This window comes from Melanostigma gelatinosum, assembly GCF_949748355.1.
Source record: "Melanostigma gelatinosum genome assembly, chromosome: 24".
NCBI classification, from domain to species: Eukaryota; Metazoa; Chordata; class Actinopteri; order Perciformes; family Zoarcidae; genus Melanostigma; species Melanostigma gelatinosum.
The window spans coordinates 1,092,572-1,164,660 of NC_136657.1; the positions used below are offsets into that span (position 1 = coordinate 1,092,572).

The 72,089-nt window shown below is 44.6% G+C and overlaps 1 protein-coding gene across 1 annotated transcript; it reads right to left on the bottom strand.

Moving 5' to 3' along the window:
- Positions 1-11,271: 11,271 nt before the first annotated feature.
- anos1a (anosmin 1a) lies at positions 11,272-58,133 on the bottom strand (the record flags this gene model as incomplete). Its single annotated transcript, XM_079296805.1, has 7 exons — positions 11,272-11,424; positions 12,379-12,590; positions 17,496-17,625; positions 18,225-18,409; positions 23,013-23,235; positions 33,869-34,005; positions 58,061-58,133. The coding sequence occupies 7 exons, from the start codon at positions 58,131-58,133 to the stop codon at positions 11,272-11,274; spliced, it is 1,113 nt and encodes a 370-aa protein (XP_079152931.1).
- Positions 58,134-72,089: the final 13,956 nt, after the last annotated feature.

Below are 72,089 nucleotides of genomic sequence, written 5' to 3' on the forward strand. Positions count from 1 at the left end.
AATGATCCAGGCCGATCGATTCGTCATCCAAACTCCCTGCACAGTGTGTCTGTATGCAGCCTCCTCCAGCAGAACTTCATTAACAGAGCAATGGGGAGGCCATAGCTGCTCCTAACACTGTCACAGCAACTATGGACTTATATTTTGTATCTCTATGGGCAGAATACAGAACATGTTTCGTGTCTAAAGCGCAGTGGTGGGCCGTCAGGGCCAGCTAAGCCTTCTCTGCTGGCCTCAACAGAATCACAAAGTTATAGCTACTTTATAATTTAATAATTTTTTCCCCTTTTATCTTATTTTTTCATTGCACAGCTCCAGTCTTCCTCAGTTGCTCTGCTTCCAGCACAACTTGTTTTAAGGAGAGATTCAGCCCGGTGATGCGTACGCCACCAATTTCATGACTGGTTCTTGTCATTGTGTTAATTACATTGATCCGGACTTGTCCGTTAATGACGAAGCATCCCGTCATCGCGGGGTTATTTCGGTTTTTTGTTCTTGTTCCGTGTTCAAAAGGTCACACACCCCGTTGTCTGTTACTTGAGTGCAGTCCACCGAAAACATTATATTTCCCTCAATTTACGCTTCTGCACTTTCCAAATGCACTAGTATTATTCAAACGTATTGTTCGGTTCTTAAGCCTCGTACCAAACGGTTTAATACGAACACGTGTATTATTACAACAACAAATAACCATAGCTCAGTAGGACAGCACAGAAGACCCAGGTATAAAATGCACGGCCCGCCACTGCTAAAGCGTGTGAGGAGCATTAACTTGTCTAGCTGTACCTGTGACACACACGCCATGAAAAAGACCATTCGTGTGTGGATATGCATGGGAATGAGGTATGATGCAATCATTGCTGAGCCTTGAGTTTTTCTGTGTGTGTGTGTGTGTGTGTGGAAGAGCAAAAATCCTTTATCACATACTGTATCCCCGGGGGGGGGGGTTATTCAAACATTTTGTTTGCACAACAACTCAAGAATAATGGAGGTAGAATTAGACTGCAGATCTTTGTTTCCTCACAGGAATACAGGCTCAGTTACACCATCATTATCAATCCTCTCAACGGACAAAAGGTCACTGCTGGGTAATAAAAAACAATACTGATGAGGGAGCAGGAAGACAAAAGATCAAATAATATGAAATTAAAAACAGCATGGAACATGGACTTTATCTTTAGAGGAAAAACAACTGTGCAGGGTCTCTCTGGGCTTATAACACATACAGTACAGTTGTGTTGTGTTTACAGTAGAAACTTGTTCAGACACAAATACACCACAACTACACAGTATATACAGCATGTACAGAGTGCAGGAGAGCTACGTGTCATTTACAAAAAACAAATCTCATCAGTGAATCAGCTGCAGGAGGTTTTGAAACATATTGAATGTACCACTGGATGACACCTACAACACTACACAACACCATGCAATTCCATCAAAAGGTCTGTGTAATGGGCTGGGTATCAAACCTACATACTTCTTGATGTACCAGGCGGGTAATGTATTAATGTAACTGGATTACACCCAGCCCTATGGGTAATAACACTGGTATGGCTACTGTATCTACATGCTATGATAATGTGCACACACATATCACAAACAAGTCCTGAGATGTATCTCTCAGCTGGGAATCAAAGGAACATACAACATCTGGAACAAGTGCATACAACTATACTGTTGTGTAAGAGTAATGCAGTGAATGTTTGATATTCCATGTTGTGGATTCATTGTATCTAAATGTCATATTAAGTGGTATACCTCTATGTTGTTAGTGTAAATCAGTGAGACCAGGGGTTGATGATTGGCAGCCTGGGTTAGGTATTTAGGCAGTTATTGTGCTGGCTCACACTGTGGCATAAAGTGTTGAGGGCAAGAGGCTGCCAATCATGTCAGGAATGGTTTATTTGATATGGAAATGCTACAGCATAGCAGCTTCATCAATAACAGCCCAGTCCATTGTAAGATATCGCAGGGAGAGATTAAAATGTGAGCTACGGAGAATTCATCTCTATCATGAACCCGAGGCTGCACTTGTCATTACTGATCACTGGTCTGTGGATCCCTCATCATCCTGAGTTTGAGAGACTTGGTTCATGCAGACTGATTGATTGTCTGGGCATCACTGCCTCTCAATGATTGGGGGTTTCTGGTGATGCTTCCTCAGCCTGTGTCCTGAAGGAGGAGAGACAAGGCATGTATTAGTAAAAAACTATATATGTCATTACTATTCAAAGAAATGTATGATGTTTTCTGTTTAGGGTACATACAGGGTACACAAGTATGCAGGTGACACCGAATTATATCTATCGATCAAGCTGGACATACCAACCATACTTTTCTCGTGATTATGAGATACTGATCTTTTCTTATAAGGACGAGATATGGTTTATATTATTTTTCTCGAACTGCGCTCCCGTCAATTCATCTGGTGAATGTCTGCTGTCTGGCCAACGAGCCAACGAGCTGCTGCTCCTCAACAGAGCAAAGACTAACTTTTGTAGATTCACCGCCCTGCGCATCACTGAAACCTGGCTTGGTGAGCACACAGGGACACTTCACTCCATCTGCCGGCCTTCCAACTTCTCAACGAGGTATAATCAGCTTCTACATAACCAAAGGTTGGTGTACAGATGTCACAGTGTTGAAGAAAACATGCAGTACATTTTTGGAGGACATCAGGAAGTTTGCCTCAGGAGCTGCTGACAAAATTATACACTGCAATAATAAGTTTGTTCTCTGCACATCCATCACTGTGTGGTTTGGCTGGGCCACCAAAAGGACAGGAACAGACTACAAAGGACGGTCATGACTGCACAGAAAATTGTTGGTGTCGGCCTGCTCTGCATCCGGGACTCTGGCAGAAAACATCACCGCAGGCCTGTCCCACGCTGGCCACAACCTGTTTGAACGTATCGCCTCTGGGAGGCGCTAAAGAACACTGTACGCCAAAACAACCACACAAGAACAGTTTTTCCCCCACGGACCATCAATCTCATGAACACTTAACATCAGTCATACACTGTCAATGAACCTTTAACACCAAAATATCCTCCGCTGACGTTATAAATTCAATTCTTTTTTTAAATGCAGCAGTATGCACATATGCACAGATAATATGGACATATTATCTGTCACTATCAATATAAATCCTACACACAGTAGAATGTATATCCAGTCAGTATTTATTTCTTTGCACTATTTTCTTTACAACTTACAGAACATTTGATTTGTACGTAGACGTTTTATTTCCCTTTATATTTTTGGTCATTGGTGCTTTTTATATATGTTGGGATCTAAAGGAGCGTGTTTGGGTTATCAGCATTTAAGAAACTGAATTCTTGACATCAATAGAATTATTGATGTATGTAACAATTATTAATGATTATTAATATAAACGGGGCACCACCCTGCGAACAGGGACCAATAACCAAACGATAAAACTAAGTCTCATAATTAGTAGTCACTCATAATGTCAATAGTCTGCGTATGACTATACATTCAGTGACAGTGAAGGTTTTAAGTTCGAGCACAGGCTACTACATACAGTCTTATCAAATACATATGCACAAGTAATCACAGACGACTGCTCCTGAAAGTATAACAGAGTTTATTGAATCAAAATAATAAATGATCAAATCAATTAATAGTGCAACCAACAAACGTTATCATACGATTTTATATGCCTAAACTAAAGAATGAATAAAATGGATGAGGGTGTATGTCTGTGTGTGTATGTGTGTGTGTGTGTGTGTGTCTGTGGGTGAACAGGAAGGAGTCTTACAGCTACGCTAAAGACTACAAAGATGGCGGCGTCGAGTGACGCTGGCCAAAGGGGAGGGGCCTTAAGAACTACAGCTAAAAACTACAAAGATGGCGGAGTCGAGGGACCCGGACAAAATGGCAGTTAGGCTGCTGTATGTACTCACGTGTGCCTGGGCAGCACGTGATGTGAGGCGATCGTTTCAATGGGGTTTCTCCCGGGGCAGAGAGAAGAAAGAGAGAGCAAAGGTGGGGGTCATGAATCAAGCTTCTGCGTGCTGTCCGCGTTGTAGTGATAATGGGGGTGTCTGGCGTATCGTACATAACGTGCCGTTGTCGGTAGAACTGCCAGCAGTTATGTACGATAGCCGAGATTCCACACTTCACTCACAGAGCTGATTTAATGAGCAGAGAATACTACACGAAGTGTAGTAAAACCAATGAAAAGAAATCAAATAAATCCAAGCAAACAGTCACAGTTAATACACAAATACAGCGGAGCTTCTCTCGTCCGCGAGGAGTTGCGTAATATCTCGATATCACGCGACAGTAATTTAAACAACAAAAACACGGGAATATCAACATATAAATGAATGGCCTGAATTAAACTTAAGTTAATTTAAGCTAAGCTATGCCCAAATGCCAAGAATCTTACTTGTAGATGCTTCGTTGCAACGTTGAAGGGTTCTTGAGCAAAGTTGTCCTTTTTCTTCGAGAGGAAGGGGGGGGGGGTGCTTCTCAGCGCGGCGTTGAGCTGGCGCTGTTTCGGTCTGTCGTGGCGCAGCTCGCTCTGGAGCAAACGCAGACGTGATCTGTCCTCGCGGCAGGGAGGGTGATCTAATTTCGGCTGACGGCGTGGTCCGTGCGTCTTACCGGGAATCGTCGGTGAAGGAGGGAGGCGTTGTCGTCTTTCCTTCGCCGGAATGTGTGCACCAAAAGAAAAAGGAGCAAAAAAGCTCTGAACTGATCGCTGAAGCAGATTCGTTATCGTGGGCTGTTTCATCCAGCGAAACGGCTTGTCAGGGTTTGAGTAGGGTTGAAGGGCCGTTGCTTCCTCGTGGCCTCCGTCGTGCTGGAGGGGGGGGAGGAGAGGCCGATGTGTCTTCATGCGTCCAGGACGAAGGTCCGGGCGAAGAGAGCGGTTGTGTGCCTCCTAACTCAACCGAGGTCGAAGGGGGAAAGCAAGGAGGTGTGATCTGCAGGCACTTTTGTAGAACAGGGGTTGAACCACAGGGGTCCTGGGGTCTCTTGGCCTTCGGCCAATGAGATTGCCGCGGTTACCATGGTTATTTGGGGGGGGGGGGAATTCACACCTGAGTGTGAAATCCCTTTGCTCTCCTCAAACTACAAGTCAGGATGAGACCTTTGCTTGAAAAAGCGAAGGCCTGATTGTCTTTGTCCACAGCACATGTTTAAGCCATATGCCAGAGCCCAACATCCCCCCTTTGTTCTGAAGAGCGAGGTGTTGGCTTCGGTCTTTAGAGCAAACCAAGGGCTGGCATGTGCATCCATGTGGTGGGGAAACCTGAAGAGGTGAGACAGTCCAAGTGTTCCTGAGACCAAAAGCAGTGGTTAAAACAGGCAGTGTTCATTGTTCATAGAGTTCAAGGTTCATAGTGGTCAAGTTCATGGTGTTCAAGTTCAGAGTTCATTGGCATCTGGGCAGATGACTAAGGTGGCATCTGGGCAGATGACTTTAACTACTTCTACCTACATCTACTATCATACACAATTCAAATCATAGGTGAGCAAAACATTATTCCCAAATAATTCAATCGCTATTATGATGTTGTGATAATCTAGCATTGCGGCATAGTGTCAAAGAAAGTAACAACCCAAATAAACAAAACAAAACACAAAAGAGAGAGAAGGAAAGAATAGAAAGACAAGAAGCAGGTGAGGGGCAAACAGTGGTTACTGGTTCAACTCCTAGACAGGACTGGAGTCCGTCGGCGGAGCAGTCGTAGGTTGGCTACGTGGTGTTACGAATAGGAGGGAATCCAGTTTAGTCTGTCGCTTCTGGATCTATTGGTACATGATATGTGCGTCTATCTCTCTCTGATCGGTAGATTTAGAGCGAGTCCTGTGTCTAAGTTTTAGAATCTATCGATATTGGAGTTGCGTTGCCAAGACTATAGGCCAGATGTACCTGTGAGGGTTGCATAACAGTAGTGGTAGCAGATTTACAGATTTCGTTAGCACGGGTAGTGTGACTAGCTAGGCTGGTCTCTCGCTGCTCCAGCTGTTGACAGCTGAGCCTTCTCGGATGAGGTCCTGGGTTAAATCTGACTGCTACGGCAGAGGTTATGTCCTCTTTGGTGACTTCTGGTAGAGTCTATAAAGCATGCAAAGGGTTCTCTATGAGAGTGGAGCATCAGTTTACAGTCGCAATGATTTGTCAGGTCATGCAACTGTTCTGGTTGAAGTAGGCTGTGTTAGCGGTTAGTGCATGTCTACAGGGTGAGTTGAAGCATGCAGTTAAACGTCAGTAGTCAATAGTAATCTGCCATTCTGCCGGTTGGTTTCGGCACTGGCGAGATTAGAGTGTACTTCCTGTGAAGTGCATCTCTCTAAGTTTCTGTTGTCAGAGATCCCACCCCCCTCGCGCTGTTTGAGTGGCGAGGGCAGATATCCCACGTTACCGTCAGCACTCAGGGAAACGTCGCGAACAGTTTCACTCTGGAGTGTGTCATGACGGGCTGGTGATATCTCCCTCCCCCCACCCTCCTAATTAGAGATGGAGACAGGTCCGGCGCACAGGTCAAGTTCAGTTACCTACGGCACTGGCGACTTGACAGGCCCGGGCGATGACTCGGCTGAAAGAAGGCGGTGGCTTCGTTGAACAAGCTGGAGGTGGCTCATGCTGACAGAGCAGGAGAAGAAGGCTTAGTTGACGAAAGATCTTACGAGCTACTCGAAAGGGTGCTCGAAGGGCCTCTAAGGTTGTGGCACCCTAGAGGTGTATGCGAAAAGGTGGGGGAACACATGAGGCTCGTTTCTGACCCGGAGTCGGGTAGAGCAAGAGTGTTATGACCCCCCCAGTAGGACTGAAGAATATGTATAGATTTATACATAACGGGCATTGCCTTTGCGAACAAGGTCGCCCAAGAAGGTTGAAGAACGAGGTGCGAAATGGGAGTGGTTGTTTCCGGAAGTGTGCTGAGTTCTCTTCCCCCCCCCTACCACGTCGACTTGGCAGCAGGGGGAAAGGTCACTTGGCTGAGTCAGGTGGGCTGCGAGTCAGCGTTACCTGATGGGTTGCCCTTGAGGGCGTCTTTCACCCCCCTGGTTCCGTTGGTCTTTCGACCGCCAGGGTCGTTTGTTCCTCGGGGGTGACCAGGGCTCGCTAGGCCAAGTCCTCTCGTCGTCTTCCGACGCTAGGTCGGAGTCGCTCGACTGTTGGATGCCTAAGACTATGGCGGTGTCTTCGTACCGATTTGTCGGCCGTCCGCGTGTCTCAAATGCAAGTTGCGCGTACTTCCTAATCTCTGGCATGGTGAGGTTACTCGTTCTGCAGTGCATAGTAACATCGTATCTCACGTTGTCGTGGAGATTGTGCAAGAAAAGCGACTTGAAGGCATGGTCTTCTTCTAGACCTGGGGCGTTACGTCCTTGGAAGTACGCAGATCTCAAGCGGCTGAAGTAGTCTCTCGGAGACTCTAGCCTTTCCTGGGAAATGGCAAAGGCGCCGAGGGTGGCAGAAGCTGGGTCGGTGTACAGGGAGTACTCCTCCCTAAGGGCGTGACAAAGGGATGAATAGCAGTCGCGGATGCTCGGCTGGAGCGTTTCCACGAAAGCGTGTACGCTTCGCGCAGTGGTTTTCCACACTAGCTTTAGCTTTTCGCGCGATGAGGGGCGCGATAGGTCGAGGAGGCAGCGATCGATCTCCCTAAGGTAGTCATCGATGCTCGAGTCGTGATTATCGGGGTTAAAGCGCTCTACGTCTTTTACCAGAGACTCAATCTGTCGAGTACGCAGGCCTCCAAGGTTGATGGGGCCTGGGCCGTCCGAGTCGTCTGAGTCTCCATACTCGCGATGGTGGTAACGACTATCATCCTCCCTCCCTGAGGGGGATGGGGTCAGTTCTTGTCGCGCACGTGAACCGCGTGGAGGATTGCGTTCGCCTGAGGTGGTTTTGAAGCCACCTGGGCCGACTAGGACCTGGTGTTGGTCCTCTCTCCTCCTGGTTGGGGATGTCGCTTTCAAGAAATGCAAGGTGGTTCGGGTCTCGGGGAATGAGGGAGCCGAGACCAAGAAATGACTGGGCTGAAAGGTTCGGTAGGGGGTAGCAGTACCTACCGGGGTTGCTGGAACACCTTGAAGCGCTTTCAGTTTGTCATCACTCTCTGATGCTTTAGAGAGTTTTAGGTTGACCTCTCTGAGGTCACTGCGCAGGCTACTATTTTCTGACTGTAGGGCTCTACAGTCACGTGACAACTCCTGAACCTCTGTTCGGAGTGTCCAGATCTCGCGTTGCTGCTCGTCGCTCTGTGCCCGGGTTCGGGCAGCTTGCAGCTGCATTTTCTGATGGTAGATGAGCAGTATTTCGCCGATTACGTTCTGAATCAGGCGCTCTCTGTTACCTGCTGTGTTATTTACATAAGCCACCAGCTGCTCTAATTGCTCGTCGCATAGGACAGCCGTGTATTTTTCAAAGTACTCTCTTTCCTTTGCTGTGAGTCCGAGGACATCAGCCACCACATCTCGTAATGCGGTGTCTTCTGGAGCTACAGCTCCAGGAATGGGGGATTTCTCGTCGCTCATTCTCTCTAATGAGCACGACTCCCAGTGGTTGTTAATTCCCTAGTGTTAGAACGGAAACTGTTAGTGTTTACGGTTCTCAGTGAAATGTCTAGTTCTGTGACTTACGATTTCTACTGTTAGATGTTAATTACTGTTAGTGTTACGGTTCATGCAGGCGCACAGTGAAATGTCTAGCTCTGTGACTTACGTTTCTACTGTTGCTGCTCTGAGGCATCACTACTGCTTTGCAGCCAGAGGTGTGAAAATGCTAATGTGGTTTAGCACTTTGGGCCTGTGACAGCTGTGTGTAACTTCTTTGGAGGGATTTAAGAAAACAAGCAAGGTATTACAAATAAACGATCAAATCTACTACACAGCTGGCTGTTAGTTTAAGAAATTAAACGAATAATTAAACCTGGAAACGAAATAAAATTTCGAGAAGGGAATTAAAGATTAAGATTAAAAATCAAAATTTAAAATCAAAAATTTAATTACAATAAGACAATATTTTGAAGATCAAAGCCTACCTATTTTGGGAAATAAGGTTCAGGAATTTGGATCATTCAAAAGAAGAAAAAAAATAATTTTTCGGAAAAAAATATTTTTTGGAAAATTAATTATTCAAAAATAATTATGGATTAATGTGCATATATACTGTAACAAAACTGGAATAACGTACCCTCACACGGGGCACCATTATGTTGGGATCTAATGGAGCGTGTTTGGGTTATCAGCATTTAAGAAACTGAATTCTTGACATCAATAGAATTATTGATGTATGTAACAATTATTAATGATTATTAATATAAACGGGGCACCACCCTGCGAACAGGGACCAATAACCAAACGATAAAACTAAGTCTCATAATTAGTAGTCACTCATAATGTCAATAGTCTGCGTATGACTATACATTCAGTGACAGTGAAGGTTTTAAGTTCGAGCACAGGCTACTACATACAGTCTTATCAAATACATATGCACAAGTAATCACAGACGACTGCTCCTGAAAGTATAACAGAGTTTATTGAATCAAAATAATAAATGATCAAATCAATTAATAGTGCAACCAACAAACGTTATCATACGATTTTATATGCCTAAACTAAAGAATGAATAAAATGGATGAGGGTGTATGTCTGTGTGTGTATGTGTGTGTGTGTGTGTGTGTCTGTGGGTGAACAGGAAGGAGTCTTACAGCTACGCTAAAGACTACAAAGATGGCGGCGTCGAGTGACGCTGGCCAAAGGGGAGGGGCCTTAAGAACTACAGCTAAAAACTACAAAGATGGCGGAGTCGAGGGACCCGGACAAAATGGCAGTTAGGCTGCTGTATGTACTCACGTGTGCCTGGGCAGCACGTGATGTGAGGCGATCGTTTCAATGGGGTTTCTCCCGGGGCAGAGAGAAGAAAGAGAGAGCAAAGGTGGGGGTCATGAATCAAGCTTCTGCGTGCTGTCCGCGTTGTAGTGATAATGGGGGTGTCTGGCGTATCGTACATAACGTGCCGTTGTCGGTAGAACTGCCAGCAGTTATGTACGATAGCCGAGATTCCACACTTCACTCACAGAGCTGATTTAATGAGCAGAGAATACTACACGAAGTGTAGTAAAACCAATGAAAAGAAATCAAATAAATCCAAGCAAACAGTCACAGTTAATACACAAATACAGCGGAGCTTCTCTCGTCCGCGAGGAGTTGCGTAATATCTCGATATCACGCGACAGTAATTTAAACAACAAAAACACGGGAATATCAACATATAAATGAATGGCCTGAATTAAACTTAAGTTAATTTAAGCTAAGCTATGCCCAAATGCCAAGAATCTTACTTGTAGATGCTTCGTTGCAACGTTGAAGGGTTCTTGAGCAAAGTTGTCCTTTTTCTTCGAGAGGAAGGGGGGGGGTGCTTCTCAGCGCGGCGTTGAGCTGGCGCTGTTTCGGTCTGTCGTGGCGCAGCTCGCTCTGGAGCAAACGCAGACGTGATCTGTCCTCGCGGCAGGGAGGGTGATCTAATTTCGGCTGACGGCGTGGTCCGTGCGTCTTACCGGGAATCGTCGGTGAAGGAGGGAGGCGTTGTCGTCTTTCCTTCGCCGGAATGTGTGCACCAAAAGAAAAAGGAGCAAAAAAGCTCTGAACTGATCGCTGAAGCAGATTCGTTATCGCGGGCTGTTTCATCCAGCGAAACGGCTTGTCAGGGTTTGAGTAGGGTTGAAGGGCCGTTGCTTCCTCGTGGCCTCCGTCGTGCTGGAGGGGGGGGAGGAGAGGCCGATGTGTCTTCATGCGTCCAGGACGAAGGTCCGGGCGAAGAGAGCGGTTGTGTGCCTCCTAACTCAACCGAGGTCGAAGGGGGAAAGCAAGGAGGTGTGATCTGCAGGCACTTTTGTAGAACAGGGGTTGAACCACAGGGGTCCTGGGGTCTCTTGGCCTTCGGCCAATGAGATTGCCGCGGTTACCATGGTTATTTGGGGGGGGGGAATTCACACCTGAGTGTGAAATCCCTTTGCTCTCCTCAAACTACAAGTCAGGATGAGACCTTTGCTTGAAAAAGCGAAGGCCTGATTGTCTTTGTCCACAGCACATGTTTAAGCCATATGCCAGAGCCCAACATATATATGTGTTATTTGTACTTCTTTGTAAGTACATTGTGAGATGTGCATGCATACTTGGCTAAATAAAGCTGGTTCTGATTCTGATTCATTCAAACCTGATCTCGAAAAACAAAGAATCCTTCTGTCTCTGCAAACAGTCTTTTATCTTTCATTTCTGTCATGTCTTACTGTGCTTCAGGGTGCGTTGGTGTGCAGGTGTCAGGAAGGACCGACCAGTTGTAGGACCTTCCCCCTCTGCTGTAACGGCCTTGACCTCCAGCTTGTACAGACTGGCAGGGTGCAAGCCTGCCACCACCAGAATATTACCATCCTGAAAGAGAGGAGGATGAAGCAGAAGACACATTTTAAAATCCTCACGCTATGTCAAATTGTAGGGACGTTGAAGACTCAAGTATATATGAGCCTATAGTGACACTGCGATCTGGGTCCAGGGCAACTTCAACCAACCAACATTTAATGTGCCATTTTAACATTCAATGTCATTTTTACCAGTCAAGTAAATTTAATATTCATATTTTGTAATTTCAAAACTCATCTTTTCAATTATAGTTTCCCTAAACAAAGTTCGAAATGATGTTTGAAACCATCTGCATGAAGTAGTATGACTCTGGCCAGGCAATCCTTTGTTTCTTTAAGCAGTTGGCCTACCACAAGTCAAGTTGAAATATTCTGAAAATAAATATGTTTTTCTAGTCTTCCAACCTTCAAAAGCGCTTTAACACTACATGTCATCAATAATACATTTCTGGGAAGTGTCCCAGTAAGAACTATGTCAAGTGGTATACATTATAGGGGAAATGTCCTCGTAATCTCCCTTTTAACCTCAGTAAATGTTTTTTGGAATCATTATATTTCATATACTGTATGCCTTCCAGGCTATAAAAGTTGGCCCAAGTGCTCGCTCTGTCTCTCTTTCCTATGGCTCACATCCACCCAACATCATCATCTTCTGTGTTTGCACCCTCAACACCTCCAAAGCACTACATCTGTGCACTACTTTTGTTTGCGATCGATTGTTCATTTGAGTTGTGTTTGTTTTCAGTAGACCCTTGCAGGACACCCTCCTTGTCACATTCCCTGACACATACCTGCAAAATAAGTCAGCAACTCCCCAAAAATTCTAAAATTCTCAGAAAAAAAACGAGGACCTGTCTCTAATTTATGCATAACTCATAGTAGTAGGTATGCCCCTTTTCTCTGTACGCACAGGCAAACCTTAGCCAAACTCTAGATTGATACTAACACAGTTCATGAAAGCACTGACCGGGGGTAGGATCTGGGACTGGGACACTTTGTCATTGTTGTGGCGGTGGGTTGAGATGACCTCCGCACAGGTCACCTGGTAACCTGTCAGCTGCTGGTGGGGCGGGGCTGTGGACAAATCCCAGCTGAAGATGGCCGTCACGTTGCCGGCCGAGACTTCAAAGGAAGCTGTCAGATTGGCGGCCTTCACCAGGACCCTCTGAGGGGACACTGCTGGAGGAAGTACAGCCTGGGGTCAAATGAAGATATTAATACCTGCAGGTTTCTTTTGTAATGGGACTCATTTTAACATTATATCAGTATATATTTGTTCTCATTTGACAGAGAGGACCAGGAAACTCTCCTTGGATCGGCAAGAATGAAATGCCTCCTGGCTGCTACAGCTTCGCTCCAAACTGTTGCTGCCAGCCAGAGTACTGTCACCCAGTGACTTTCCACCTTTCTCCTGCACATACTTCAGGGACTTGTGATTTGTGAGTACAAACTAACATTGCACATGTACTTTATTTTGATAGCTGGCACTAGCGAGTCAAGCTGACCTTGTGTTTCAGGCCATTGGCTCCCAAGCCCTGACTCAGACCTGCATAGTTTTAGTTTTGGATAAAGTATTTATATTCTTTTATTTCAGATGCAGTGAGTGGGCTGATTTTTGTTGAGTATTTCGTAAATACGCTAGCACACACAGAACATGTGTGCGGGATGATTTAGTCCCATATAAATTGAAGTAGCCTAACAGTTGTATCAACGTTGGTTGGTTCGTAGTCAACAGCTGATTATTAAATCAAGAAGTTGAAGGAATATGTCGTGTAAAGTAAGGGATGCATTCATAGATTAAATTACATAACATAAGCTTCTAAGAACGTTCATCTTAAAAAGATAAAGTACCTAATTTTAGTAAATTAAGGCAACTGTATCGTCATGCAGCTTTAAATTCAGTACAATCAGGGTGAAGCGATGTGAATGGAAGTATTACGTCGTACGTGGAGGAGGATTGTGTGCAGCAACATTTGTTGTTATTCAACATTTGGTTCAGCTCTATTCCTCTTGTGACATCATAGTTGGGCAGTGAAATCATGCGATAGGATTCTGATTATTGGGCTCGTAGCTCATATCGGTGCCTCTATTATTTTGGATTGAGCGGGTGAGGTTGCTCAAAATATTTTGCTTCGTGGCGCTTCACCTGGCTGCTTGGAATAATCATAATGGTCTCTGGACATATGAAACACACTGGGTTAAACTGCATGGGAGGAATGAACTTTTTAGAGTCTGTCCATAGTGGTTAAGGCTGATTTATAAATGTCCACATTCTGTGTTTGGGAGGCGGCCATGTGTAATGTCGTAACCCGGCTCCCAAGCTATGACAAATACGGAAGGACACGAGGCAGGATGGGATTTAAAGGTAGTTATGATAACATACTAAAGAGCGGCTACCAATGGTGAGGTGTGACAGTCAGTAACATCAGTACGGTAACGAGAATGCATGCCTGTTGAAGTGTGGGGCATGGTCAGCTAAAGTAAAAGACCACATCTTTAACCGGGCAGCACTGGCAGAGAGGAGTTCATGTGCACAGAAGAGCAATGGAGTAGGGCGGTTACTCCTCAGAGCTCCAGGACCAGGGGCTCTGCAGCCAGTAATCTGCCACAACGGCACTATTGTGACTCCTGACGGGGACGGTTAAGTGGCAAAACCATACGTGGACATTTATACATAAAGTAGATCAGCTCCATTCAGGCTCATCCCCTAGGGATGCGCTTTTCCTCTCCTGCTCGTTTGACATGGCATCTTCCTTGGCCTAAGAGGCACAATCTACCTTGATGTTGGGTGCCGCGCTGACCTGCGTGTCAGGTCGCTGCGCGATCACTGGAATGGTGTAACAAGCTGAGTTTCGCTGATTCACTACAACGTCGACATGGATGCAGACCATCCGTGGGTTTTGGGGGATTCTGTTAAGGCCAGTGGTTTGCTAGACACAAAGGGTAACTCAAGCGCTTTAAAGCCTTAACAATGTGTACGGTAAGTCATGCGTCATGTTGACATTGTTTCTGGCATTGTGGCTCGTCATGCAATTTGTCTAATAGCATTATCTCATTCATGAAAAATGTATTATCTCGAGAGCTACCACTCGCATGCGGTTGTTCAAGTGGATCTTCGCGCATCACGGTATAAGGCCATGGCACGAAAGTCTGTTGGACTCACACTATTCTGGTCTAATGGGTACGTGACTTGGCTGGTAACTCATGGCCTAAACACTCCAAATGCGGCGGTGCTTGCACTGTAGTGGTGGCTTGGATAGACTCTACTATTCTTACTCCAGCTATACTCAGGGCACTCTTTTAGAATAGGGGCTGCTACTTCGGCAGCTAACTAAGGCATCTCTGCTACTACCCTACAACAATTGGGACGTTGGTCATCCTCTACCTTCACATCTTACATTCGCCCCGATCTCAACACCGTCCTCGATAATCAAAGATCATTGACGCCTTAAAATCCGGTAAGGAATGCATATAACTGGTGGTGGTGACAGGTTTACATCGATTGGTGTATCGTTGGTAGGTCACATTCTTGGTATTGGTTCATAGCAGGGGATAGCATTATACCCTTCTTGAAATGTTCCTTATAGTAACACTAAGGTATGGTTCACATTATATTGTGCAAATGGATATCCTATCAGCACTGTATATTACTGTGCTCTGCGTTTATCTTGCTCTATTCCTCTGGTGTGACTCGACCGTTTTCTCCATCTGATTGGTCTAACACTGTGTTCCAATCTCCTGGTCTCACGTGACCTGGCTTATCGTGACTGTTTTCCTAGGTGAACGTGACCTGGTTTAACGTGTCTGTGTTTCCTAGGTGACCGTGACCTGGCTTAACGTGTCTGTTTCCTGGTCCGACGGGACCGTTTTACTTTCCTAAAAGAAAAGGTGGGTCTGAGGTGCCCCGTTTCTAATTTCCTGGTCCGTATGATAAGAGACCCGTCCAGAGTTGACAAATTTCTAATTTCGCAGTCAGACATGACATCATTTCCGAGTGATGCGAGACCTGTCAAAGTATGACATACGTTCTAGTTTCCCGGGTGAGCTCACCCGGTCTGGTTGTGTTGTGGCAGTCAGACCCCAAACATGTGGGGGCCGTAAGACCCCCAACCGTGCTGTTCTACGTTCTCTCTTGAACCCCCCTATTCTGCTCTGCGGTCTAAACGTGACCCATTACTATCCTACGCTGCGGTCTAAATATGACCCCACCTATCCTTGTCTGCGGTCTAGCTTGACCCTCACCTATCCAGTCCTGCGCTCGGACCCTCCGCAAGGCCGACCCCGCCATATGTTTCGGGATCTGTTGAAATCCTACCATACTCCACTAGGGGCTATCTAGACCCGCCCTATCCTGTGTCTGCGGTCTTCCAGACCCCCGTATCCTAGTCTGCAGTCAATCGTGACATTCCTCTGTCCTTTGCTTTGACTCAACCGGTCCTCTTACCTCTGGTCTAACATCTACTGGTTCACGTTCTACCCTTAGAGTTCTCTCATGACTAATTGTCTATTTTCTTAGGAAATTCACCACAGCAGTAAGGTATGTATGTCTGTATTTATTTATTTATTTATTCATATAAATAAATGTCTTTTTGGGGATTAGGCCTGTTGGACCTCAGTATCCCTACCCTCGGTGATAGTACTTCAGGATGGAGTCCAATCGCCAAAGACTTTGCACTTTTCATATTTGACGCGTGTATAATAAATTATTGTTAAACTTATGAAACAAGTCTCTCCTGATTGAAATGTAGCTCAAGCGCAAGTTCAGTCAGGAAGACACTCACTAGTAATCTCTGTCTTTCCTCTCCTTGTAATTACTCTGTCAGCTGATTGGGGGCGTGCACTTTTAAGTAACCAACCAGATTCAGCACACCGGTTCCTCAAGCCAATCATATCGTTGCTGTCAAACTTTAAATAGTGTTCTCCTCTCTGCTGCTGTCAGGTGTCATTTCAGCGAAGCAGATGCAACCCTCCTCCACCCCAGTCGCCTCCAGTCAGCATCACAGTCATGCTCCTGATTCATCATCAGATTGCAGCAACTCCTTTCATCACCACCACCAGTGTCTGGACTCCAGGGGGGATTAGGCCTGTTGGACCTCAGTATCCCTACCCTCGGTGACAGTACTTCAGGATGGAGTCCAATCACCAAAGACTTTGCACTTTTCATATTTGACGCTTGTATAATAAATCATTGTTAACTTATGAAACAAGTCTCTCCGGATTGAAATATACATATACAATATCTAATATGAATCGTATATGATTTTATGTATTGCATGTAACTACTAGTGAAATTCGATACTAACAGGCTATGTGTATGTGAATTGTTTTAGTACATTCTAAACCTTAGTATTAAACCAATAGTACGTGAATTTCATGAAATATTACAGGATGCAAACACTGGACACTACACTGTCATAAGTATCCCACAATGCGATATAGACAACAACGTTCATAACATACAATGGTGGACGGCTCTGTAGCATCAATAATGTTGCTATTTCAGTGAAAGTACATCATTTCACTTTGAAACAAGTAAAATGTTTTTCAAATGAGTTCAGACTTTATAATTCTGATGAATGATTGTTTGGTCATGACGTTTGGCAAGGAGGCTCTCAGGATGTGGCCTGATATTACAGCTAAAAGTGACATTCCACACGTCATGCAGGCCTGTGAGGACGGGAGTTCATTTCAAAAAGATTGCATGAATGTAACAAGCGGGAATTGACACATGTTGCAGCATTTTAAAATCGGTAAATGCACAGAGGAGTAAACTTTCATATTTTCCATATATATATATACTTACAAATTAGGACCTATGGCAAACATTGTATCTATTTATTAAAACTTAAAGGCTTTTTCTTTGAAATCACTGAATAAAACATAAACCTGAAACTATGATGTGAAGCCACTAGGAACAAATTGATTGACAAAGTAATGAAGTGTGATATAAGACAAAAAAGTATTGCTCTGGAGTCTGTAGAATGAGGCTTCCGAATACTTGCTTTCATAACTATAGTGGCTGAAGAAGAAATAAACACTCTCTCTCACACACACACACACACACAGAGAGACAGACAGTCTGACCTCTGCTGGAGTGGATGTGTCTGCTGGGCGTGGTGAAACCTCTGGTCCCATGGGTGTTGACAGCTGCCACTCTGAACTGGTACCAGCGACCTGGCCGGGTGTCAGAGAGCCTTGCTCCCTGCTCTGTGGTCTGGAAGCAATCAGACGGAGTCTTTGGTTAAAGAAAACTGAGAGCGTGTGATGTTTGGAAAAAAATGCTTTTCTGAAATTTGTTACATTTGGAAATATAATCTATTTCCCACAATCAAAATAAATATTGTGGGAAATGTATTTCCACTGCAGTGTTACTGTGTCTTTCATCAAAAAACAGGTGTGTCACCTTCATCTTTCAATGGGGCAATTATATATATATATATATATATATATATATATATTTGTTATATTTGGAAATAAAATGGAAATGGAAATGTATCTCTGTTCATCAGTGCAGCATAACTACCTTTTACCCTCAATTAAAATACTCATTTAAAGCAATAGTGTTCTCAGTCGAATGCAGTCAACAGGCATTTTTATTTCCATTTGTGCCTCAGTCCCAGAGATTTATGAGTCTTCTGAACTCAGTTTTTATAGCTAAAAGTCTACGAGAGCAAAACCTCGGAGTTATATATCAGGACCGACACACCAATTATTTTTAGTTTGGCCTTTCAGGAACTGCAATATAATGAGCAGTTGTGAGTCCTCAAATATATCCCCAGATTTGGATGTGATATAACAGCAGACACCACTAACCTGTGCAACCACCTGCCAGGAGGTGGCAGTGTCCTCACTGGGCTGGATGCCAAAGTTCCACCTCCTCTGCAGGACGTAGACCACCGGCTCAGCTGAGATGTTGAAACGGGAGGACCAGCGCACCTCCAGCTGACCAGACGAGAGCTCTACAAAGCCCAGCTCCTTCCTCGGATTCAGCGGAGCACCTGGGAGACAAACATGAAACACACATCCACCAGAACCAGGATCAAACTGAGGGGACGTTTTGTTTTTGATACAAATACTTTTTCATGGTGATGTGATGCTGCTCGGACCTCATTTATCATCTTTAATTTAACAGACATCACAGAATGTTTATCATAGTGAAATGATTCCAACATGAAGATGTTTGGCAGTGATTCACAAAGTGAGTCTGTCTGGCAATAAAGGATACAATTGTGCTGTATCATTAAAAAGTGCATATCTGCAGAAACAAGTGTTGGGAATCTAAAGGAGCGTGTTTGGGTTATCAGCATTTAAGAAACTGAATTCTTGACATCAATAGAATTATTAATGTATGTAACAATTATTAATGATTATTAATAACAACGGGGCACCACCCTGCGAACAAGGACCAATAACCAAACGATAAAACTAAGTCTCATAATTAGTAGTCACTCATAATGTCAATAGTCGGGTGCGACTACACATTCAGTGACAGTGAAGGGTTAAGTTCGTACACAAGGCTACTACATACAGTTTCATTACGCACATATGCACAAGTAATCACAGACAACTGCTCCTTAAAGTGTAACAGAGTTTATTAAATCAAAATAGAAAATGATCAAATCAATTAATATTGCAACCAACAAACGTTATCACACAATCTTATATGCCTAATACCTAAAGAATGAATAAAATGGATGAGGATGTCTGTATACAAGTATGTGTGTGGGGGGGCAGCGAGGGAACAGCTCAGTGACGTGTGATGTGGTGAGGACGTGGTGACTCATGCGTGAGACCCAAAATGGCGGTTAGCCAACAGGGGACCCGGCGTCTACATGTGGTGGCTGTTCAGCACGTAGCTAGATTAGCTCAAAGCTATATGTGTGTGTGAGGCACTCGAGGGCACGGGGTTACCCAAGGGCTGCTGACTATGTGTGTGCAGGTTAGTGAGAGAGAGGGAGCGAAGAGAGAGAGAGAGAGAGGAGGGGGGTCATGGATCAAACTCTGTGTGCGGTCCGCGTTGTAGTGAGAATGGAGAGCGCTGGCCGTATCGTACACAAAGTGCCGCTGTCGGTAGAACTGCCGGCAGTTATGTACGACAGCCGAGATTCCACATTTCACTCACAGAGCTGATTTAATGAGGAGAGAATATCAAACGGAGTGTGATAAAACAAATGAAAATAAATCCCAAATAAAACAGACCTTCATCACTGCGGTGAGATGAGAGCATTGTTTCCTATCACCCCGAAACTCGGTCGGCGAGACGAAGGTCTGGCCACCATAGGTTCAGTCTTTCAGTGATAATACACAAACTCCCATTCACTAGCAGTGACGGATCTAAATGCAGGCAGTTACAGCAGGCAATACACAATATAGCGGGGGTCCGTGGTCCGCGTTGTTTGCGCGATAGCGCGGTGTAACAAGACAGTGATTTAACACAACAGGATGCGGGAGTAATAACACATAAATGAATACGCTATGCTAAGCTATGCTAAGCTATGCTAAGCTAAGCCCAGATGCAATGAATCTTACTGTGAGAAGCTTCGTTCGATGGGGCTCGTTCCCGTGATGGGAATCGATCAGTCCTCGAGTGTTGACTCGGGAGCGCGGCTCTCGCAGCGGGCGCAGACTGTGAGTAGCTCGGACCTCAGGAGTCAGTCGCACCCTGTAGCGTGGCTCGCTCTGGAGTGGACGCAGGCTCGGCGGACATCGGCGCGGCGTTGAGCTGGCGTGGATGCAGGTCTCGGCTGGCATCGGCGCGGCGTTTGAGCTGGCGCGGATGCAGGTCTCCTCGCTGCAGAGGGGAGGCCTGTGGGTTAACGTCGGTGGGGTACGTTGTTCGTACCCCCCGGTAACCATCGGCTGACGAAGGGGGTTCGTCCTTGTCTTCCTGCCGGAGGGTTTGATGAGGCCTGTGGGTTAACGTCGGGTGAGGTAACGTCGTTTCGTTCCTCCCGGAAATCATCGGCGGAGAGAGGAGGTTCGTCCTTGTCTTCCTGCCGGAGGGTTTGATGAGGCCTGTGGTCCTCATGGACCTTCCGTCGTCAGCGTGGTGCTGGGGGGGGGGGGAGAGACGAGCCCGATGCATCTTTTGTTCCAGGACGAAGTCCAGAGGGAAGAGAGTGTTTGCGTGCCTCCTTCTACCCTGGAGGGATTGGTGGAAAAAGCAATGAGGTGTGAGCTGCAGGCAGTTTTGTAGGACAGTGGTTGAACCACAGGGGCCTGGTGCTGTCTTGGCTCTCGGCCAATGCGATTGCAGCGGTGCATTCAGGTGACTTCAGGAACCATAGTTTTTTTTGGGGGGGGGGAATTCACACCCTAGTGTGAAATTCCTTCAGAGGAGGTTTGCTCTCATCAAACCACAATCAGGATGAAACCGTTGCTAGAAAAAGGGAAGGCCTGATTCTCTTTGCTCACAGCACATGTTGAAGCCATTTGGTCAGACCCCAACACAAGCATACAGTGTCCACTGCTCCAACCCACGTTAGATTTGGGCCAATAGAAACCCTGATAAGAGTGTGACACACAGCAAATTAAGTTTCCTCTTCCTCCAGAAAAAGTATTTAAGCACAACTGACCCATTGACTTCCTCTTGACTCAGCTTTAACATCCATATCCCCCCAACCCCTTTTGCTTTCTATATTTCTTCCTGCCTCTTTCTCTCTTCCAAAGAGACCACCAGTTCCCACCAGCCACCAGACGTCAGTGGTCCATCAAGGCTCTCCTCCATCCATAATTACAGGACCCTCTTTACCCTCCTCATTCCTTTACCCTACATCCCTTCATCCCACGACCCTCATCCCTTCATCCCACGGTATTAACATGATTCAAATGAATATGTGTTTCTGTTCATCACTGAGAAACAGGTATGAAGTATTTTGGTCGACACGTATCGGAATACAAATAGTTTCAGTGGCAAGAGTACAAATGTTTGTAAGAGCATCGTTGTTGCTGTTAAGAGCGGGTCTTTGGAGAACATTCTCCCCAGTAAGGTGTCCCTGGCCCTCATAGCTTTGAGAACGCCTGATACATGGTGTACGATTGTGGTTCAGAGGTGGGCAGAAATCAGAATGTTTTGTAAGAAAGGCCTATGTCAGACTGGAGTCAGCAAACTGAAAGTCTTATTCTATGTCCCTCATGCACCATCTACTGTAATTCTCAGCACGTACCAGCTGTGTCCTAGCAGGGAGGACATCCAGCTCTCAGTCAGGTCAGCCAGCGTCCCTCTGGGTTGTGGGGATTTGCAGCTTTACTCAGTGCCACGGTGTGAGAAGACAAAATGAATTTCCTCACATCAGTCCTCTCCTATCATGTGAGCTACCATCAGTGGGGCCTGAACATACTGGAGCCAGCTCACCGTTCTCTTCTTCCTCAGCTCTCTTTGATCCCTCTTCCGACAATAAAGGCCTAAGTACAGCAGGCTCCAGCTGACTCAGATCACCCGGACTTACCTCATTTATCTGAGTACAGGTCCATGGGGGGCGTGATGACTTTTCATTTAGGTTGAGAAGACTTGCATAACAGTTTAACCCTCATCCCACTAACTAGGGTCCCCAGAGAGATACTTCTTGTCATCTCACAGGTTTTTTCTATCATTTAAATTTTTCATGATTTGTCAACAATGTGATTTTTTTTTTATTAGTGCTTTTTAAATAATTTTAAGTACGGTGAAAAGCACCCAATGCAGCCAATGCACTTAACTGATGGCTCTAAATGGCCCGTAGGTGTGGACATTGTCTCTGTGTCACCCTCTACTGCGCTTCACCTTCCACTGGTACCTCACCATGCGATCACATGGTGAGGTTCCAAGATACCCAACTGGTGCAGTTAAGGAAATACAGTAACCCCAGGACCAGTACGCTGGTGTGAGACTGTGTTCCCAACACCAAAATATAGCTCTGGTTGTCTGACTATTCTTTTCATTTTCGTTCTTTAATTACACGGAAATATTCGCCACCTTTTATGTGGATGTCAGATCAGTACGATGCATTGTATTTAAGATTCTCTTTGTCAACTCATTATAAAACACACTTCATTCAAACTCGACGGAAACTAAATAAAACTCACTAAGACCATTAGTCCATTAGTCTTTCCACTGTTCCAGCAATCAGCAATTCTGGTTTGATGAAAATAAATCCTTAATTTACAGAGTGAGATGCTCTACAGGCTGAATGTCTCAGCTGCCCCGCTGCAGTAACACGCTGGCGGCCCTCACTCCTTCTTCAGAGAATGACCATTACTTTAGAAAATGACAGAAACTGACACAAAATTGCCCTGCTGGTCTTGGTTGTCTTCTCCAGTTTCCTCCTCACGCATCACTCCTCTGCCTGAGCCAGGAGGAACACGTTCATGCATTGTAACACACACACGACTCGCTCTCTCCGAGCTGTCCTCGGAGACGATCATTACAGCAGAATGATTCAGTTTCTGTCGGCATTGGAGGGGAATCTGATCAAAAGGTCCACTGTCAGTCTCTGCATATTGCTGAATGTACGACTCAGCATATACACTGTAAAATATACCCTGCAAGATGTATAACATGTCCTTTCTCCACACTAGATCCTTACATAACTGTAGCAGAATGTTTCTTATGGCTCTACTCACCCTTGTAGGGGTCTTTGGGGGACTGGCAGGTGTGGCCACAGCCGTTGGAGCAGCATTTCTTCTGAGCCGAGCACTCTCGGTCACGATCACAACTCTCCACGCAGGCCGCCGCGAAGCCGCTGGCTCGTTCTGGTGGTGGACAGCGGCCCTGCTTCACTGCCAACGCTGTCTGAAGGAACTCACAGCTGGTCACACACTCCCAGTGCTTCTTCGGAAACAGCCGCTAGATGGTCGGAGGGAGACCGGTTAGCATCATCAGTCCTCTCGTCACCATGTGTTACCAAGAGTGGGTTCTGAACAAACAGGGCTCCAAGCACTGTGGAAGGGAAAGCAGCGTGGTGAATCCATCTCTCTAGATTATTGAATAAGAGTCAAATGTTTTCACTGGCTTCTTCAGCTTCAGCTTCTATTCACACAGAAAACTGAACTGAATGAGTGTTCATTTCATCCAAAGAGCTCTATTACAGGTAACAATAACTCCCACGGCAGGCTGAGTATCATTTAGACCGAGTTGTATTAATCTATCACTTCATGTTTATGTATATATGTAGGCTTTATATATATATATATATATATATATATATATATATATATATATATATATATATATATAGGCAGTATAATTAGATAAATATAGGCAGTAGTATATACACACTCTATATTGAATTTATATGTTCCCCGCCTCCTGGGAAAACACTAAAATGCCACACTATGGAGGTCAAGAGTCCAAATCCCCCCCCCCCCCCCCCCCCCCCAGTACCACTCAACCCACCTGATAAATGTTTGACTGGTTACCACAAAACTCACTGAAAGCTGATGTGCAGTAAAATAAAACACATTGCCAGGGAACATATTCCTGTCATAGTGATATTTGTTTGCTGTATTATCCATATAGTGTATGTAAATTCACACTAAAAGTGTGTGAAAGCTGATAAATGCCGTCCTGCGTCATCTGGCTGTTTCTGGAGCGCGTCACCCATTAACAGCATCGCCGTCTTTATCATAAAGCTGAATCCTGCACCAGTAAGCAGAGCGGGAGCCCAGGGGAGCCCAGGAGAGCCCGGTACACTAATTGTAATTTCATGCTGCAGTGAAAAACAGTGGGGAGGAGAGCAATGTACAGCGGCATTACAAGGATGCGGCAAGTTGTTGGAAAGTTAGAGAATACTGTACACTCTGAACAAACTAGCGCTTATTAAAGAGACAATGTCCCAGGAGGATCGGTTATCTTGTAGATAAAAATAGGCAATGGTACGATCTGTGTGACAGACTTTAAATTACATTTTATTCAGAGATCATTTTTCAGAAAGCAATCCTCCACTCCATTAACACCATACACACGTTAAGGTTTGAAAATGTGGGATAAACTTACTGTTCCAGTGAAAAGCTGATTTTGCTCTCAGCAGTGAAGTGGTCATGTCATATCTGACCTGTTTTCACTTCATTTCTGCCCACAAAAGTTGTCTCTCAAATATATAATGCGACACTATAAGCCCACGCTACAAGACAGGCAGACAGGGAGGAAAATAAATTATCCAACTGTTACTTTAAGCCAGCAGCACCAACCAGGGTTTCAACATTTATTTCTAGTAGAAAATATTATATTTTGTCGAAATGTTTACTGCAATGTAACTGGGCCGTATCGCCAGTGACAGCTAACCGTATTGCAGGCACTTCCTCGGCTCCTGTCCTCATCCGCCGTTAAACTAGCAGGCTCGTCAGGAGAAGGGACACAGCCCATTGGCTCCCGGACCTCAGTCCCAGCTGCACACAACGCTCACCTGGAAAGGTCAGTGCATGGCACTTTTAGCTTAAATAGACTCTGGAGGAGAAGGTTTCTGGATATGGTTGTTGTTGAGCAGTTCCATAGCTTTGATCAGCAAGGTCATCTCTAAGATCGCTCCAGTAGACTTCTTTTTCCTCATGTAACCAACAAGGTAAATGAAGTTTCTTTGTAATCAATTACCCCCTATGTTCACATAGTTTTGGGCCACCCACTGGACTGATTGGGCCTCTGTTTCTATTCCTGTCATTCCATGTGCCTTCAGTCTGACGCCAGTCAGGTTGCTTATCCAGAGATCCTTGACATGACTGTGGTACCATGACCTACCGGCTGTTTTTAGTAAATAGCAAGCAATCTCTCTGCCTCCCCATGCTGCCTGACACTCATCGCCCCAGCATCCACCTCTACAACCTCTCCCAGCCTGAGCAGGAGGCTATATAGAGATATATCAAGGACTCCTTGGCAGCAGGGATCACTCGTCCATCTGCATCGCCTCTTAAAGGAAAAGAAAGATGAAATACTTTGGCTGTGCATCAATTTCAGGACACTGAAAAAAACATAGTTTTTCAGACAACAGTCTGGTGCTGGTTGCATTTAACGAGCAGGTGGGCTGTGTGCGATTGTGGCTGAACAGTTGCTAGTTCCATTGGCCCTTTGTCTCACAATGTCAGTGAAAGATCATAGCAATTTCTGGAATAATAAGTGTGAAAAACACAGATACAGATATACTTTAACATGTTTTGTCATTATTGTGGTCAGTATTATTATTTTGAAGTTTACTGTCTCATGAAAAGAGAGGTGGAAAACGTTTCTGCCAAATGGACGACACGGTGAATTTTCATTCAATTCTTCCTGCGATGCAGTGACGACTCCTTGGAGCATGTCTGACAGCCCGGTGCCCGTCCTGCCATCTCCGATCTCCCGTCCCTTGTCTCCACAGGAGGACCTGTCCACTAATCCAGACTGACGTACCCACTCTCATGCCTGGCGTCAGTTAATGTTCCGCCCCATTTCATGGTTAAATCAAGCATTCCATTCCACTACGCTGCAAATAAAGCTGACTGGGGGGAACTTTGTGATTTGGTTGAGTGAGATTTGAGATAGTACCTAAGTCCCACTGGTAGCGAAGACAACAGAGTTATTTTTGTCTTGGCTGCAGAATTTAGGACCAAATTGGAATTGGTTTGGGATCCAAGCTGTTCTTTTAGGTCACAGAACGTGACTTGTGTTTGTTTGGCTGCAGTGCAAAGCTGTGTGTGTGAACAACTTCTCTGCTGACCGTACAAAATGCTGTTCTGTTGGTGCTCGGCACCGTTTGATCGGCTGCCCAGACAAACTCCTCAGAGAGGAAACAGGCCTTTGAAAGTGTTCCAGACCTTTAAACATCCACAGACAAGACAAACGGCATGCAAATCACTCACAAGTTCTATTATACGTTGGATATAGTTTGAATGTTATCTGTTCAACTGATGGTTGCTGTAAAACAAATAATGAATGTTGAAGTGGAAGAGGTATTCAGATCCTTTTCTGAAGTCAGGGTAGCAATACAGTATCACAAATGTAAGACCTGTGTAATCCTACAGCTGGAGGGACAATTGAGGTTTACTAATGGCTGCCAAGCGCTACTGAAAGGACTCGTTGCTCTACGCTCGATGCCAATTATACATTTTGAGCTAAGACACCAGTATCAGTGAATACACACAATCCATGGCTCCAATGCCACACTAGTGATGTATTAAGCTCTTTCAAAGAGCTGAATTAAACTGGACTGTCTGACTGGATAATCAACTCTGGCACTTGCAAATGGCTGTCTGCCTGGTGGAGATAGTGACAGATGGATTAACAAGCACTTATTAGCACCAGGGTCCGCGAGGACGACGCGGGGCCAAATGGTCACGAGCCAAAGTGATGGGCTGTCTCACAGCAACCAGCTTCTCCTCAGGCCTCTGTGAGCTCAAGAGCTGCACAGGGATGAATCTGTAGTACAATGAATGTGAGTAATCAGATACTGTTGGGAACGAGGTCTGGGATTGCCACATTACTGAAGGTTACAGGTCAAATCCTAACCCCTCACTATGACAGCAAAGTGTCCAGATATCAAATCCAAGTCTGGTCCATTTATATCATCTCTATAATCACTTAAATATGAATGAGCCCATCTCATGAGAATTTGAGATACTTTCTTATTTTTTTAAAACACACATTCATTACTTCATACTTTATTCCATCTATACTATGAATGAAAATGTTCAGCCAAGAGTTTTTGTTTTAAGTTTGTCACGACCTGGCTCTGGGAGACACAGACAGTTGACCAAAAAGAGTTTATTAGACATAAACAAGACGTCGAACTACAAAAGGTGGAGACAAGCAACGGGGTGATCGGCGAGGGCCTGTGTTGCCAGGAAGGCGGAACTTTATTCTGGAGCACCAGGCCCAGGTGTCTCCAGTTTGCAATCGCCGGGAACCTGCCATTAAAGGGACACACACACACACACACAAGTAACATGGCAGGGAACTGTCACAACGTTACAGAACAAGAGAAAGAGAGAAGACCCCCCCCCCCCCCCCCCCCTGCTGGGAGTAGAGCACGAACCTCAGGGGCTGAATTCAGCAGCAGGGCTGGGTCTGAACAGAGGACAAATAGAAAAACGCTATTTGCTGTTAATATTGAATCCAATAAACTAACTATCAAAATGAAAACATACCCTGGGGTCAAACGCAGAAACAGAGCCCTTTTTCCCTTTTTGTTGTCAGAATCAAAAACACAAAAAATATGTGGGTTTTGCTAACTTCTTTTTGTTTTTCTTTCCTTTTGAATTGAATAATGACAAAAGGCAGACAGGTGACACGGAACTAAAAGTAAATATATCAAGATAGAAGCCAAGAGCATAGCCATTCTAAAAGTGCATTATATTATGCAAGCACAGGGTGACACAAGAGGATACATAGGCTAGTTAAATGAATAAAGATATTCTTTGGTTTGTTCTTTCAGTACAGACAGTATGTGTAGGTTAGTAGATTCATGCTGCTGCTGTGCGTGCCCCTCCACCTCCCCATGAGCACCCAGTTTTCACAGATTAGATCTCTCATTCTCTCATTTTATTTTTTCACATTTGTCGATTGTACTTGAATATACAACAGTAAATAATTCTCCATTTGTTGCTCTCCCAGCAGCAGTAACAACATCTAGGCCTTGTAAGGGCTACTGTTCCTTGTACGCGTCTTTATCGGTTGTGAGAATCACCAAACGGACCAAATTAACTTAACAAGTAAATGTCACCCAAACAGGCTTTTCACTGTCAAATCCATCTTGGCAGACCGACCTCCACCACACAAGAGCCTGAGGCCAGGCTGGCTTATAACCAGACCCCTCAGTGCCCCGAGTGCACTGTGTGGCCATTAGCTGGTGGTAATCTTATTCATTGTTGGAATGCTGTTAAGCATTCCAACTATTGTTATCCTGTTTCTTTATTCCACTATTTCTTCCGTCCCCCGTTTCGTCGCAACGCTTCTTCTTCTTCATTTTTTAAGCTACAGAAACCGTTCAACTATCAAAATGTTCAGCTCCTTCAGCTCATGTCTGCTATAACTTTTTCTATTTCTAACCTTTAAACTTTTTGAATTATTAAGCTTTTTGCAACTTTTTTTTGAATGGGTTTCTATGGAGAAGATTTTCAAATCCTTCAAAAACTTCAAAAACTTCTTCAACTTTCAAATCCTTCAACTTCCTCATACTTTCAGCGACAGACACCATTTCAACTTTCAAATGTTGAGAAAACCCTCAACTATTGCCAACATGATTCAGCTTTTTGATATCTTTTAAACTTTTTGAACTGCAGCAATTTAACTTTTATGATTTTTCAGCCCTTTTCTGACTTTATAATGGGTGTGTATTGCGCAGCTTAGAGTGCGTGATGTCACCGCTAGAGTGAAGAGCAGCTTGAGATTCTTGTGAAAAAAACATTTGTATTTTGCCAATGTGTCCACAATCTTCACTCTTCATGCATACTTTCTGGATGTAGAAGTAGCTAATATTGTCCTTGTCGGAGAAAAATTACTGTGGAATCCCACAGATTTCCACATTTGACACAGAAGCCGTTAATTGAGAGGAAAACCAACTCTCTGCTCCATAGAGACCAATGTTAAATTTTGCTTCAAAAACATCTTCCACAGAACACGGTACCCCATTTCTAGATCGCCAGTTAAGCCACATTTTTTACACTACAGACACTATTTTTACAGGATCTGTTCTTCAACTCATTCTTCCCCTCAATTATTAATATCGGAGCAATAGGAGCTACGGTTATGGGAGTTTTGATGATTTGTTTGAGAGGTGTTTTCCTGTTTTATCTCCATGAAATGGCTTCAGGCACACAGGTGTTTGCGATTGAGCCAATTAGTGATGTTGATAAACTCACAGACACACGTGCACATACACTCCTCTCCCTCTCTCTCTGTGTCTCTCATACAGTCATTCAGGTCTTAGGGATCTTTAGAGGTCTTTCCCCCCTCCTCTACCCCCCACCACACACACACGCCATTTTAAAATAAAAGCCCCACAGAATGAATCCTAACTGAAATGCTTGTGATGAGCCTGTCATTTAATAACCGGTTTGTGTTTATCTAACATTATGATTCTGTCTCCTCTTCCCTTCTCCCCCACACCCCATTTCAAAATAAAAGCCCCAGAGAGTGAATTCTAACTGAACTGTTTGTGATGAAGCCTGTCATTTAATAACCTCTGTTTATGTGTCAAACAATGATGATTATGTCTCCTCTCCCCCTCCCTCCCCCACCCAGTCCCACCCTTTCAAAATAAAAGCCTCATGGATGAACTGTATTTAAATGTTTCGCTCAACATTAGGCTTTTATGTTGAAATAATAAATGCTCTTACTAACACTGCGACAACTACTACTACTGCTAATATTTCTAGTATTACCACTACTACTACAACTTTTGCTGTTGCTACTATTACTACTACTGCTACTGCTATTACTGCTACCATAAATATTATTACTACCACTGCTGCTATTACTACCACTACCACTACGATTATTACTGATACCACAACTGCTAATACTGCTATTTCTGCTACTACCAGTACTAATAACCAGTACTAATACTACTACAGCTATTAGTACGACTGCTGATACTACGACTTCTACTACTTCTTCTAATTACAAATACTTCGACAACAACTTCTACTACTACTGCTACTACAAATATCACTACTGCTACAACTAGTACTTATTCAAATGCTACTCATACTTATACTGCGAATAATACTTCTACTACTACTACAACAAATATCACTACTGCTGGAATTCTTTTAAGCTACAGAAACCGTTCGAATATCAAAATGTTCAGCTCTTTCAGGAGAGGGGTGACATAACTTCATATTTGTAATCTTTCAACTTTTTGAATTCAGCTTTTTGCAATTTTTTTAAAATTGGATATCTATTTTCTGCAATGTTTTTGAGATTCATTTCAGCTTTCAGCATTCCAACGCATTTTCAGCAGGAAATGCATTTTCTAGTTACAAATGTAATTGTTGATGATAATGGGAATTAATTCATTCATTATTTTTTCTCTTTTTCATTTGACCTTTTATATCCTGAGGAAAAATGTACTTTTAGTACCTATTTACACTTGATACATATTCTTCAATAAGTTTGTGAGCAGATAACACAAAGTAAAGGCGGAGGTACTCAAAACTAGTGAGTTCACACGTCTGACTTCCACACAGACAGGTGATAACCTCACCAATGGGGTGAGTGGAGCGCAGTGTGCGGGGATCATTCCTGAAAGCACTTCTAGAGTGGAATCAACATAATTGTGTCATTGCTTGAGGTAGAAGTTCAAACCCGCCCGCTGTCTCAGCCCCAGACAGCTGACCAATAGCTGTGTGAAGTGAGCGGATGTCTAGTTGTCCAATCATTTGTGGAAAGTTGCAGAAGTTCTTGTAGGCAGTCCTCCTGATTCCAACACATCAGAGGGGGGAGGGGAGGGGGTCCAATGCTATCTGACCAACTGACAAGCTCTTTGGTGACACCTTTATGTATTACCCCACCTGGTCTGATATATACTCAATATGTTGTTTTATTCTGTTATAAATGATACTGCAGTCATATTATACAGCACTATATTCTACTATGTTATTCCCATAGTTTATTGTATCATATTTTAATATTATCTTTTACGTTGTCTATATTTCATATCCCGGAAGGGGCGGGACTTGCTCACAGCCCCTGACTGGATCAATCAAACTATTACAACTAATAAGAAGACCGTATTAATGGTAGAAGTCAGTTTTGAACCACGGCCTCCGGATTGCAAAAGCCACAATTCAAGCAGTGCGCAATCATATACCTGATCATCTTCAGGGATATTCATGTGTAGCTACATCCTCACAAAAGAGAGCGATACAAGTCATTTTAAAAGACAGTGTAAGGTCTTCTCTGGCAAATCAATCAATCAAGAGGAACAGGAGGAGGGGATCATTACCAGGTTTGACTGCTTTAAACCGGCGTAAAAAGCAGCGTTTTTAACATAAATCAGGTGAAAATAGAGGTGTTTAATGTCACTTTTCACTTTCCATAACACCTGTGAACAGGTAAATTTATAGGCTTATTATATCACTAGCACGATAGATCTGACTATAATTACATGTGAAAACATATTTTAGCCAGTAGGATTGTTTCCAACAACTCCAGAGCCTTGTAAAGTCCAACGTTCATGAAAACAGATAGATGTCATCATTTGCAAGATTCACATCATTTTATCTGACAAAATATTTTTGATGCACTCCATATTTCTTGGTGTCTAGCCTTTCAAAAACATTTAGTAAAAAAAATATTTAAAAAAACAGTTTGGTCTCCTGCATGCAATACGCACCTGTATTAAACCTGTTCAACTCCACCCCTATTTTGGAGCAAAACTGCCTAAAATGACATACCCAAATTAAAATGGCTGTAGCTTCTGAACCAGTCTGACTATATGCATCAATGAGGTCTTGCTAGAAAGAAAACCCCCTACGGTTCCTTGGAAAAGTGTCAGAAAACCTGTAGGTCATACAGAAACAGAGCAGTGGGCCTTTGGAGTCAGTAGTAAAAATTGAAGATTTTTGTCCACCTAAAATCAAAAAGTATCTTTCAGTATAAATAACTGCCGGTGGCTGTATCTGTACAGGTAAAGAACAGTATAGGGCTGTAACTACACTATCAGTGAACAACTGCCTCAAATTTGAAGAAGATTGGACAAAGTATGACCATTCTACAGTGTTTCTTCCATGAAGAGATCCAGGCGGAGCTCTAAAAGGACATTTGGAGACCCAAATGGACACATGGTAACCAAATGATATTCTGACACACTAAAGGTGTTTTCTCCCTTTATATTTTGATATTATGTTATTTTCCATTTATTTTTAGCCTTTGAAAATTGCAAAGACTTTGTATACGTGGTCAAAGACATGGTGTGTGAGTAGCAGACTTGCTGTGTGTAATGGCTGCGACCGAGTATGCGGATAGCTCAGTTATGCAAGGTGACAAGTTGGTTGACGGCTTTTTTAAGAGGAAGATAAGGTTTGTACTATAAGTATGAGCGTTTTCGGAAGGCAGTAGCTCCATGGTAACATCTGCTAGCACATTGTCGGGTCTGTAATGTGTATTTGTCCGTCGAAATGCTGCAAGATACGACTTGCAGCGGTTATGCCGACTTTCGACAGTGTGTGTTTGGGCTCCTTTTGTGAAAAATCCATGAGAAATGAAAGACAATCGATGTTTTATTTGCAAAGATGAGGATTCTGGGCATGCTGGGATACCAAACACGGCCATGTTTTGTGACGTAGTTTGCGTAACCAAGCCGTAGGAGTAGAAGGGGAGGGGATCGAGGACCCCGGCGTAATCGCAGAGTTGGACAGGTTTTAACGGAGCGCTCTGGCAGCAATCTAACACTACCATGAATTCCATTAATATAACACAAATAAGTATATACTCTGTTATCATACGGCCATATCATATATTCAATCAGGTGTGTCAGCTACTTGAGCCGTGTGTTGCAGTGTTACACTGCAGATAGCCTTGAACAGTTCACTCATTAAAGACTGATCAATGTCTGGGTGTCAGAGCTGAAAGCACTGAAGATATTTTAGAAATATTTTCCTATATTGTGAAATGTATACATGTTATGCTTAATGAACACATCTCAGGTATTTTCCCATGAAAACACACACATTAACAGGGTGTGTTATAGAGGAGCTTTCTGTATAAATGATACCACAGTTATCAGTCAGAATGATAATGTTGTGATTGGTATCATCCCTGAAAAGCCTGATGGGAGCATCATTTGTATAAAAACTCCTGCAGCCAATGATTTGACATCAGCGCTGCACAAAACCGTCACTGACTCCATTTGGCAGAATGCTGAGAAGTGTAAGGCAGAGAATGGAGAGTAACATCTTCCATGTTGCATGTCTGGGATCAAGGAGCAGGGAGGTAGAGCTGCAGTATACCTGGTTGGGTGGAGATACAAGGCAAAGAATATCAAGACCACAGCACCGGCCTTTATAATTGAGTCTGATTTCTCTGGTTTGTGGACATGACCATCACTCTGTGCAGTTATCATCGCTTTAACTGAACTGGAATGCTGTCCCCATCACTCTGAAGCCTGGAGCGAAAAGGGGACTGCTGCAGTGTGTGTGTGTGTGTGTGTGTGGGGAGATAGATAGTTACTGACAGAGGAGAAGAGCTCTGTATGAACAATATAATCAGGTTAACAAGCCTGATTGTCCAAATATTTGACTAAAGGTTCATGTCTAAATGTATTCAATATATTTAAAAAGAAAAGTAAAATAACCAATATTTGCTGCACTCAGGCATTTATGGAAGAAGTCAATAAAGTGGTTGTGATTAGTAATGAAACAGGGAGGTTCTGGTCAGCATGCTCCTTTATTTGTCTGAATGTACTTTGAAGTCATGTCTTGGCCCTCTAACGTGCTGATTATGAGTATTGCTGGTATATTAACCATATATCTGATGCTGAACACAATACCTCGCTATGCGTCTGCGTCCTTACCTGCAGCAGGGAGGAGAGCACCGCTATGCTGTGCAGACTGAGGCATCGCGAGGAGCACGTCGCTCTGGACACGCTCTCCGACCAGGACTCCTCATCCTCATATTCATCTTCTACTCGCTGCCTCCTGGCGCACACGTCTGAGTTGAGAAGGAAAATAATCCACAGAGACAGGTGCGTAATGATAACGCCGCGCGCCAGCATCCTCTTCCTCGTGTTCAGGACAAGAAGATTCAGTGGGGACTAGACTGATGGAGGTCCAGTTTAACTACAGTTATATAGCCAAGGGAGGAGCTAGAGAGTCTAGGCGTAGACAGTTAAAGTCAGGACTGCTGGCAGACTTCAATCTAGTGACTTCACAGCAGCACAGGATCTACAGCCTAAAGCCCCCAATGTGTTGAGAATACACCAGATCAGCACTGTGATCTAAATCCATCAAAGCAGTTTATTCTCATACTGTTATGTATGCTTTTCTATATTCTGTGTATCATGCTTTCACATCTGTACTTATTAATCAGCTAATTAACAATAATACATATGTGACTGTGTTGATAGATCACAGTACTAACATTAAAAAATCATGTCTTCATATTTGGCTGCTGTGTAACAGAATAATCAAAGCTCAAGGGACCACATGATGACTTTCAAAGCTTTTAGCCATACTTCATGGTCAACTTGTGGCAACCAGTGGCGGCTGGTGGAACATGTTCTAGGTAGGGCCATCCTATCAATTTCAGCAAACATCCCAGTATGATTTAATGCAAAAAAAATGTAAGTATCAAACACGCATTATTACTTGGCAGTTAAATATTTAACATGTATTCCAACACGAAAACAATCAGTAAATAACACTTATATAATATAATATAACATGTTTATTTATTGAGATGCCCCTATGGACCTTGTTATAGGAGGTAAAGATCAGGAGAAGTAAACATGAAGTGTAATTATGAATACTGATGTTAAATTAAGCTATGATGAGTTTTCACTGTTAATTTAACATCTCTATTACATGTTGATGCCTCCATGACCAAGTTAAGCAGATGAGACTGAGGACAGCTATGTAGAAGAAAAGATGTTCACTTTGTCTAATATGTAGCTTGACAGAGTTCTCCATCTGTGTCCTGGTGTTCTCATGTTTCCTTACCTCCACATCCCTCACTCCTGTAACTGTCCGTGCTGGATCCGTCCCCGTTGTTTTAAAAAGCTAAATACGTTATTAACATGACGTCATGCAGCTAGCCAAACCTGTCTGGTGTACAGCTAGTACAGAAGCTTCGCATGTACTGCTTCCCTTTCCCGCGAGTCTGCTGTCTGATTGTGAGGTCAGGCTGATCTGATATCAGCTCTTTGGCTGCAGAATCTCCTCTCAAACGGGGGTTGGAGGAGGAGTGCTCGCGCTGGCGCGGGCGCCTGTAGAGACTTCTCTCCTGACGAGAACGCACAGCGAGGGGGGCCTGATCGTTCTGGCCCCAAGCTGAATCTATTTGAGGGCGCTGATTGGCTAAATTGTATGTCACTCATTTATATCTTGAATCAGCAATTGGCTAAACTGCTTCATAGACCCGTCTCTTTTGGGCCAAAACGATCAGGCCCCCCAAGCTGCGCGTTCTCAGAGTGTCGTGCACACAGACAGAGAGCACGAGCAGAGAGCACGCAGGCGGAGAGGACGAGCAGAAAAGGCATATATTTTGCGCAGATATCATACTTTACACACATTACTGGTTACATTCCATCATTAAAAAACACAAATATTGACAATTTATATCATTGTTGGAATGCTGTTAAGCATTCCAACAATGATATAAATTGATATAACTATTGTTATCCTGTTTCTTTGTTGTTGGAATGCTGTTAAGCATTATACTATTGTTCTTCGAATCTTTATTCAACTTCTTCTATTTCTTCTGTCGCACCGCTTCTCCTCCTTCATTTTTTAAGCTACAGAAACCGTTCAACTATTAAAATGTTCAGCTCTTTCACCAGAGGTCTGCTATGACTTTTTATATTTCTAACCTTTAAACTTTTTGAATTATTAAGCTTTTTATTTTTTCAATAGGATCTCTATGGAGAATATTTTCAAATGGCTTCAGGCACACAGGTGTTCGCGATTGAGCAAATTAGTGATGTTGATAAACACACAGACTCACAGACACATGCACACACACACTCCTCTCCCTCTCTCTCTCTGTGTCTCTCATACAGTCATTCAGGTCTTAGGGATCTTTAGAGGTCTCTCTCTCTCCCACTCACTCACTCATTCATTCTTTCTTCTCTCTCTCTCTCTCACTCACTCACTCATTCTTTTTCTCTATCTCTCTCTCTCTCTCTCTCACTCATTCTTTCTTCTCTCTCTCTCTCTCACTCACTCACTCACTCATTCTTTCTTCTCTATCTCTCTCTCTCTCTCTCACGCATTCTTTCCCCTCTCTCTCTCTCACTCATTCTTTCTCCTCTCTCTCTCACTCATTCTTTCTTCTCTCTCTCTCTCTCACTCATTCTTTCTTCTCTCTCTCTCTCTCTCTCTCTCACTCATTCTTTCTTCTCTCTCTCTCTCACTCATTCTTTCCTCTCTCTCTCTCTCTCTCACTCATTCTTTTCTCTCTCTCTCTCTCTCTCACTCATTCTTTCCTCTCTCTCTCTCTCTCACTCATTCTTTCTTCTCTCTCTCTCACTCATTCTTTCCTCTCTCTCTCTCTCACTCACTCATTCTTTCTTCTCTCTCTCTCTCTCACTCACTCACTCACTCATTCTTTCTTCTCTATCTCTCTCTCTCACTCATTCTTTCTCCTCTCTCTCTCACTCATTCTTTCTTCTCTCTCTCTCTCTCACTCATTCTTTCTTCTCTCTCTCTCTCTCTCTCTCACTCATTCTTTCTTCTCTCTCTCTCTCTCTCACTCATTCTTTCTTCTCTCTCTCTCTCTCACTCATTCTTTCTTCTCTCTCTCTCTCTCTCTCTCTCTCTCTCTCTCTCTCTCTCTCTCTCTCTCTCTCTCTCTCTAGCTTTTGACAAAAAAAGTCGCCATGGGGCGTTGGAAAGTCGCCAGATTTGGCGAGAAAGTCGCTAAGTTGGCAACACTGCCTGCATGTTTGGCAGCACATACCTGTGTGAGGAGCTTTTCTCTGTGATGAAGATGAACACAAACCCACACAGGAGTCGTCTCACTGATGCTCACCTTCACTCCATCTTGAGGGTTTCCACAGAACCTAACCCCAGACATTAATGAACCACTTAAATTAATTAAATTAAAAATAAACGATCGAGGAGTTAAACAAAATAACTTAATCCAAGTTAAAACTACCGCAACAGTGCAACAAAATAGGATAATTAAATGTGGACTCTTAAATATCAGATCTTTGTCATCTAAAGCTGTACTAGTAATTAAGCTAATATCAGATAATCCTATTGATTTATTTTGTCTTACTGAAACCTGGCTGAGTAATGAAGAATATGTCAGCCTAAATTAATCAACTCCTCCAAGTCATATCAATACTCACATTCCTCGAGGCGCCGGCCGAGGAGGTGGAGTAGCAGCCATCTTTGACTCTAGCCTATTATTAAACCCTAAACTAGATTATAACTCATTTGAAAGCTTGGTTCTTAGTCTTTCACACCCAACCTGGAAAACAATACAGCCAGTTATATTTGTTATAGTGTACCGGGCCCCAGGTCCGTATTCGGAATTCTTATCGGAATTGTTTCAGTTTTTATCAAGTCTAGTCCTTAAAACAGATAAAGTAATTATTGTAGGTGACTTTAATATTCATGTGGCTGTCGAGAACAATAGCCTCAGTACTGCATTCATCTCATTATTAGATTCGATTGGTTTCTGTCAGAATGTACAGAAACCCACTCACTGTTTTAACCACACTCTCGACCTCGTTCTGACTTATGGCATTAACATAGAAGATTTAATAGTCTATCCACCGAACCCTCTTTTATCAGCTCATTATCTAATAACCTTTGAATTCCTACTAACGGAGTGTACACCGTTATGCAAGAGTTACTACACTAGATGTCTATCTGATGGTGCCGTAGCTCAATTTAAAGAAGCGATTCCGTCTGTATTTAACTCAATACCGTGCTTCGATGTGACGGAGGACTCCTGTGCTAACTTTAGTCCTACCCAGATTGATCATCTTGTTGATAGTGCTACAAGCTCACTGAGAAGGACACTAGACTCTATTACTCCTTTAAAAAAGAAGTTAGTAAAACAAAGGAGGTTCGCTCCATGGTATAACCCTGAAACCCGCAAATTAAAGCAAACATCGCGAAAACTTGAAAGAACATGGCGTTCCACTAACTTGGAAGAATCTCGGTTACTCTGGCGAGACAGTCTTAAAACGTATAAGAAGGCCCTCCGTAATGCCAGAGCAGCTTATTACTCATCGTTAATAGAGAAAAATAAGAACAACCCCAGGTTCCTCTTCAGCACTGTAGCCAGATGACAGAGAGTCACAGCTCTGTTGTGCCGAGCATCCCTATAGACCTCAGTAGCAATGACTTCATGAACTTCTTTAATGATCAGATTATAATTAGTAGAGAGAACATTAATAATCTCCTGCCCTCGACCGATCTTTCCACAGATAGAGTAACCTTAGAAACAGTGTAAACCATGATGTATGTCTAGATGGCTTTACTCCCATTGACCTTGACAAACTGACTTCAACAATTTTTACGTCCAAACCTTCCACCTGTCTCTTAGACCCTGTACCGACTAGGCTGCTTAAAGAAGTGCTACCATTAATGAGCACAACTTTATTAGATATGATCAACCTGTCTTTACTAACAGGTCATGTACCACAGTCCTTCAAAGTAGCTGTGATTAAACCTCTTCTTAAGAAGCCCACTCTGAATCCAGAGGTGTTGGCCAACTATAGACCGATCTCTAACCTTCCCTTCCTCTCTAAGATCCTTGAGAAAGCAGTTGCAAATCAGTTGTGTGACATTCTGCGTAACAATAGTTTATTTGAGGATTTTCAGTCAGGATTTAGAAAGCATCATAGCACAGAGACAGCTCTGGTAAAAATAACTAATGACCTTCTAATCGCATCAGACAAAGGACTCCGTCTCTGTTCTTGTCCTGTTAGACCTTAGTGCTGCGTTCGACACTATAGACCACTACATCCTGTTGCAGAGACTGGAACATGATATTGGCATCAAAGGAATCGCACTGAACTGGTTTGGATCCTATTCATCGGATCGATCTCAGTTTGTTTATGTAAACGATGAAGCCTCGATGAAGACCAACGTCAGTTATGGAGTTCCACAAGGTTCTGTGCTTGGACCAATCTTGTTCACCTTATATATGCTTCCTTTAGGCAATATTATCAGAAAACACTCTATACACTTTCATTGTTATGCAGATGATACTCAATTATATATATCGATCAAACCAGATGAAACCAACCAGCTCGCTAAACTGCAAGCATGTATTAAGGACATAAAAACCTGGATGACCTGCAACTTCCTGATGTTAAACTCAGACATAACTGAAGTTATTCTACTCGGCCCAGAACACCTCCGAAATCAGTTATCTAATGATATAGTTTCTCTAGATGGCATTGCGCTGGCATCCAGCAGCACTGTAAAGAATCTTGGAGTTACCTTTGATCAGGATTTGTCTTTCAACTCTCAGATAAAACTAATTTCTAGGATTGCCTTTTTTCACCGACGTAATATTTCAAAAATCAGGCACATCCTACCTCAAAGCGATGCAGAGAAATTAGTTCATGCATTTGTTACCTCTAGACTAGATTACTGCAATTCCTTATTTTCAGGCTGCTCTAATAAGTCTCTTAAATCTCTCCAGTTGATCCAGAATGCTGCAGCTCGTGTACAAACACGAACTAAGAGGAGAGATCATATTACTCCTGTATTAGCTTCTCTGCACTGGCTCCCTTTCAAATCTAGAATAGAATTTAAAATCCTTTTACTTACCTACAAAGCCCGAATTGGTCAGGCTCCATCATATCTTAAAGAGCTTATAGTACCATACTGCCCTACTAGAGAGCTGCGCTCCATTAATTCAGGGTTACACACTCACCACATTTAAGAGTAGGCTTAAGACTTTCCTCTTTGATGGTGCTTATAGTTAGGGCTGGCTCTGGCTTGCCTTGGACCGGCCCATGGGCAAACTGGTATCGGCAAAAACTACAGGGGGACTTCCTTAGGATACACTGAGCGCCTCTCCATGGGCTCCACGTCTGTATGCATTGATGTCCCATTAATGCTCATTACTAACTTTACTTCTTCCCCGGAGTATTTGCGCTTTCTCGCCTCACAGGTTCCCATGACTGCAGTTTTATCTGGACACTGGTTCTTTAACCATCCATGGCCCTGCTGACACCTACTACGATCTTCATTATTAACATTATTAATCCTATTACCGATACCATTAATGCACAGTACTGATTTTGTCTCTTCCCCGGAGTCCTTGTGCTTTCTCTCCTGACAGGTTTCCATGGAGGATGGTTTCATCTGGACCCTGGTCCTTCCTCCTACCATGGCCATGCTGACTCCAACTGCTAATATCACTTTTATTATTACTCACATTACTATTTCATATTACCGATACCATTAATGCACATTATTGACCTGCTTCTTCACCAGAGTCTCTGTGCTTTCTTGCCTCACAGGTTCCTGTGTATCCGGGTTTACCCGGACCAGGTCTTACCTCCTGTCGTGGTTGTGTCATACATTGAATGTGCTGTAATTACATTGAATGTGTTGTAATTCACTATCCTGTTCTACACATGACATCATTGCACTTCTGTCCATCCTGGGAGAGGGATCCCTCCTCTCTTGCTCTTCCACAGGTTTCTTCCTCTTTCCTCTCCGTTAAAGGTTTTTTTTTGGGGGAGTTTTTCCTGTTCCGATTTGAGGGTCCCGGGACAAGACGATGTCAAATGTGTACATATTGTAAAGCCCTCTGAGGCTAAATTCAAATCAATTGAATTGAATTGAACTAGCATGCACGAAAAGATGCCAAACATCTGGCTCTGGCACATATGCATAAAATAATGTAGCCTACCTAAACATGTATTCTTTTTGCCCTTTGTCCAATATCCCTTCTATCCTGTTAATTAAATGGTGACTCTATTTGGCCCTCAACGTAGTCACAATTTTTAATTTTGGCCCTCCCTGGGATTGAGTTTGACACCCCTGGCATATACAGTATGTTGTATTATGCGAAAAGGTGTCATTTTGTAACATTTTTGGTTATTGGTGTGCCGCGGGATCTTTTTAATGTAAAAAATGTGCCGCGGCTCAGAAAAGGTTGAAAAACACTGACTTAGAGGACTGACATTAGAAGGGGAGGTTTTAATCATCAAAGCAGTGATGTTATCTTTGCTTTTACTAATCACTTCTGATTTTATAGAAGAGTGCTCCTAGACCTGGAACGAGCTGCCATCCATGGTGCCAGGATCTAACCTAATGCTCATTCAGTTTGAGCTGCTACCCTCAGGTTGTCACTTTAAAGCACCCGTTATGAGGACCAAGATATGTATCCTTTGTGCCGGCTAACATTCACATGTTTAACGGCAGATTAAACTTGTTACTCATCTGGGGTTTGGGTGTCTTTTATGTAAACTAATTCCCCGTATGAGACGATAAAGATACTTTAACCTTTGAAGGAAGACATTAAAACTCGGATATCGAAATGTCACTTAATTTCATTATTTGTCTTTTAATAATGCTCTTTACAAAAACACACAAATGAAGTGGCTGCCGAAGAGGATGCTCGTTCTGCACAGTGCTCTAGTGCCATCTAGTGTCAACAGCAATATGATATATATTATATTTGTGATGAACAGGATGACAGTGTCACCATTACATGGATATATTCAAGTCCACATTCTTTAGATGTTAATTTAATGTTTTATTATTTTCACAGGTTTAATAACATATTTAGTAAAGGATGGATCACAATTTTCCAAGTCTATTAATTCTGTATTCTGTATTTATAGTAATTGATTTTTCTTGCTGTAATATTTCCTCCTGTTCATACTGGCCATCGTGATCCATTGTCCTTTTCTCCATTTATTTTCTTGCAAGGGAAGTTATTCCAACACGATACGTATCCTGAAGCATGTTGAAAGGACTTCCCCGAGCTACAGAATCGAGCCCCTTTTATACACAGCGGAGTCATGTTTTCTCACTGACATCATACACACAGGGGGTAAAAGGGCCCCTTAAGACGTGCACGAGCTTCTGCTCATTATTCAATTCCTGACAGGTTTATGGCTGAGGACAAGTCATGTTTACAACAAGCCCCCCTCTTCTGCACACGTGAGTCTAAGCCAGGGGTGCCCACACTTTTTCAGCTTGCAAGCTACTTTTAAAATGACCAAGTCAAAATGATCTACCTACATTAAAAATGCTAAATATCTATTTATTTATATATATATATATATACTGAGTATACTTTATATTTGCAATATATGTTGGCGTACCTTGCATAACTGCATGAACCCTTATGGCACAATACAATTCTGTACATTTTTGGTCATTACCTTATTCTGATGACTTGCACTGAATGGGATTGGCCAGAGTTGCATAGTCCGGACAGTAGCTGCTGGTAGCCCGGCTCAAGCAGACTTCATATGATCATCAGTCATGGTGGAACGGTGTTTTGACTTAATATTCTTCATGTGGGAAAAGGCTAACTCACATAAATATGTAGAGCCGAATAATGCAGTCAGGAAGGTAGCACATTTCCTCATGTTTGGGTACTTTTCCTCTGTGTGTAAATTCCAAAAACTGTCCATGATGGTAGTTTTGCAGATCAGACAAACGGACTTCGAAAATGACATCGTCAAAAAAAAGTCCTCCTCCCATTCCGCATGGAAGTGGTACGTTTTTGGTTTCTTACTTGGCCCAGCTACCGCTCTCATTTTTATACCCTTTCTTCAGTATAAATACATTGGAAGGCTAACAAATTAGCTCGCCGGAATTTTGCAGTAGCTTCTGCGGTTGACTGCGCATGTGTGGTTAGAAAAGACGTGATCTCAGACTGGCTGCCCTGTACGTCAATCAAGTGTCAAATGCCATAGGGAGGATGGACGATGATAGACTTTGTCATGTCTGTCTTATAAGTGCCCCTCATACACGAACCTAGGACGCTCGGTCACAAGAGGCTGACATCTAATTTTTTTTGAATGGCATGAAATCTACCTGCACTTCCTTCGCGATTGACCGGTCGATCGCGATCGACGCATTGGGCACCCCTGGTCTAAGGTTTCACAACGAGGTCACACAGAGGCTACAGCCTTCACTTCCGTGTGTGGGCGTGTGTTAAACCTGAAGTAAGAGAAAACAGGACATCTGGTTCATAAATTGATTAACTGCTTCTGTAGGACTGCTGTTTTGCGTATGTCTGTGTTCATCACTTTCAGTTGTACATATTTTAAAACATAACAAAATAGTTATTACATATTTTCCCATTACACTTCCAGTGCAGCTAGTTTTAAGTAGAGCTTTCATCCAATCAGATTTCACCTCTGTGTCTCTAGGTAAGAAGAGAGGCCCGAGGCCTGCAGACTCAGAAGTGCATCCACTGCAGTTTCAGTGAATGGGGACGATATTGTTGATTGTCATAGTGTTCAACAAATCAGATCTTTAGTTTGACATGTTGGGCGTATTCTTTGACGTGTCATCACCTGCTAGCCAGCCTATAGCTACGTCAGCATTACGTGTAGCTCAGTGTCCATGTGTAGCTCTGCCGCGACGTGCAGAGTGTGCTGTGATTGGTCAGTGGGCGAGCACGTGACTCATGAAACGAAACTTAACAGCGGCTTCGTCGGTTAGTGAATCACATCATGTGATGCAGCTCAGCCAATAAAATATGGGCATTCTGACCGGAGTGAGATGTACCACACAGGGGGCTGAGACGAGGAAAGACTTTGCAGAGCAGTACGTTAAAACGTTGTGAAAGTGTTGATAAACACACACTCTTTCTCAGGTCCTGTCGCATGCATCATCTCACTCACACTGATGGAAACCAACGCCTACTGGGAGGGGCCAAGGTGGATGGACATCCACGGCCCCCATCCAGGTGTCATAACGTAAAAACGTGCCACGCCTGCATCTTTGACTTTGACCAATGTGTATCAAGGGGTGGACCCCCTATATTAAGGTTCACGCTGATGTGTTCAAGTGTGTCTCATGGTGAATCTCTGCGAAGTTCATCCATTAGCACCCAAGCTTGTTTGATGGCTGGGCTGAATAACTCTGTTGATAAATAAATCTATTGCTTTGATACAACTATATGCCTCTGAGAGCTTTCTGTTTCATTCTTAAACCTGCTCTAAGTGTGAAAGACAGCTATATTTTTCACAACAATTTGGTGACCCTGACGTGATTCATATGATACGGAGCTTCGGGTTGGAATGATAACAGGCCTCTCTTTGTGATTCCAGATAACGGCGCATCTCTCCCCTGAGGCTGGGAACCGATAATTGCCAATCGGAGCGAGCTTGCAGTTCGGGAGACAGTCTGATAGTGCCGGCACATCTCAAGGTGAGCAGAAGCCTATTTAACTGAATTCTGCATATTGTATTATAGACATGATCCAAATTTTATCCGACTGTCCGAACTGTAAGTATTGCGTAGTCATAAAAGTATTGTAAAGAGTAATCACACAGCGGCAGGGTTGTTCAGCCCAGCATTTGGGGTTTTTGTACATATGTGTGAATGAGTCCAGCAGAAGACGTTAGATAAAAGGCGAAAAATGACGTTTTTTGTGGCAGCGTAGAGTGAAGTAGTGTGGGACGCGGTCGCGCGCCTTTTCTGTCGCTGTCACGCGCCTCGCATGAAGCGCTCAAATTCCTGCCACAAATAAAGCGTAATCTTTAACGTAATTATAAGACGTCTTGGGCTACGAAGAAATTGCATAACATGACGGGGATATATGTATATGTCATTGATGTCATTGATAAACTGTATTGAGAGAATTGACCGTGAAATAATACATCAAGACATCGAGTCTCAGGACACCAGGATTGTGAGTGGCGTGCAGTGAAAAAACATGATATCTCTGCTTAGAGTATCCTCGACGGAGTTTCTGTACGAGAGCGCAAATCTTGAGTTAATAGATGAATCGTTGATAACGGACGTTGTTGTGTAATGAAGTAACTAGAGAACAGGTCCAGAGCAGAGGCCTTAGTTACTTAACTGTGTTAAATTGTGTTGTTTGATGTATTGCGTTGGTGGTGTGGTTGGTAGCACCGCGGCCTTCCACGCAGATATTGTACTTGTGTTTTATGATACGCAGCGGTCGTTGTGATGCATTAAAATAGCGCTGTTTTCTTTTGTGTGCAAGAGAGGGAAAGAATAAATTATAATCTGACTGTTTTTGTTTGCTGAGAAAGCAGTTTGTCATTTGTGTCGTGGTCAAGAGACCAGCGATACACAGTCTGTTTGCTGAGGTTGAGAAAAAAGAAAATTGCTGTTGAAATGCGCTGCTGCTAAATAGTGTCTAAAAAAAAAAGAGCTGTTCATCTCCTCCAAGGACCGCGCTTGTGACTGATTTATGATTTGACTTAAAGAGACGGCAGTGTACGTTTTAATTTGTGTTCATTGTTTCACTGCATTTGTAAAGATATTAATTTCCTTCTAGACCGTATTTGTGAATTGTGCGCATTTCAGATTTGATTTTAATTTGTGTTTATCATTTGACTGTGTTTGTTTGCTGAGAAGCAGTTTTTCATTTGTGCGGTGGCCAAGAGGTCAGTCAGCACAGCAGTCGGTTTGCTGAGTTTGGAGAAAGTGGATTAACTGTCGAGTGTTCAGAGACGGCAGCGTGTGATTTTGATTATTTGGTATGAATGCGTGTGACTATTTGAAGCGTACATGAGCGAGCTGCCGCTGAGGTGTACGTTTTAACTTTTGTTTATTATCTGACTGCATTTGTAAAACCTATCCACTTTCTCTGAGACCGTGTTTGTGATCTGTGCGCATTTTCAGATAACGCAGTGTATGGATTCACTTTTGTTTAAATGAGTGTGATTGTTTGAAGCGTGTATATGAGAGAAGGAGTGCTGAAAGCTGTGAAAAAAGTTTGTGCGTTCCTTTAGAGATACAGACAGCTGAGATCTTGATTTGTGGCTGAACATGTTCGTGTGTGTCCAAAGTTTGATGTCTAGTGCCGCAGAAAACACACATTATACACAAGCGTTGCATTCACACACACACATAAATCACTAGAATAGACTGAGAGACAGCTGAGGGTTAATCTAAGTGTTAGTTTTATTGGAGTAGGTATAAAGACTTCAGATATAGTGGAATTTGTCTTTCGTAGGGACCATCAGCAAAGTTTAATGCGGAAACACAGCAGCCACTCGTTCAACCAGACAGATAAAAAAAAAAAAGAAAACAAAGTTTAAAGCTGAAACAGAGCATCCATTCATTCAGTCAAGACAGGCGCTGGGAATATTGGGGAGTTAGACTATTCCTGATAAGAAAGCACAGGTGCATCCTTGAATTGTGTCCGACTGCAAGGACAAAGAGCGGAAGACAATTAAAAAGGTGGGGGTTAGGTGCACACTGTCTGCCTTATAAAACATTTAGTTACAGCCATTGCATGTGTAATTAAAACATAGCAGTTCACACCTAGCAGGGGTAAAAAGGGGGATTTGTAAATAAAAAAATATTCATACACTGTTAAATAATACGTGTTATACTTGTAAAGCTTATATTGCGGAGTTGTGAGGTCACTGTATGTAGGTCAAAAACGCCGAAAGGAGCATTCCGTCATCCTTTCGTACGACAGGAACAGATAACAGTGACCCTGAAATGTAACTGCTTGCTAAACCATCAGATTAGGGCTGAAAATTGCCATCTTAGTATAATGGACAAGAGCTTTTGTGTCTATTCACACAGAGACTTCGAAATGATTTTATAACTATACTGTTTTCGTCCTCTTCACCATAAGTGTTAATAATAAAATAGATCAACATTTCACACACACACGTTCCAGAGAAAAGCAAGGTTGTGAACGTGAGCCAGTGTGAATGAAGTTGTTCAGAGAGCAAACATGTCATTTGAAGGCATAAGAGGAGTTTTGGCTCCCTCTGCTGGCACTTCACGAACTGAAAAGAAAAAACATTTGACATGAGCTTTGGCTTTTCTGTGGCCACTTCAGGAACTGCAACAGGAACAGTGGACAGGAGCTTTGGCTCCATCTGGTGGACATTTGAGAATACTGAATTCAGATTTTTTATTGCATATTTGCAGAGGAAGACGTCATGGCAGGCGAAGAACACACTTATGATAAATACAGAGCAGCTGTGGAAAGATCAGATGTAGAGCTCGAAGCACTACAAGTGTCACTAATGAGACAGCTGGCAAAGCTTGACGTGGCTCAAATGCCTGCTAAAGACAAAAGGAAGCAGCACGGAAGAACTTTCTACTGCTACAACTGTGGAAAACCAGGTCACTGCGCACGAGACTGCCCCACGCGTGGTCAGCAACAACAACAAGGCTCACCACGTGGAAGAAGAGGAAATTATCAGAGAGGGACAGGCAATCAGCATCCAAGAAGCCAGAACCAGCTGAACAGCAAGATCTTTCACATACCTGGCAACAACAGAGACACTGCTGCAACTATTAGCCACAATACCTGCGTCATATCCAGTTCCAGACCCACATATTGCCTTAACAAATCACAGCCCACAGCCCACAGCCCACAGAGAAAGCATCCTCCATCATGAAACACCTCAGCCCCCCTAGTTTGAACACAAGAATGAAGAATGAAGATGTGTTCACCATTCTCACGCAGACTCTGTCACATGCATCGGCACTTCAAGAATTGACTATTCACTCCCTTTCCACCTAGATGTTTCTGAACAAAAAGGAGGGATGGCAAATGCAGTTTTGTATCAGAAAAAAGGGGGAGAAAGAGACTCATCAAAGAATCCTCCTAAGCAAAAATTCACATTCGGAGCTGCAAGAAAATGAGAAAGAGACTCATCAAAGAATCCTCCTAAGAAAAAATTCACATTCGGAGCTGCAAGAAAATCGGAAAATTCAAAATTCACATTCGGAGCTGCAAGAAAATCGAAAATTCAAAAAGAATGCACAAGAGCACATATTGTCTATGAAACAGGAAGAATGTTGCTACAAAGGAGATGAAGGAAACACAGCATCCTATGCTGTGGTGAGACAATTCGAAGATATGGAACACTCAATAGTAGCATCAGGTATCCTACCTCAACCAGCATCTGCGCAGCTAGCAGAAGTCGAAGCGCTCATACAAGCCTTAAAAATAGCAGAAGGAAAATCAGTAAACATCTTCACAGATTCTGCTTACGCACATGGAGCAGCTCACGTGGATGGGCCCATGTGGCGAAGAAGAGGATTCACGACATCAATGGACGCACCCATCAAACACAAGAAAGAAATCATGGCACTGGTGGAAGCTATGAGCCTACCAAACAGAGTGGCAATCATGAAATGCAAAGGACATGATGGCAAAGCAAGAACCAGGATAGCTGCGGGAAACGACATGGCAGATGAAGCTGCTAAAGAAGTAGGAGGATACAGACCAAAACAGATGATTCTGAAAACAGCCATACAGGAACCAGAGATCACAATGTGAAGGAACCGTACAAAACACCTATGGGCTCTTATCCTGTACCATCAGCCTGCTTCCAGGACATCAGCATCAGACTTCACTGACATGGGACATGAAAACAGAGTACAAGGAAAAAGGTACATCTTGGTAATGGTTGACAGATTCTCAAAGTGGGTGGAGGCAATCCCAACTAAAAAAGAAGACGCACAGACAGTAATGAAGTGGCTGCAGACAGAACTGATACTCCGATAATGGTTCACATTTCAGTAATAAGCATTTGCAGGAAGTAGAAGCCAGACTAGGAATCAGACATAGTTATGGATCAGTGTATCATTCACAGTCACAAGGACTGGAAGAGAGGGCAAATCAGACGCTAAAATCGAAAATAGCAAAGACATGTGTAGCATCAAAGCTGACATGGGTTGAAATTTTACCACTAGCTCTAATGGCAATGAGGAGCGCACAAGGAAATAAGATGCATCTTTCACCACATGAGTTAATGACAGGGAGGCAAATGCCTGGTCCTCCAAGAGACGGTAGTCATATAAATAGATATACATAGATACATAGATGTACATATACCTAGATGTGCAGAAAGTTGAAATGAAGGCATATATGACTGCATTAATCATTCTCACGGAGGCTCTCTCCAAACAGGTCCAGCGAACCAGTGCAGCTGACCAGGAAGAGGTAAAAAATCTCATCCGAGAGGGTGACTGGGTCAGGGTCAAAGTTCATAAGAGAAAGTGGACTGACCCCAGGTGGACAGGGCCGTACGAAGTGAAGGAGGTTACTTCACACTCGGTCCAAGTCATAGGTAAAGCAGGAGCACCTTGGCACCACCTGTCACACTGTGCCCCAGCACCTGAGCCGTCCAGATCTCTAACAGAGGTCCGAGGTAATCTGACGCAAAATGCATAATTTGTTTTGTAATTTGTAATTTGACTTTTCAGCAACCACCAACAGGTGATCCAATTAGCTACAGGACATGGAAACGACAATGTTTGGTTAAATTGAATTGTTGATAATGCTATAAAAAACAAAATGAGTGGCTGTATAGCTTGTGCTGCAGCTAGACCAGCTAGGTTCACCGAACCAGCACCACTATATCCTGAATCTGACCCAACAGGATACGCATGCATGACAAATATGACTAAAATGGCTACTCCACAAAATGGCACGACTCTGGCATCCATATTTAAAGTACAAAACCTGACCCAACGCAGACGCAGACATATCTTAGCAAAAAGAACAGCTGGAACTGAGTTCAGTCTGGACAAAGGTCCAACCTACATAGATGCAATCGGAGTGCCCAGAGGAGTGCCTAATGAATACAAATTGATAGACCAGCAGGTTTTGAGAGTATCGCAAGCATTATTCCATGGATAACTGTGAATAAAAATGTTGATCGTATCAATTATGTGCATTACAATGTTCTTCGTTTGGCTAATCATACTAGGGATGCAATAGAGGGTCTGGCTGAGCAGCTGGCCCCAACTTCTTTGATTTCTATGCAAAACAAAATGGCTTTGGAGCTTTTGCTCAATGTTTGGAGACCTGTGTTGCACTATCATCCCCAACAACACTGCGCCGGACGGTTCAGTCACAAAAGCACTGAATAGTCTGAGGGCACTGTCAAACGAAATGCAGGAAGCATCAGGTGTGAACAATCCATTTGGAGATTGGATGGAAAACATGTTTGGAAAATGGAAGCACCTGATCTTGTCAATAGCAGTGTCAGTGGGTGTGTTCATTGCAATACTGGTCTCATGTGGATGTTGTATAATACCCTGTATTCGTTCTTTGGTTGGCCGTCTTATCACCACTGCCCTCTCCAAGGAACCATCACCACCCCCTCCTTATGGAGCTTACCCAGTATGGGAAGAGCAGAACAGCCTGGTAGGGTCAGGAGAGGCAGAGGCAGACACAAGCGTGTGAACAGGGTAGGAAAGTTAAGAAAGTGACGTCCTTCAGACGTCAAGAGAGGGATTTGTTGATAAAATTAGCTTATATACAGCTTTAATCAGCAATTAGCTTATATGCAGCTTTAAGTAGCAATTGACTTATATACAGTTTAATTAATCACTAGCATATTTGTAGTTTTAATAACCATTAGCTTATGCAGCTCTATTAACCACTTATACAGTGCTCACAGCACACACTAAGGCCAGAGAGAAGCAGGAGGAAGGTTACTGATTTAACTGCGTCACAAGGAACAGGACGCCATCTTTAGAGAAGATAAGAAAGACACAATGGACAGTTAGATTCAAGCGAGGGACAACGCCCCAACAGAGCCCAACTTCTTCACACACTCTTTCTCAGGTCCTGTCGCATGCATCATCTCACTCACACTGATGGAAACCAACGCCTACTGGGAGGGGCCAAGGTGGATGGACATCCACGGCCCCCATCCAGGTGTCATAACGTAAAAACGTGCCACGCCTGCATCTTTGACTTTGACCAATGTGTATCAAGGGGTGGACCCCCTATATTAAGGTTCACGCTGATGTGTTCAAGTGTGTCTCATGGTGAATCTCTGCGAAGTTCATCCATTAGCACCCAAGCTTGTTTGATGGCTGGGCTGAATAACTCTGTTGATAAATAAATCTATTGCTTTGATACAACTATATGCCTCTGAGAGCTTTCTGTTTCATTCTTAAACCTGCTCTAAGTGTGAAAGACAGCTATATTTTTCACAACAAAAGTAAAATCCTAAAACACTCTGTGTGGGTCGCGGCTTGTCATTAAGGAATGATGGTGTGTACCACAGCCAGACCAGCTCAGAACCACTGTCCTACATGATCGCCGAAAACATTATATTCCTGAGTTGAAGGTTTTGCATTTTCCAAATACTCTAGTATTATTCAAACGTAATGTAAACCTCGTACCGAACGTTTAATACGAAGACGTATATAGTTACAGCCTTAAAAATGAATAAAAGCTGTGGCGCCATCATGTGGTTATAAGGTGGTATTTCAGCTGCAGGACGGCAGTGAAGGCCCAGGTATAAAATGCACGGCCGCCACTGAATTACAGTTACAGTTAAGGGAATATAATGTTACGTGAGCTTCATTGACAATTTTTATCTGTTTTAGGACTGCTCTTCCTCTTTTAAGAACGATGGTATTCATTTTAACAAGCTGGGTAGCCGCCTGCTAGCGGCATATTTGACTGCTCTCCCTCCTGGCCTTCCATGTCATCAACCCATTCAGCTGCAGCTCTCCCCATTCAGACTATTGTGACAGAGAGGCTGCCCCGTTCACACCGCATTCACAAAGCCATAAACAAAAACAACCTCAGCTACATCCCTCCCAGTGATGTTCATATCGGCTCCCAGCACAAGTTCATCATCTACAACCCCACTTCTGTCAATTCCATCCCGTCTCTGTGGACTCAGCAACGGCGTACAACCACTCCCTCATTACGTCATCATACCAAAAAAAATTTGTCTGTCAATTTCTATCGGTAGCCCAGGTCAAGGCCGACAATGGAGGGGCTTGTCCCGTCTGTGCGTTCTATTTCCGGGGAGATGTGGCCCCCGGAAAACCCCTCCAAACCCTGAAATGCAGGCGCTTGGACTCCCAGATCCACGAAAGTTCAGTTGTAAAATACGACTAAAATAGCCGTCCAAAAATGAATTTGTACCACCAGAACCACCATGAAGATGTGGACCACCAGAAGCACCGAAAGAAACGAGTGAAAGTTGTAAAATACTTGGAAAAATAGCGCTATGAAAATCGAGAACCTGGCCTCTTAAAGCTGGTGCTTGGCTTAAGGCAGCGCGGCTTCATGGAGCTCTCTCATCTGCTCCATGGCTGCTCAAAATCGGATTGACAGGTGTCATTTTGGCCTCTTTAAGCTGGTGCTTGGCTTAAGGCAGCGAGGCTTCATGGAGCTCTCTCATCCGCTAAAGGGATGCTCCAAATCGGATTGACAGGTGTAATTTTGGCCAAATTAAGCCGGTTTTTGGCTTAAAATCAGCGTGGCTTCATGGAGCTCCCTTATCTGCTCCATGGCTGCTCAAAATCGGATTGACAGGTGTCATTTTGGCCTCTTTAAGCTGGTGCTTGGTTTAAGGCAGCGAGGCTTCATGGAGCTCTCTCATCCGCTAAAGGGATGCTCCAAATCGGATTGACAGGTGTAATTTTGGCCAAATTAAGCCGGTTTTTGGCTTAAAATCAGCGTGGCTTCATGGAGCTCCCTGGTCCGCTCCAAGGCTGCTCAAAATCGGATTGACAGGTGTCATTTTGGCCTCTTTAAGCCGGTTCGTCGCTTAAGGCAGCGAGGCTTCATGGAGGTCTCTCATCCACTGCAGGGATGCTCCAAATCGGATTGACAGGTGTTATTTTTGGCAAATTAAGCCGGTTTTTGGTTTAAAATAAGCGTGGCTTCATGGAGCTCCCTGATAGAGTCCCAGAACCCCGAAAAAACAAAGTTAAAGTCGGAAACACTTGGAAAAATAACGCTCCGGAAATCCAGTTGCACTCCCAGAACCACAAACCGAGGGTCCACACGCCGACTTTGACCCCGTGCAACTTCGGCTGTGGGTGTCTGTTTATTTGTCTGTCAATTTATATCGGTAGCCCAAAATGACACCTGTCAATCTGATTTTGAGCAGCCCTGGAGCGGATCAAGTAGCTCCATGAAGCCACGCTGCTCTTAAGCCAAGAACCGGCTTAATTTGCCCAAAATTACACCTGTCAATCCGATTTGGAGCATCCCTGCGGTGGATGAGAGACCTCCATGAATTCTCCCGTTTCAGAAAGAGACTGGTGAGAGAGGCAGGCAAACCCTACCAAGAAGAACTCGAGGAGCGCCTCAAGGGATATAGAGAGAACCAGCCATCGGTAGTGGTTACAAGCGGCGGAACATCAAGTCATTTTGCGGTGCTACATGTCCCGATCGAAAAATATGAGGATGGTGAAAATCAGGATACCTATCGGGACGACATAGAAGATGCAATCGAAAAAGGTGTCACCCGAGCAAGCGAGATGTCCTTCAAAAGAGTTGTCATATGCAACGACGGGGCCAGGTCCGGCAAACTACCATGGGAGGTAGCGGAAGAAGCGGCGATGAGGATTATGCGCCTCCTGATGAAAGCTACCCACGGTTGGAGCAATATCCAAGAGTTGGTGATAGTCACCTCGGCGGCCCAATACCATGAGCGAAAAGAGAAAATACTGAGACCCCTCTACAAAACTGAGGGGCCAAACAACTGGAGGGCAGGACAGCCAAAATACGAGGACGAAGACGCCCCAGCTGTGAAAGCTGTTCTACCACGGCTCCCGTCATCAGCAGGATTAAAGAAAGAAGCGGCAGAACCGAGGGGCTACCAGGAATCGACACCCGGTCCCTCGAGACAAGAAGAGCGACGTCCACAAGTCAGCTCAAGCCAGGAGAAACGTCAAAAGAAAAAAGAAACTCCAATCACCTCTCCCCGAGAAGTAGCGGTGCAGACCGACGTGGAAACCCCCGTACCAAAAAGATCACAGCGTGGGATCACCAGCCCAGCGGAGTCCGTCGGCCTGCAGAGAATGCACTACGAGACAGGAGGAGAAGGGTCCATAAGGTTCCTAAGTCCAGACCGGATCGGGGCAAGTCCCAGAACTCCGAAGAGAACACCAGAACCAACTCAGCTGGCCTCACCGTCTGCAGGACCAGAGAGGGAGGGTGAGGGAGAAACCGCAGTTGAAAGTTCAGACGAAGAAGACACGGTGCAAAGCCTGACTTCAATCGAATACGAGGCTCCGGGAGGAGTAACAGACCTGAAGCAGGGAAGCAGAAAAGGCAAGAAGAACGCACTGCCCCTCCTTTCAGTGTACACGGCTTCGCAGAAACTCGCCAGAGACGAACAATATGGGCCCATGACCACCAAAGACGGAAGAAAAGCCTATGTTCCAGAGGTCGGTCAAACAGGTTATGATGTTCCAGAAATATGGTTGCACGACCTCGAGGGAATGAAAGGAACAATGGTCTACGCAACAAATGGAGAATGGGTGAATTTTCTGATGACCCCGACCTACGGCTCCCTCGCAAAAGCCACGGAACTGACGAGTAATTTCCGCACGGGCTTTGTGGCGATCGTGTACGATGTCATGCTACGACGCCTGAAGAAAGCAGCCTGGAAGCTGGCTGCGGAGGAAGAAAGAGCGCTGTTGAAAGACATCTCGAAGAGCGAAGACGAACAGCCATCTCAAGGGCAGGGCCTCGCACGAAGCAGCTGCCTCACCACCACTGAAGACAATGACGGCATAACAAAGATGCAAGCCTCCACCCAGAGCTTTGGTGAGTTCAAAAAGATCAAGGCGATGGTGGCCAACCGAGACCCAAAAGAATCGGTGCAAGAATATCTGATGCAAAAAATGGCTTATGGTAAAAGCCAGCTCCACGAACGACGAAGCGAAGAGATTGTGGCTGGCCCATTTGACGGACCAACCGATGGGTCCCGAAGAAACCGCGGAACAGCACTTCCGAAGATTATGTCAGGATCCAGGATCCCTGTCTGACCCGGTGTGTGTTTCCCCTGATCTCCTCTCCTCATGTGTCCTGTCATTCCCCTGTTTGTTGTGGTGTGCCAGGTGCTCTGTTTGTCCTCTGCCTCCAGACACCTCCCATGGCCGCACCCTTGATTGTGCACAGCTGAGGACACTCCAGCCGATCACCTCCTGCAGCCTGACACACCAGACTCAGGGCCCATTAATGAGTCTCCTGTCACTACATAAGCTCTGGTCCTGCAGTCTGGGGTTGTCAGGTCGTACCGTCTTTCACCCGCTGAAACCCCGTGGCATCCTCTGCCCTCCTTGTGTTTGTGGATTACACTCCGCCGCTCTGCCCTCCTTGTGGTCTACGGATTACATTCCGCCGCTCTACCCGACTTGTGTTAAACGGACTACACTCGCCGTCAAGCTGCCAGCCCTCCGGTGTCGAGCCACGGGACTCACACCGTCGATCTGGCTACTCTCTGGTATCGAGCCACAGGACTTCACGGCGTCAACCCACCAGCCCTCCGGTGTCGAGCCACGGGCCTCACACCGTCGATCTGCCGCTCGGGTGTCGGACCACGGGCTCCACACCTGCACGCACAGTCTAAATAAAACCTGTTAATATTCACTTCTGTCTCCTGTGGTCTTGCGTTTGGGTCCTACCTGTGAACTCCCAGGACAGAACGACCTGACCATAATGGACCCAGCAACCACAGGAGCAGCTACGCTGTACAGCACTACCAGGCTGCTGGAGGAGATGAGAGGTTTCGCTGCTGAAATTTCTCGGATTGGCTGGTTCGGGCAGGAACTAGCCCAGACAGTCAAGTCTCCACCAGTTCCAGCACCCGCACGATTCCCGCCTGTCCTCGCTCCGCCGGTCTGGGAATCCCCCGTGCCGGCTCCGGATCCCTATGACGGAACACTGGGGAAGTGCCAGGGCTTCCTGTTGCTATGCCAACGGGTATTTGACCATCAGCCTCAGACTTTTGCCTCGGACGGGTCCAAGGTGTCCTACGTGGTGGGATTACTGCGGAGAAGGGCTTTGGACTGGGCCGCGAGAATGTTAGGTTTTGAGCGGCCTAATACTGTGGGTTATGTGGACTTTGTGGCGGAGCTGAGGAGACAGTTTGACCCTCTGGGGGACTCTGATTATATGGCCAAGCACCTTCTCAGCTGGAGACGGAGCCAAGCAAGTGTAGCGGAACACTCGGTGGCCCGGCCGACTCCGGCTCCCCGTATTCGGACGGCATTGCAGCCAGCTACTGTTCCTGCCACATCTTCGCCGCAGCCAGCTCCGGTTCCTACCGCCTCTGCGGCACAGCTTTCCCCAGTCCCGGCCGTCGCCGTCTCCGAACCGCGGCGACCTCCAGTCCCGGCCGCCGCCGTCTCCGTACCGCGGCGACCTCCAGTCCCGGCCGCTGCCGTCCCAGAGCAGCAGCAACCTCCAGTCCCGGCCGCCGCCATCTCCGTACCGCGGCGACCTCCAGTTCCCGCCGCTGCTGTCCCAAAGCAGCAGCGACCTCCAGTTCCCGCTCCCAGTTCCTGCCGCCTCTACGCCAGCTCCAGTTCCTGCCGCTGCCGCCTCTACGCCAGTTCCTGCCGCTGCCGCCTCTACGCCGCAGCCTGCTCCAGTTCCTGCCGCCTCAGCGCCGCAGCCCTGTGCCGCAACCCTGCAGGCATGGAAAGAGGCCCACACCAGGGCCAACAGCTCAACCTGGTGGGGCCTACAGAAGGAAGAAGTGTTGGAATGGGTGGTGCCATGTCTAACTAAAACCACAAACTACTGGGTGAAGTATCAGTACCTGGCCACAGTATACTCGAAAGAAAGAGACATCTGGCCTGGGGTTTGGAGCCGACCAGAACCATATATAGGCCCGTGGCCCTGGAAGATGGAATGCAATCGAGGAAACACGACCTGCAACATCAGCCTGGCCGGGGGACATTGTGAGACTGTGCCAGGATGGAAAGACCATTGCCAGACACACTATGGAGCACAATATGAAACCCACGTGCAAGAGGTAACCTGGGTGAAGGGTACAGACAAAAAATGGAGACGGTCAGGGCCTCTAACCAGCAGCTGCACCAACTTGATCCTGGGCCATCGCATGAAAGACAGAGTAAATGTGAACGGCCAAATCATTCCCCCAGTAACCAACCCTACAGTCTTTCTAGCTGAGGGCCACACCTTCAGGAAGAGCCTCTGTGAGGGTAAGGAAGACAAAGGATTTGAATGGGTAGGGGCTAACCGCCCCTATGGGAACGGAACGTGCTATGAGCCAGAAGAACACTGGCTAAGTTGCGGGAGCGGCCGACGAGAACACGAGTGCAGTTGGATCGAACTAACAGGAGCCTCCATGGTCGGGACCGCAACAATCGTAGTGGAAGAATTAGCAGGGAAGATTGGAGAAGGATTCACGGTCATAAGGGGCTGGATGGGGAGTTTGTTCTCCTGGCTTTGGCCTTATTTGATGATGATTGTTGGAATTGTGATCGTGGGCCTAATAATCTGTGCCGCCATTAAGGGCGGGGTAGCAGCCACTGTTGCCTCGTGCTTTAAGGGGAAGTTGAAGGAAAAAGGAGACGTAAAGGAGAGACTCCTCCCACGGACAAGGGAGGAGTCCACCCACCTATAAAGGGTGAACCACTGGAGCGCCATAGCCATTGCAGACCCAGAACCTCAACCAAGAGCATCATACTGAAAAGAACAACTCATCCTCAATAGCCAAGATGACCAACGCCACCAAGACCACAACCACTGAACCTTCAGCAATGACCACCTTCGGAGTGAGTATAACTGAAGCATTCCAGAACTCCTCTGACGCAGAACGCACCTGCAGGCCAGTGATCCGATTAACCGAACTGGACTTTTGGGTCCTTGAGATCATATGGTTCTTCTACTGTTGCATGGGCAAATGGTCCATAGATCAGCCGCTAAGAATACTAGCCCTAGTTGTAGGGTGTCTGAAAACAGTGATTGAAAACATCAATCGACGATCAATGTGGCTCACCCTGTCCTGGTTCGCAACTTACCTCCTGGGGAGAATCCACATCGACTCCACCCGCTTCGGTCTAGTAAAGGCCGCAATTGGTAATCATCTGGTTGGGAATCGACCTCGCTGCAGTTTTCTACAACCCACTGAAGTTGGTCTCGGTAATCGTCGAGGCCATGATGGCAGTTGCAGCACTGGCGTACCTCGTGGTCATGACCATGGCTATGAAGGAAAGAGGAAGAGGGCGTTGGCTCCACAAGATCGGCGCCATTGCTCTTTGGGGCATAGGTTGGGGCATAACTGTCGCCATCTACTGGGCGGGTTCTGAATCATCGATCGGTATAGCAGCTTGGCTCATGATGTATGAACCTCTGTTTCCGAGAAGGGATGGGCCCACAAGCCCAGGCCTAACACCTCCTCCAATGGTGTTGGCGTCTCCATGGCTGCATTCCCTGGCCGAACGGCGCTCTACAAAGCGCTCCAATGCTGAGAGGGGGCCTTAAAAAAGAATGAAAATAAGACCACCCCCTGCTTGCTAGCTTTGCTTGTAAAAACGCTCTGAAAATGTAAAAATGAATGAAGTCTTTGTGTTCAACATCATTCCAGGAGGATGCCCGCTGTATCTGCTGTGGGATCCTCCCGGAGCAGATATTGCACCTATGGGAGGTGACCCCGGCCCTATGGTGCACCCGGTGCTACCTGGGGCATTTCCCGATAGGAGCAGCCAGCGGCATCTTCTGTAAGGGACGTTCCCCTTATATACCTGCAATGAATGTGGTCGACTGTATGGAAGTAGAAACGAAGGCAAAAGCTGTGTGGAATTCCGCTGAGAGAGCTGCACCAGAAGTCCTGCTCTACACTGATGGTATATACTGCCCAGTATATACAAAAATATGGGAGTACCCTGATGGCACCCGAGTGTCCACCACCCACCTCACCGATGGCCGCTTCGTCGTCATTGGACCACGCCTGCCAGCGGTGCTGTACCGCGCACCAACTCCAGAAGAAGATAACGACGCAGAAAGCATCACAAGTGTGGAACACCGAGACATGGGCAGCCAGACGGAGACCGCAGGAATAATACCAAATCTGATGGGGATGTGGGGATACGACGAGGAATGCGGAGAGCTGGTGGAGGTTATCCCTGAAGGATTAGCGGTTTATCGTGGGTCCGAGGACGAAGCATCAACCAGCCCAGTCCCTACCCCAGCTTCCCTCTCCCCAGACAGCATTCTGGACCAGAATGTGATAGCCCTAGTACTGAGCCTGGACGAGCAGCTGAGGGATGCCAAAGATGACGACCCCTTCCTGGATGTCCTGGTGGTGATCGACAGCTGGGAACAAGGATCAGAGACATCATCACCAGAGGACGACGTTCTCGTCATCACCGCCGAGGACGACGATGAGTTCCTAGAGGATTACTTGGGGCACAATGCGGCAGCCTGAGACCTCAAGAAGGGGGTGACGAGAAGAGTTGAGCCCACAGAGCTGCCTCGGATACATGCTTGCACATTCAGGGAAAGTCAGGATATAAAAAGCACAAAGTATATACTCAGAAATAAATAGTTAAAGTGTAATCAAAAGATAAGGTTTATGATCATTATATAACAAAATGTGTAATCAATATGTAATGAATGTTTAATGCATAGAGTGATTTAACAAATGTAAAAACTGATTATAATAATGTTCTGTGTGACCAGAGCCGAGATGTGGGAAAAGTGTTTTGTCAGGATGAGTCAGCAGAAAGAGTGAAGTTAGGAACAGATGTTTTTGGATGTGGATCGGAAAAGCAGACGTGGCAGCAAAAGACTGTTGCAAAAGATGAGTTATACAGGCATAATGTATATAATATAGAATAAGTCTGGACATGTCCAGAACCAAACGCCCACTCAAGTGGGTGGGGGAATGAGATCATGTGTTGGATAGAAGGGGGCAGAACAGACAGCCCAAATCATGGATAAAAGGAGACGCTTGCAAACTCCAAACTGGGATTTCTACACGAGAGCCGTCCAAGTGCTCTGAGGAGAAGATACGGACGATCGTAACTGAAGTATTGAGGACTTCGTCTCTGTTCACGGAAAGAAGACCGCTGTTCGTGGACAAGATTTAAAGACGGAGATTTTCCTCTCCCCACTGCTCGCCTCTAACAACTGGACAACGGAGAAGACGTTAGAAAGACTTTGTACTGAGTTTTGAGGACTGTTGAACGGACTCCGCTGCAGAGCGGGAGGACTGAGGGTCTGGCCCGACCTTCGCTCCTAGCAACTCCAAAAGAACCTTTTCATCGCACCATTGAAGATCCAGCTCCAACCGAGCCGTCTCGGCATCTAAAACTAATGAGTATAACCTGAGAAGAAAATTAAAGTAACGAATCAAGTGTAGTGACATTTTATGTGAGCTGTAGCTTAACCCTTGCAAACTAACTAAATATAACCTGCAATAAATATCTAATCTGCATTTAAAGTAAATTTCTCAAGTGCGGGTCATTTATTTGCTCAAGTAGTAAAAAGTTACTCGTGGCAGTAAAAAGTTAAAGCCATTGTATGTCTAACAACTGAGTTCTGTAAGGTTATCCTAGAGACCGAATCCACTTAACAATCCCTTACGGTTTTAGAAAGAAGAGATCCTAGCCGTTAAAACCTAACCTGGCATTTACCAAGAGCACGGATCCATAAGAGGGAAGCTGCCATAACCGATGCGACTGGTGGGAGCGCCCGGGGCCAGGACTGGTCTCTCGGCCGAGTTCGCTCAGACCGGAGGAAGCAGGGTAGACGTCGGGAGTAACGGCAGTTAGCGGAGCCAGGTGAGTTCCCTCGCAAGAACACCTGCTCGACAATCTTTTAATAGAGAGCTGAGTCAGTAAGTAGCCCCGTATCGGGCCTGAAGTACCCCAGGATCTAACACACCGCAGTGATAAAGATCTGTTTTGTTTTGGGGATTTTTTTTTTTGTTTCGGTTTTATTCTCTCTTCTTTAAATCGGCTCTGTGAGTGAGATGTAGAACCGTACAAGCGTGACTGGTCGGTCCAGAACCCGACCGCAGAGTTTTGCGTGATAGATCAGCTGTTCTCATATCTTTCTGCGCCACCGAGCTCAGATCTCTCTCTCTCTCTCTCTCTCTCTCTCTCTTCCTACTAACCCGCGTACACATAGTTAGAGTCACTGATTTTGGTTGAACCTCTCAGATATGTGGTTGCGTAATCTATTGTCCCAACCCACATTGTGCGCCCTCCCACGTGGTTACACGTAGCCACCTCCCAGCTATTTTGTCGTAGGTCTCTGGACTCCGCCATCTTTGCTTGTAGGCTCATGCGCCCCTTTTTAGATTACCCCCCATCACTGTTTGAGTAGTTCCCTCCTCTTCCACACATACACACATACACACACACACACATATATATACATGTACATATATATATGCATATAACTTTATTCATTTGACTTTAGGTATTAGACATATAATTGTATGACAGTGTTTGTTGGTTTGGATATTATGTGATTTGATCATTTATTATTTTGATTTAATAAACTCTGTTATATTTTAAACAGCAGTCGTCTGTGATTACTTGTGCATACGTGTGTAATAATAACTGGATGTAGTGGCCTGACTTAGACCTTCACTCTCACTCCAAACATGTAATAGTATTCAGACTGTTAATATCGTGAGTGAACACTAATTATGAGACTTAGTTTATAGTTTGGTTATTGGTCCCTGTCCGCAGGGTGGTGCCCCATTGTTATTAGTAATTACTAATTAACTTATTGATGTTAATAACTCCATTGATATTGATAATTTAGTTTCATATTTGCTGATAACCAAACACGCTCCTTTATGTTCCCAACACTGGTCTGCCTTGGACCTGAAGAGCCTTGAGCTGATGCTGTCTGGACCCGTGGCCTTTCTCACCTTGATCCTTCTCAGTTCAATATTAGGTGTAAAACTACTGGAACCACGTAGGGATGGACCGATGTAACTCTGTCAGTACCGGTAGCGATAGCGGTACCTGGGCTCTGGATGTTGGCCGGCTGGGTGGAAGTGACAGGGATCATTATTTTATGAGCAAGAGAATCAGACTTGACTTAAACATTGCTTTCCTAACTTTGTAAAACAAAATATAATAAATAACAACATAGATATGAATTTAATAAATTGTTGTTTTAATTAAAATAATACAATGTACACCAGCAACTTGGTGAAAAAAGAACAAACAATAAATTGGCCAAAACTTAAACAGGAATACAAATTCCATGATGTAATGTATATAGTATACATCCATAGAATCACGCTAAAAAGTATAATTTCATACAAACATTACATTTGATATGAACGACTGATCTAAAGTATGTATTTATGTCACCCATATTTATCCTGACAGCAGATCCCACTTCCACTGTTGCTGTACTAAACATTAGTAACCACAAGATGGCAGACATGTTTCAGTACTTCTTCACATGCAACATCGTCTCAGAAACAAATATCTTAACACTCAATGTGAAATATTGTATTATATGATATTTAATATGATTATTGATTACAAAATACATTTACCAGAGTTACATGGTGTTAAATCATTCACAAACAAATGTAAAGTTGCATAACTTGTATAAGACAATGCACAGATAAATGCAGAGTGATTTGTATCCGTACATCTGTGTGTGTGTGTCTCTTCTTTACATCTCGTACATCATCATTTGTAAATAAAAACAAACAATATTCTTACTAAAGCATCCCCATCTGCATGGCTTGCTCACATTGCATGAATCTGCCATTGTTCACGTTGTATAAGAAATGTCAGTTTAGGGGTAAAAGTAAAAGTTTCTCCTTTTCAAACGTGTTGGCTCTTGCGATCAATTTAAAGAGCCCTAAATTAAATGAATAAACAAATAGCTTAACTAATTAACATAATTAACATGATGAATGAATTGCTAATGAGTGACTGGAATTATCTGAATGTAATGATTCACTAACTGATCTATTTATTTAATTAAGACTCACATTTGCAACATTTATGGATGCTGCAGAGAAAAACAAATCTATAACTAATAACTTTAAGGAGCTGTAGTTCATATTTTGAACGTTAATATAGCAGCAAATGCATATATGCTACATAAAAACATGGATACAACAAAATATAAATCTCGATCCATCTTTTTGATTTATTTTCACGTTCTGTGTACCGTTTTCTGATATTGATTTCATTTTGATGTTGTGCAATGACTCAAATTGTTCAATGATCTATTTAGGCCAACAGTATGTACCTGACAGTACTCTTTTACCTCTACCTCTGCTTGTTGCAAAGTAAAAACACAAATGTACCTCGAAGTTATTTTGTTATCATCTGTGCCTATCATAATAATGATAATAATGCATCAAGTTCCCACATTGTTTCCCCCTTATTCATTAACGTCACATCTTCCCTACATGTATGTATCATTACGTTCTGTACTGGTTAACAATCAGTAAAGATGACAATTATTTATGATTTAATTTGAATTAAATTGGAAAGAATTATACTGCACGTGTTTCCTTACCTCCTCATCCCTCACTCCCTACCCTGGTGTTCTCATGTTTCCTTACCTCCTCATCCCTCACTCCCCCAACTGTCCGTGCTGGATCTGTCCCCGTTGTTTTAAAAAGCTAAATAAGTTATTCACGTGACGTCATCCAGCTAGCCAAACCTGTCTGGTGTACAGCTATTACAGAAGCTCCGCATGTACTGCTTCCCTTTCCCGCTAGTCTGCTGTCTGATTGTGAGGTCAGGCTGATCTGATATCAGCTCTTTGGCTGCAGAATCTCCGCCAAAGTTCTCCTCTCAAACGAGACCTGGAGGAGTACTGCTCGCGCTGGTGCGGGCGCTCGCCTGTAGAGACTTCTCCTGACGAGAACGTGCAGCTAGGGGGGCCAAATCGTTCTGGCCCCACTCTGAATCTATTTGAGGGCACTGACTGGCTAAATTGTATGTCACTCATTTATATCTTTAATCAGCAATTGGCTAAACTGCTTCATAGACCCGCCTCTTTTGGGCAAAACTGATTAGGCCCCCCAAGCTGCGCATTCTCAGAGTGTCGTGCACACAGGCGGAGAGGACGAGCAGGAAAAGCATATATTTTGCACAGATATCATATTTTACACACATTACTGGGCACATTACATAGTTCAAAAACACAAATATTGACAATTTGTATAATTTATGATTATTATAATTTATTTTTATTTTTTTGTGTGGCTCATGGTGGGGCCAGGCCCTATGGCCCTCTATTGACCAGCCGCCACTGAATAATACTATACTTAATTCGATTCGTTACAATTCTGCCGAGGTGGAGCTGGATTTAAAGATGAGATGACAAATCTTTTTGGGTTGTTCAGGAGCGAAGGTCTGGCCAGACCCTTATTGCTCCTCCTGCGCGGCCAACGAAGTCCGTTCAGCGATCCTTCAGGCTCAGTACAAAGTCTTTAGGGCGGCTGTGTCCATCCGTTGTCTGGTTGTTAAAGTCAGGCAGGGGGGAGAGGAAATTCTCCGTCTTTTAATCTTTGCTCACGAACGGCCGTCTTATTTTCGTGAGCAGAGACGAAGTCCTCCGATGCGAACGAGGTCCAGTGTTCTTCTCCGTGGAGCACTTGGAAAGGCTCCCGCGTAGAATCCCGTCTTGCTGCTTGTAAGACACTCTTTTTATAACACTTTTGGGCTGTCTCGCCCCCCCTTACCCCAACACTCCTTAACTCTGAACATGTGATTAACATGACATCATTGATTCTGTGTATGTGCTTAGGGAAGTACCTAACTTGTTTTCGCATGTGGAAATCACCCCAATTTTCCCTGCATGCGCGCTCTTACTTAATCAAGCTCCACGTGTGTGTCCGGTTTCTCCCGGACTACATCCATCATCTGTTATGATCTCACCCTCGTAGGCCACCACCCTTGCTCCTTCCTCTTTCTCCTTTCCACACACACACACACACACACACACACACTCTCTACTCTGATTACACATACGTTATGTTTTACATTTGTTAAATCACTCTACATCTGTTGAACTAATACACACTTGCTTTATAATAAATCATTCTACATTTGTTAACTAATACACACTTGCTTTATAATGATTATTAGATTTCATCTTTTAACTCATAATTATACGCTTTGTGTCCCTTTAGCCTAATTTACATACCTAACATATATTCCCTCATTTAAGGCAGTTTCCCTGGGATCTCAACTCTTCTTGACAAGAGTGAACACATATTCTCTGTTGTCTAGGAGATCCTGGCTGTTGCTTCCTGTGTCACAGCCATCGATACCTGAGTAAAAGAGACTTGGAGACTTTTCTTGACGTTAGTCATTTTTACCATACCATCTGGTACCCTAACCCTTCACCTAAAAAGTAGATAGAGTGAGTAAAACAATCTTTGAATAACTGTTATTTGAGACTTTGAGGCAACTTGTGTTCATGTTGTTGTAAATGTTGACTTACCTTTGTCTGGTAAAGACATCTAGACTTTATAAAGAAAAATACACAACAGAATAACAACCATTCACTGTTAACTTACCTCTGGTTTCTGCATCTAGCATCAACTATTATTCAAACGTAAAAAGGAGATATTTAAAAGCTCTGCTGCAGGATGCTACCTATCGCCAACCCCGCCAGATGCGAGGGAAGGCTGTCTGGTGCTTTATCAGTCCTGCCAGATGCAAAGGTTTTACAATCCTGCAACAAACGGTCTCAATCCGAGTCGCTGTCTTCAGCCGACTGCCAGTATCTTCTGTGTGTGGGGAAGCTGAGGCCTGAGGTGGAGGATGGAGACCATCTGTAGTCATCTGCCCGGCTCTTCTTTGTGGAGCGACCGAGGCCTGAAGTGGAGGGCCCTGCATCCTCGTGGTCGTCCTCACCGGTCCTCTCTCTGCCTCTTCACACTTCCCTGCTCCTCTTGGTGGACTCTTCTGACCTTTGGGGGACTGGGGGCGGAGCTTCTTCAGGACAACGAACCAGCAGTCGAAACTTCTCCCAGAAACCCGGAGGTGGTAACCGCTGGATGAGAGGGTCATCTTCATCGTCGTCCTCCTCTTCTTCTTCTTCCTGCTCTTGTTCTTCTTCCTCCTCTGTATCCTCGAACATGGAGTCATACCCGAAATCTAAGCTCTCCCAGTCGGGCCCGACGTCTTCTTCCTCGTCAGCTAAGTGCCAAGGCCACTCACCTGCAGGGAAGAACCTGATCTTCATTCACAACATCACTCTCAACCTCACCTTCCTCTTCCTCGTCAATCAGGAAGATCCTGAAGAGTTCACGGAAGCCGTCTTGTGCAGGACGTTCTCACCAGCTGAGAGGGAAAAATTACAACTGAAAGGATTTCTCTTAACATGAAATATTTCTGGATTACAATGAGCATCAAGCAACGATTCAATTAGAAAAAACTACAGCATATCCATGAACTAACTATGACCGCACTACACGTGTCACCAACACACGAGAGGCTGTGCCTTTTAATATTTTAACATTAATATCAAACATAGTGCAGCTCTGCCTCTGTTAGTTTGAACAGATGAGGGAATGAGAATCAATTCATGCTGCCTTCATGTGACACTTAATGATACACATTATTATTATTGTTTGTTAATGTTGGGGAATTGTAGTTCACATCAGTCTCATTTTTGACCATGTTGTACTTAAGGTTGCAGTTAAATGAGCTCTCATCCAATACAAAGCCTTTACTAATAGGACAACCAGGGAGGACACTTCTGATGTTATTGTTGCTGTCACAGAGATGACAGTTGTGACTGTCACCTTTTTCTTTTCTTTTTTTTAACCCACAATAAGACATCCATGTAAATGATTCTGCTGTGTAAAATATGTCAATGTTCTACGTTTGCATCCTTGAACAGCTGGTGAGGTATCTCTCAACCTCCACAAGTGGACGGTTAGTTGCTGCTCTGTGCGGTCAAGAGGACACCACAGGCTCTGAACCTGTGAACCCAGTGATGCTGACAGATCTCACTCAGTGGCGCTCTGTCCAGTGCGTTGCGAGTAGGCCAAACACACTTTTGGTAATTTTGTGGCCAAGGTCCGTCGGCGCACCTGTTTTGCACCTGTTTTGCGCAGGCTGGGATCAGAAAGAACAACCCTATGGGAGTTAGAAGTGGGGCCAGACGTTTTAAGTGATTCATAATTCTTTGTGGAGCTGTGTGAAATGTTTTCAGTGCATCTGTTCATTCTCAGAAGAAGTTGTTTAATGTGCACAGAACTACGGGGGCTCTGTTGTTATTTTACAGCAGCCTGAGGTTGGATCACAAAATGTCACCGGCGGATCTGCTGGTTTTTGGCCCTTGTTGTGGCTCAAAAATTGATATCCAAAGAAATGTTTGGTCTTATTTTGAACTGGGGAATCTGCAGATTAATTCCATACCTGATACTTTATGATCCACTGATACGAGTTGAATAAAATCCTTGTTTTTGTTATATTTGCAAACTGTATTTGTAGATAATGCCCCATTATCCACTAAACAACCTCACCAATTAAATCCAGGATGACAACAGTGACAAATATAAAATAAAACCATATTCATGGAACATCAGAATGAAGTTTGTTTCACAATAATCAATGTACAAAATTTTGACGCACAGTAAATTTGCCGAATGATGAATAATGATTCAGTCTACGACCAATAATCAATAAAGAGAGGATCAAAGTATATTCTTAACACTATTTTCAAATGGATGTTATGAGTGGGAGCACTGAATGAGCTCAGCGGTTCAGCTAGCATCGAGGTGATGTAATCACCTGCCATAAATCACACAGCACAGGTTAATGGGACCTCCGGCTCCGTTCAAGGCCTAAATTTCCATTTTCATTTTCTGCTCAGTGGAGTTGATGTATGTAGGGACACAGTGAGTAGCCAGGCTCTCCACTCCCTTCTATGTATTGTTATACGACGGTGACCTTTCCTTTCTGGATCTGTAATATTAGACTCTCTCACATGAGGGGACAGGTAGGCGTGCACCACAGTCACACAAGACATTTCCTATCCAGTGAAGACAAATGTCACACAGCATGTAGGGTGGGAATTAGATTATTCTTGAGAGCTTTGAACAAACTGAGCAGTAATATTGGATCTTTTCATCAGGGCATTCAGTATCTGTATTCAGTACTGTAAACCATTTTACTCCCCCCGCAAGTTCACTTCATTCATTCTGATCGGTGTTTACATGCCGCCGCAGAGCAACGTGCAGGCAGCACAGCGGACACTCGGCGATCAGATATGGTGCGTGGAGCGGACCAACCCGGACTCTCTAGTTATTGTCCTCGGCGACTTCAACAAAGGAAACCTCAGCCATGAACTCCCTAAATACAGACAGTTTATAAAATGTCCTACCAGACAGGAGAATATTCTAGATCACTGCTACACCACAATCAGTGGGGCCTATTGTAAATAAAATATACATGCATTCAATGTTAAACACAGCTTATACGCGGATATGTGAGTTCTAGTACACGAAGATCAAATACTCCAGGCGGGGTATTCTCGCGCTTGCCTGAACAAAGTGGAATAGTACTAGAACTCTGAAGGATAGCCTTTGCCCCAGTTAACTGTCACATAGTCTTACAGAAAACCAGATTCAACTGCCTGCTCCGTCTTAGAGATAGAGAGAAGGCGCCCTAGCATATCTAGCGCCTAGCTTATCTAGTTGTTCGGACATAACAATATCCAGCTGCAACAACATACACACACACTGATGATGCAGAGAAGGCGGTCCCGGACGTGAGCCAGTGTGGGCGGAAAATGCCCAGCGCTCCTACCAGGCCGCTGACAGCTAAACACAACTCCGCCTGCAACTTTGCTTTAACCAATAGGCTTCCACGTCCGTGCACGTCTAACTGCTGGACATAATACTTCTGTTACAAATAAACCTTATTGCTTGAATTGAGCTAAACGCCTCGACCTGAGTCTGTTCACCTGAGTTTTCTCCTCAACACTATCACGCCGTCCCTCGTGCTGCACTGGGACACTCGGACCACGTCATGGTCCATCTGATTCCTGCTTACAGGCAGAAACTAAAGCTCTGCAAACCTGTGGTGAGGAAATTCAAGAAGCGGACCAGTGAAGCTATGGGGGACCTCCGGGCGTGCTTGGACTGTACAGACTGGGATGTCTTCAGGACTGCTACCAACAGTCTGGATGAGTTTACAGAGGCTGTGACTTCATATATCAGCTTCTGTGAGGACAGCTGTGTTCCATCAAGCACCAGGGTGAGTTATAACAACGACAAACCCTGGTTCACAGCAGAACTCAGAAAGCTAAGGCTGCAAAATCATCAGGCATTTAGGAGTGGGGACAAGGTCAAAGAGTACAAAGAGTCAAAGTACAGGTTTAGCAAGGCGGTGAAAGATGCTAAACGTCTGTACTCTGAGAAACTGCAACATCAGCTCTCAGCCAATGACTCTGCTTCTGTCTGGAGAGGTCTCAGACAGATCACCAATTACAAGCCTAAAACCCCCCACTCCATGAACGACCTCCGCCTGGCAGACGAGCTGAGTGAGTACTACTGTCGCTTTCAAAGACAATGGGACAGTCCTGACTCCATCCCCCACAGCCCCATCAACCAGCCCCAGACCACCAGCCCCCCCTCCCCCAGCTCAGCAGGGGCCCATGCCTTTGTATCACCCACCCCAGCGCCCCCCCCTACCCCCTCCCCAGTGACGACTCTCTCTATTCAGGAGAGATGTAAATAGGCTCTTTAAAAAACAGAATCCCGCAAAGCAGCCGGCCCAGACTCTGTCTCCCCCTCCACCCTGAAGTATTGTGCTGATCAGCTGTCTCCGGTGTTTACAGATATTTTCAACACCTCCCTGGAGACATGCCACGTACCAGCCTGCTTCAAGGTCTCCACCATCATCCCTGTTCCCTAAAAAATCAAGGATCACAGGACTCAATGACTACAGGCCCGTCGCCCAGACCTCTGTGGTCATGAAGTCCTTTGAGCGCCTTGTCCTGTCCCACCTTAAAACCCTTACCGACCCACTCCTGGACCCCCTGCAGTTCGCTTACAGAGCCAACAGATCTCTAGATGACGCAGTCAACTTGGCCCATAACTTCATCCTCCAGCATCTGGACTCGCCAGGAACCTATGCCAGGATCCTGTTTGTGGACTTCAGCTCTGCCTTCAACACCATCATCCCATCTCTGCTGCATGACAAGCTCTCCCAGCTGCAGGTGCCCGACTCCACCTGCAAGTGGATCACAGACTTCCTGTCTGACAGGAAGCAGCACGTGAAGCTGGGAAAACACATCTCAGTCTCCCGGACCATCAGCACCGGTTCCCCCAAAGGCTGCGTTCTTTCCCCTCTGCTCTTCTACCTGTACACAAACAGCTGCACCTCCAGTCACCAGTCCATCAAGCTCCTGAAGTTTGCAGATGACACCACCCTCATTGGACTCATCTCTGGTGGCGATGAGTCCGCCTACAGGTGGAAGACTGACCATCTGGTGACCTGGTGCGGTCTGAACAACCTAGAGCTCAACGCTCTAAAGACAGTGGAGATGGTTAACCCAGGACCTCAAGTGGGAGCTGAACATCAGCTCCATCACCAAGAAGGCTCAGCAGAGGATGTACTTCCTGAGGCAGCTGAAGAAATTCAACCTGCAAAAGACAATGATGCTGCATTTCTACAGAGCCATCATTGAGTCCATCCTCTGCTCCTCCATCACCGTCTAGTACGCTGCAGCCACGGCCAAGGACAAGGGCAGGCTGCAGCGCATCATTTGCTCTGCTGAGAGGGTGATTGGCTGTAATCTGCCGTCCCTCCAGGACTTGTTCGATTCAAGGACCCTGAAGCGAGCACGAAAGATTGTTGCCGACCCCTCCCACCCTGGTCATGACCTGTTTGTGCCCCTTCCATCTGGCAGGAGGCTGCGGTCCATCAGGACCAAGACCTCACGCCACACAAACAGTTTCTTCCCGTCCGCAGTCGGGCTCTTAACAGAGCCCGGGTCCCCCACTGACATCAACCAAGCAGATGTGACTGTCATCCCCAGGACATTTCCTTCTGGTCTCTCCCCTGCACATCCCTGTTTCTCTATTTAAACACACTCGTCACTTTTAACATTTCATACACTTCACTTGGTTTACAGTCCTGTTATCTGTTTTTGTGTGCACTTTATTCTATATCCGATATTCCATATCTTATTGTACATTTTAAATATGTTTATTTCCTGCACTGTGCTGACTGTTGTTGATAGTTAAATGTTATTGTTTATTGTTGAATGTTACGCACCTTCCGCCACGACAAATTCCTTGCAGGTGAAAACTTGCTTGGCAATAAACGGTTCTGATTCTGATTCTGATCTGGCAGATAATCTGCAGTTTAAGGGCATGGTATTCATTTGATATACTTGCCAACTGTTGCCAGATTCCAGTTCTGCTTTTAGAGATGAAGTTAAGAAGAGTCCTCTCATAATCTTAGATATTTTTACAGTCCATCGGTAAAATGAAAACCAAAACACAGGATTCGAAGAGCTAACCCCACTCTTAAAAATGGATGGGTGGATCAAATAAACAGGGCGTTTTTATGAGTTCGCTGTTTGTGCGTCAAAGTTAACGTGCATAACGAGCCAAATGTAACGTAGACGATCTTATGTACGGAACATAGCTTAAGTAGGCTACGTTAAAACTTTCACCACGTTCAGGTTGGTGCAGTTTGCTCATCCGAAGCCTTATGCTGCGTTCACACCGGTCGCGTTGATTTTTTGACGCGCGTCGAGATTACATACAAAGTCTATGCACAGACGCGATGAGACTGGCGCGCCGCGATTTTGCGATGGCGCGGCGCGTTGGACGCGTTATTGCAGTGCGGTGGACGCGTTGGACGCCGCAAAATCGCCAACGCGCGAGTTGAAATTTTTCAAATTCAGCGACATAATCGCGTGACGCTGTGGCGCGATAGCCTATCAGCGTTGAGTTGCTCCCCCATGTCATCACTGGCTTCCTGCCGTTGTTGAATCAGGAAATAAATCCTGTAGCCGTCTGTGTTCACCCAGAGCTCTACGATACCTCATATCAATAGAGACCGGACCAAACTATGTGTATACATGTGTGTGTGTAAACCATACGGTACAAACAATGAATAGACGCTGCCGTATTTACGTCTACGTAACGTTATTGAGTGCTGGTGGAGCTGCTACGATGT